Genomic DNA, 72089 nt, shown 5'->3' with positions numbered 1-72089 from the left:
TGAGGCAAAAAACATGTTGGATGATATGCCCAGTGAAGGTATAATTGAACCGGTGAAGGCTACTAGTTGGGTGTCTCTGGTTGTTGTGACGGAAAAAATGGATGGCCAATGGCGCTTCTGTGTGGATTTGAGGAGTGTGAACCATGAGATAGTTGCTGACAGCTTTCCATTGGCGAACATAACTGAAATGATTTTGCTGCTGAAGGGAAGAAAACTTTTCTATAAATTAGATCTCAGGAGTGCATACCATTCGATTCATTTACATGAAATATAAAAAAATCTTACAGCATTTATAACAATGGAGGGAACTTTTCAATTCACCAGAATGCCGATTGGTCTTTCCTCTGCAGCCAATGTTTTTGCAGCATATGATGTCGGAGGTTTTAAAAGATGTAAAGAATTTCCAAGTGGAAATTCTGGTATTTGAAAGGACAGAGGAAGAACATCATTTTGGGCCCGATGTAGGTAAATCTAATTTACAGACTCTAGAATACCGAATTTTACAGATTCGGTAAATGAGATGTAGGAAATAATTCGGTCATTTTTCCCGAATCAGTATGATTCGGTAATTACCGAATCGGTATTTACCGAATCCGTAAAATTGATGTGCATGTACACTGGAATTCGTTATTTACCACGAAATATTATTTTGTGGTTAATAACGAATTCTTAAGGGCCTGGGCACTGTTTTCAGTGCCACCTACATCTAGATTTACCGATTCAGTATATTTACCGATTCTGTATCGGTAAATTTTAGGCCCCCTACATATCAAACACCAAATACCGGTTGGTAACGGCCGAAATCGGCCGTTACCGACCGGTATTTGGTGTCCTACATCTGGCCCTATATTCCTTCATGGGTCTTGTGAAATACTTTTCTAAATTTGTCATCAAATTTGCAGAGAAGACTGAATGTTTGCAAGGCCTTTTGAGGAAAGAATGTCATTTTGAGTGAGGAAAAGAACAACAGGACACTTTTGATGGTATCAGGAAAGAAACTGGTGATGCTGGTATTTAGGTGCCTTTCAACACTACATTGAAGACAATATTCACTGTGGATGCAAGTGCCATTGGGATTGTAGCTAATATGTCTCAAGTGCACAATGAGGTAGAAAAAACTGTGGCTTTTGCTTCCCGTTCCTTAACAGAAACAGAACAACATTATCTCGTGATAGAATGGGAGACATTAGCAGCAGCTGGGACCATGGAATACTTCTGTACCTATGTGTGATGGTTGGGGTTTGTACTTCACACTGATCACAAGCCTATGGTCAAGGTATTGATGCTAGGAGGGGCAGGAAAAGGTTCAGCTAGTCCAGCAAGATTGTCTGCAAGACTACAAGAATACAGGTATAAGGAGTATAGTCCTGGATGGAAGAATACTCAAGTGAACTATTTGTTGCGTCTTTCATTGGACTGGAGAGACATTGACAAGAAAGCAGTAACAGCTAAGGAACTTGAAGGAGCGGTCGTGTGGTTGACTGGTTTTGAGAACTTTAGCAATGGAGTGTTTACCAAGCAGGAGTAGAGGAGAGAAATGGAAGTTAATGAAGTGTTGGACAAGGTTAAAAACTTGATTGTCAAAGGGAGTAGGACAGAAAGTACAGTTGCTTTTAGTGTAAGGCCCTATTTGAAGATCTTAGAAGAGTTCACTTTAAGTGGTCAAGAGGTTTTCGTGATGAGTGACAAGTTTGCACCGCCGCAAGCGTTGAGGAAACAAGTAATGGGGTTTATTCATAAGCCCCTTGCACCACTTTTGAGTCATTTTTAACATGGGAAAGGTGACGTACGGGTGGCGCAAGGGGTTTGTAAATAAGCCCCAGTATATTTAGCTCATCAGGGGCATCTGGGTTAAACTCTCACAAAAAAAGGTTATGAGAAACATTTTGGTGAAAAGGTATAGATGAAGATGTCATTCCATGCTGCTGCACTGCCTGCTTCCTCCCCATTTTCCTGGGTACTTTTTCCTACTTTTGTCTCACTTTTACTGTTTTCTACTTCCTTTGCCTCTGTTTTTCTGAGTGCCTTCTTCTTCTTTTCCCTTGTTTTTTACCGCTGTCTCCTTCCTTCCCCATTTTTTCTGATTCCTTCTCCTGCTATTGCCTAGTTTTTATTGCTTTCTCCTTCCTCTCCCCCATTTTTCTGAGTGCTTTCTCCTGCGCTTCCCTAGTTTTTCACCGCTTCTCCATGTTTCTCTTTCCTTTTGCCACTCCCACCAGCTACTTGTTTTCCCACCTAGCTCCATCCACTGCCTCCCAGCATCCCATCCTCCTCCCAGGACCTACTTAACGGAGGGCGCAGCGCCATCCCATTGAGCAGGCCCCATTGACAGCTCTCCCTTGCTGCTGCGCCGCTCTGCTTCCTTCCTGTTTTTCTGAGTGCTTGCTCCTGCTTTTCCCTAATTTTGACGGCTTTCTCCTTCCATTTCCCCATTTTTTCTGAGAACCTTCTCCTGCTTTTGCCTCAATTTTTTACTGGTGTCTCCTTCCTTTCCCCCTGTTTTTCTGAGTGCTTTCCCCTGCGTTTGCCTAATTCTTTTGACTGTTTTCTCCTTCCTCTCCCCCATTTTTCTGAGGGCTTTATCATGCTTCTGCCTCGTTTTCGAGCTTTCTCCTTCCTTTCCCTCTGGTTTTCTTAGTGCTTTCTCTTTCTTTTGCCTCATATTTTTCGCTGCTTTCTCCACAAAGCAGCTTGCAACTCCAGTGCCTTAAGACCCTCATTGGTGATTTTCTGCACTTTATAAACCAGGGCCTTATTTATGAAGGACTTGCGCCGCCGGTGCGTCACTTTTAACATGGGAAAAAGTGACGCACCGGTGGCGCAAGTCCTTCATAAATAAGGCCCCAGGATTGATTAATGAGCAGGGTGTTGAGATGTCAAGTTTGTAAAGAGAGTAAACAAGGCTCAAAACACAAGTACAGTCCGAAGGAGGGCACATTGAGAAACCAGGAAAACCACGGTGCAGTGTTTGCATGGATCTTATTGGGCCCCTGAATGAGCTGAGGTCTGATTTGAGATATGCCCTGGTCATGATTGACAGTCATTGGAAGTGGCTAGTGGTGAATGCATGAGGGAGGTGATCATGAGGCAGGGAAAAAGTTAGCCCCTTTAAAAAGGGTTCACCACCATAGAACACGTCCATCTGCTCCCTGGTACTCACGGGAGCTCAAAGAACAGAAACTTATATGTAAACAGCTGAAAAGAATCTGGAGGCATGGATACAACGACAAAGATAAAAAAGAATACAAAATAAGTCAAGCACAATACAAACACCTCTTACAAAACACTAAACAAAAGTATAATACGGACAAGATTCACGAGGCAAAAAATTCTTCTAAAATACTTTCAAAACAGTGACTGATCTGGCCCATCCCAAAGCCCCTGCGATTCCGGCAAGCCAAGATCCATGCAACAAAATAGCTAATTATTTATTTGACAAGGTCAACATTATTTTTTCTACTTTCTCTGACCTACCCAAGGAAACCTCACTTAAGCCAGCGACCAGTTCCAGCTTAATTCCAAACACAAATGCCAAACCAGAACTCACCTTTTTTAGTCCTCTCTCCAATGGGGACACGTACAAACTGTTGGCTAAAACCAAATCAGGCTCCCTTAATGACCCCTGTCCGATAGAAGTGTTAAAACTAGCTGGTTCCACTGTGGCGCATAAACTCACTTCCATCTTTAACTTGTACAAAGAAGGATATTTCCCTAGAGAGTGGAACCGCGGGCCTCCATATTACCACTGTTGAAAAAACCTAATCTAAACCCTGAGGACCCAAATAACTTTAGGCCTATATCCAGACTCCGCCTTCCGACTAAGTTAGTGGAAAAAAACATGAATTACCAAATTAACCAGTTTCTTAACATGACGCAAGCACTCGACCCCACTCAACACGGATTTAGAGAGGGCCACAGCACCGAGACGGCCCTCATCAAGTTCACAGAGGAAATTAGAGCTACCCTGGATCAGGGAGGAAAGGCAGCCCTCATTATGTTGGATTTATCGGCCTCATTTGATACGGTACACCATGCACTAATGATTGACCATTTGGAAGAAATAGGAATAAAAGACACTGCCTTAAAACTCTTAAAATGATTTCTCACAGATAGAATTCAACCGGTCAAATTAGACAAATATGAGGCAGAGGCCTTTTCATTACCATGTGGAGTTCCGCAGGGATCTTCACTGAGCCCGACCTTATTTAATGTATATGTTTCTTCCCTTGCGCCACTTATAGAATCATATGGCTTTAATTTAACATCTTACGCCGATGACACCCAAATCGTTGTTGCTATTCAACCGGAAGGATGGCAAGATACAGCTGCCAAATTGTATGACTGCATGAATGCAACAGGGAATTGGATGGCAAAAAATTGTTTAAAGCTGAATTCCAGCAAGACTGAGGTTGTGCTATTTGGGAACAACCCAGTTTTCTGGACACCAAACTGCTGGCCGAATGCACTAGGGCAACTGCCAGTTCCAACCAGGAAAGTGAAGAACCTGGGCATTTGGCTAGATGACACACTCAGTTTTAAGGATCAAGTAAACGCAGTAGCATCCTCGACTGCGTTTACCCTCAGAGCCTGCAAAAAGATGATGTCCCTGATTCCCAAAGAGGCTCAACACACAATAGTCACAGCAGTAGTGATGGCCAAGCTGGACTACTGTAACAGCCTTTACCTTAAGATACAAGAAGGCCTAATGAATAAACTGCAGATCTTGCAGAATTCAGCCGCGAGACTCCTTTCAGGAACTCCTAAATATGCATCAATTACGGGTGCAATTAAAAGCCTACATTGACTCCCCATGAGAAAGCGGACCAGATTCAAGGCCTTATGCTTAGTATTTAAGGCACTACACGGAATAGGACTAATATTCCTGAAACAACATTTTAAATGGTATACACCTAAATGAACGCTCCGCTCATCCAAGGCCAAACTGGTCTCCACCCATCGGATAAAGAAGGCCAATTGGGGCGGTAGAAGCTTTATCACCAATGCAGCTACCGCCTGGAACTCCCTTCCGTCGCACTTAAGACACCAGACCAATCTGATGGCCTTTAGAAAGGCCTTGAAAACCTGGCTCTTTACAGATTAGGCCCTATCCAAAGTCCAAAGTTTTTCTCTCCCAGCACCCATCAGTAGATACTTTATCTTAGTGCCAGGACAACACTTTTGGTAACAGCAGCGCTCTACAAATGCATAAAATAAATAAAATAAAATAAATAAATAATGAGAAATGCCATTCACATGTTGGAAAGAGTGTTCCACGAGGAATGATATTCCATGATACTCATTACAGATAATGGCAACACAGCTTTTATCACTTGAAATAAAGGAATTTTTAGCAAAATGAGGCATCAAGCACAAACGCACTGCTCTTTACAACCCACAAGTCAATGCTCAGTGGATTTATGATAATTGAAGATAATGACATGATGGGAAACAGGAAGAAAGGGAGAGGGAATGGTGTTGGTAATGGTCAAAGAGAGGGAGGTGAGGGTTTGGTGATTAGGAGTCAGAGATGTCGCAGGCCTCCCATGTTTTTAAACGATTATGTTGAGAAATAGATTTTCCATATGTATCTGTTGCAGAACTTGATATGAGTGTAGTAAAAATGTTTCTCCTCGTTGCACCTCAACTGGGAAGGCTTCACAGTTTGTCATATTCCCAAATTTACCAGGTTTGACAAATCCGGGAATGCATCACAAGCCAAGGATTTGCATGGGAACGCCCACCACAACTCCCAAGGAACACCTTCCGCGCGCAGAGTAAGGCAACACCCCGATTTGCGCTGCGTTGCATCGCTCCATATTTATGAACCCATTCAAAGCCACACGGAATGGCTTTGTGTGGTTTCATAGATATGATTTGGAGCTCTGAGTCGGCCATGTACCACGTAGAGTGGTGCAAGCATGACGCGAGGCCCTTGTAAATATGCCCCTCTGGGAAGAAGTATAATGCTCCTGTGTGACTGAGACTCGAAGGTCCTTCTCTCTACACTTAAATACCTTTGATTCTAAGTTATAAACTTCTGTAATGTTCAGAACTGTTTGATCTGCACTACAGAACACTTCTTATCAATAAACCTGGAACATTTCTTAGTAATACAGGTGTTCACACATATTTCTTCCATTAAGTTAGTTGAATATTTTTTCCCTTTCTACCCCAACAAAGACACCCATGTTTCTTTTCATTTTAACTCGCTCTTCATAGGCCTTCCAGCAACGGACCCATGGAATTTAAAGATTTTTGGTACGTTTTGATTACTATTTAATTTCCAACTATTAGTATTGACGCAAATTGAATGGAGTCGGCCTGCTCATGCCAGACGGGCAGATCTTCCATGTGGAGGGGCATTCCATATGCACATAAGGGTATGTCCACTTCCTTGTTCCAACTGCGATTCCTGGTCAGGTAAGGAGAGGTGTGTAGGCAGAACTTCTACGCACCTGCATCGATCTTCCTGCTCCCAACGGGAAGCATTAGACACAGCACCATCATGCATCCTGGAGAGGACAGATGCCCCATGTAGATGGGTACCTGGAGCTTGCCAGGGCACACAATAACAGCACACAAACTTTGTGCACGTCCTGCAGCTGTTCTTCAGAGTGCAGACCTGCTCCTGATCCAAGGGCTCCTATGGTGCTGCTTCTGTAGAAGTCATTGTGCACAACAGTTCCACTAGATAATGGACAACATTCTCCAGAGCACTTTAGACAAAACACTCAGCACACGCACAACACAGACTATGGGGCAGATTTACAAGAAAGTGGCACATCTGTAGAAATGCATCACTTCCCCTGCGCCACCCTGAGAAACACTTATGCCACCATGAATTGGCTGTATTTACAATACGGCGCACCATGGTGCAAGGATAGACAGATGCATCACAAATTATGACGCACCTTTTGGCGCAAAAGTCACACGTTGCTGGAGTCGTGTCGCAAGGCCTATCCTCATTGTGCTGCATCACTCCTTATGCCTACTCCAAGCAGGCATAAGGGTTTGACGCAGTGGCATCCTAGAAGTGGCACTGTGAAATCTTGTTGATTTCACTTCGTCACTTCTACAAGGCTTTTTTGAGTGGGAACGCCCACTCTGTATACATTATACCTGACGCAGGTATAATGTGACCCAGGGCTTTACAACATGATGCAGGTCCCTAGATGCGTTACGTTGTAAATGGGCCACATTTTTATGCCTCCGCTGCATCACAAAAAGTGACACAACGGCGGTGCAAAAATGACGCAAGGGGCTTGTAAATCTGCACCTAGATATTTAGTTGGTTATCACTGATCTTACAACAGTGCCAACCAGAATAGTAAACAGTCAAAATATCCACTAAACACATTAGCCATAACAACATGAATACATCAAACAATGCTCAAAGACACCATACAGTTGGATCTCTTGGAGTTCACAACAGCACTCCACTCTATAAAAACAAAAGCCACACATAAGGCACTACATCAAACCTTTTGATTTCCTTCTGCATTTTTGTTGATCATTTCTTTCTTTGGCCTTAGGACTCTGCACACTTTACGACTGCCAGCCCGTGCTAAAGTACTTGTGCTCTCTCTTTTTAATATGGTGACATTTGCTTACACCTCATAAGCTCTTTTAATTTACTTATGAGTGAAGCTGCATGTGCACAGGACCTGTAAATTGTAGATTGTTCCAATCACTTAAGTAGCCCTTTTAAATATGTCGTAAGCCTGCCACTGCAGCCTGCTTGTGTAGTTTTACATTTTTATTTCGACCTAGCAAAATACATCTTTTGCCCAGCCTAACTGGTAGCCATAGACTGCCCATAGGGCAGGGTGCAGTGTATTTAAAAAGTTGGACATGTGTTTTTGACTTTTAAGTTGTCCTGGTAGTGAAAAACTCTTAAATTAGCTTTTCACTACTGCAAGGCCTAGCGCTATCATAGCATAACATTGGGCAACCTTATTACATTCAATAAGTCTTATTTAATGGTAACATCGGATTTAAAGTCACAAAACCGAAAATGCCACTTTTAGAAAGTTTCAGAAAAGGGGGTGGTGATGAACAGAGTGTCTGAATTAAGCAGACCACTTTTACCCAGTCCAAAGATCAGGGCTTGATCCATCACTGTTATTTATCTCACTGCACCATCCCAGCTCAGAACCTGGCTATATGCAAATAAGTCTGTCCCTGGCCCAGTGCATCATGGGAACAGGGCAGACTAAACTACCAAGCCAATTCTTCACCAGAAAGGAGACAAGCTACCGGGGACCGGTTTCTGGCATTTCAGCCGTCTTCGGCCCGGCTTGCTTGAATCCTGATGGTGCAGTGAGAAAGGGACTCATGTCTGAGTATACCCTGCCACACCTATAGTGGCCAAAAACGATTCAGAAAAGGGGGTGGTGATGAACAGAGTGTCTGAATTAAGCAGACCACTCTTACCCAGTCCAAAGATCAGGACTTGATCCATCACCGTTATATATCTCAATGCACCATACCAGCTCAGAACCTAGCTATATGCAAATCAGTCTGTCCCTGGCCCAGTGCATCATGGGAACAGGGCAGACTAAACTACCAAGCCAATTCTTCACCAGAAAGGAGACAAGCTACCGGGGACCGGTTTCTGGCATTTCAGCCGTCTTCGGCCCGGCTTGCTTGAATCCTGATGGTGCAGTGAGAAAGGGACTCATGTCTGAGTATACCCTGCCACACCTATAGTGGCCAAAAACGATTCAGAAAAGGGGGGAAGGGTATACTCAGATGTGAGTCCCTTGCTCATTGCACCATCAAGATTTAAGCAAGCCGGGCCGAAGACGGCTGTAATGCCAGAAACCGGTCCCCGGAAGCTTGTTTCCTTCCCAGTGAAAGAATTGGCTTTGTAGTTTGGTTTGCCCTGTTCCCATCATGCACTGGGACAGGAACAGACTAATTTGCATACAGCCAGGTTCTAAGCTGGGATGGTGCAGTGAGCTAAAAAACGGTGTTGGATCTAGCCCTGATCTCCTGACTGGGTGAGAGTATTCTGCTTAATTCAGAAACTCTGTCCATCACCACCCCTTGTTGTTTAATTACTTTTAGAAAGTTGGCATTTTCTTGTGCTAACCATTTGGTGCCTGCAGCCTGTATTCTGGGCCACATAACTAGGTGTAGCTGGTAGTTGGTTTTTGCGTATTGTTCCCAGACAGTGAGACAAAGGGGGAATACGTGTTAGCGTGAAGAGCCATCTCTGACTTGATAGAGGGGAGGAGTTGTCACCTACCACACTTACACACCACAAGGCCCCAGCCTGAGCAGAGTCTCAAAGGGTTTGACACTAGTCTTTTGTGGCCCCAGACAATCTAGGGACACGCCAGAGATTCAGGAAATTCCAAACACCTCTGGGTGTAGAAACCTCCAGAACCTTCACCTACTTCAAAGCTGGCACCAAGTAAATATACTGGACTCTCAGACCCAACTCTTCAGTACACATCTAGACCTTTGGAATACTCATAAGGACTTCTGTGATGCTCTGCAAGAAGGACTGCTAGTGTTGCCCTGCTTCCCTGCTGTCTGAGTGAGGACTGGACCTGTATCTTGAACCCAGGACCAACAGAGTGAGTCCAAGGGCTAGTGGTCTGGCCTCCTTATCAGAGCCTCTGGGACAGAAAAGGTCCCAACCATCTTGAACACTACACCTGGATTCTATCTGCTGTGAGGCTTGCCCTCCAAGTGGTGCCAACCCAGTCACGGACCCTTGGAAGTGGCCTTGCAGATGCTCTGCCAGCACAGCTGTGCTCCTGTGGGTTAAGCACTTGTTCATTTGGGGTTGCTTGTAAGTTCACCCTGACAGGAATTGTAGTTTGTGCTTGAGTAGGGTTTCACCCCCGCAGTGACCCAATTCCCTACACATTGCTAATGGTAACTCAGTGTACACACATCTCTGCAAGCATAATAGAATGTAACAAACATAGCATAACATAAATTAACAAAACACAAGCTAACATGCCTTGTTTGTGTGTGAAGAAGCCCCTCATCTCTCTGCCTGTTTCTCGTATCCTCTCTTCTTTTATGTACTGTTCTACCTCTACACCGACTACACTGTAGTTCCTCTATCCACACCTATAGTCTAGTACATATACCCCTACATTACCCTAGTAGATGTACCCCTTACTGTAACCTACTACTTCTGCCACTCCCTACCTACAGCCATGTACCTCTGCGGCAACATGTACAAAGTACTCCTGCCTCTAAGGCTATATACACCCCGGTACACCTACCCCAACTGTACTCTTGTACCTCTTCTCCTCCCCTCTCGTACTACTTCCTCTTTTTTCCTTATCTAATATGACGTTTTCCTGCTCTTTGTTTCTGGTGTTATTTTTGAAGAAGTTCATGAAATTGTTTGAGGAAATTTTGCAACACTTGCTTTTTTCACTTCAAAATTCTCCAGAATAGAGTTTCATCAGTTTAAGGTGGTGAGTAATTGTTCTCTGTGGTGGTTTTCTCTGAAGTTATGTATAACTGCGACTCCACGTGATGAGTGCATTCCTAATTGTACCAACTTATATAGTTTTCTTCGTTATTTCGACCCTGCTGTGTTTAATGGTCCAGCAGCCGGTAGGCTAGCTCACTAGCTAGACCCAGAGACCCTTGTTGTCCGTTGTGCGCCATCAGTGCTTTTGGGCTTGCTTTGTCCATCTCAAGACCCATCGGTAGCATCAGATGTATGTGCACACACTATGAGGCGCAGTCCAGCTCGTCTGTAGGTGCCAGGTATACTGTGCATCGTATTGCTGTATATTCCTGATTTATGACACTATATCAGGATTGGTGATATTGAATCACAATAACATCACTTGATTTTATTAGATCTCTCTGCCACCTTCAGCACTCTCACATGATCTCCTGATCCTGAGGTTAAGCGATGCAGGCATCAGGGGCCAGGCAGTGCCCTGGCCTGGATAATACCTGCAAGACAGAAGTCAAACGGTTAGAAAAGCTCCCTTCCAATCTGCATTGAGGCCTTGAAGCAGGATGTACCACAGTGGGCATCATTAAGGCGGACATTCGTCAACATTTACGTCGCCCCGTGCAGACCTGAATAGATCATGTGGCCTCACTCTTGGGATACTCACAGGTCCCTCAGGGGTTCTACTGAAGGGGACTTTAAATCCTACCTGGCATCAGTGGATGGGTAGATGTCTGACAACATTCGGAAACTAAACTCAGACTAAACTAACATCTGAATCCTGGGCTCCCCCAGAGGTGTGGGCCGGTGTTTGGTGGATCACGCAGCTGGGAATCTCACCTACTGCGGTCACTGTGGAGGAAAACCTTAGGGTTAATATTGATGAGGTTCTTTCTTTCCCATCTCATATCAACAGGATCACTTTCTTTTGGTTTTAAACCTCGAGGGTGTCTTGCTAAAAACTGTCCTGTTCCACCAGTCCTAAGCCTAAAAATCGTGGTGGAAGCCATTGTTCTTCTGAGGCTGGGCTGCCGCAAAGCTTTATCCATGGGACCTTCAAGTACATTCTGACCTGATCTGATGCAGAACTCTGTCACAGAGACTATGCTATACCTCCCTAGACAAACCCATTTATCCTGGGTCTTAAGGCTCCCATTGGTTCTCCATTACCAAAATGCTTCTATTCAAAAGTCTATGCATCACTCACCGTGCAATTGTGGGGACCGACAGCTGACAACCAGACCATTTTTCAGCGGAACGCCAGATTGTTGTCCCTGTTTCAAAAGGGTAGGGCTTGAGACCTCTCTGTCGGCGTCCTTGCCGCCACTCATGGCTCATATGAGTAAGAGCTTGAGGTGGCCCATCTCACTTTTAGATGGAACTCAAGACCTGGGTGTTTCCAAAATGTGAAATATCCCTGTTCTGCCAGGTCCACACTTCAGCATTGGACTGTAACCCCAGGACACCTGATGGTAACAGTGAACTTTACAGATGTTCTGACCTAGTGTATCACATCAACATATCTCCACCCATATGTACTGTGAGATGTAGCGGTGAGGTTCATGCAGTGGGGGGATACTGTCATGCAGTATAACACATGATATAGAGGGAGTGGGACATTCTACTTTTGCTATTTTGATACTCACAATCCTCTTGAGTGGAAACCTTCCTGTTACCGCCGTGCTACATAGTATTTTGTCTGGAGGTTGCGATCTGGCTGTGTTACAGCATCCTGTTTGTTATCGATCATGCTTCACAAACAGTAGATGTTTGGGAGCCCTATGTAAAGGCTTCATCAGGTGTGTTGACTCCAGCCAGTAGCCCTGGTTTCACTCTAGTCAAGGGCCCTGAGTTCACTTTAGTCAGGGCGCCTGGTCAGGGGCTCTGGTTTCACTCTTACCAGAGGCCTTGGTTTGACTCTAGCTGGGGCCCTGGTTTGACTCTAGTCTGGATTCCTGCTTTCTCTCTTGCCAGAGGGCCTGCTTTCACTCTCACCGGGGGCCTTGGTTTTACTCTAACCTGGGGTCCTGGTTTGACTTTAGCCTGGGGCCCCGGAATCACTCTAGCCACAGCCCTACTTTCACTGTAGTCTGGGATCCTGGTTTCACTCAAGCTAGGGGGTCCTGGTTTCACTCTAGCCAGGGGTCCTGGTTTCACTCTAGCCGGGGGCCCTGGTTTCCCTCTAGCCAGGGGTCCTGGTTTCACTCTACCCCGGGGTTCGGGGTTCACTCCAGCCCGGGTCCTGGTTTCACTCTAGCCCGGGTTCCTGGTTTCTCTCTATCCCAGGTTCCTGGTTTCACTCCAGCCCGGGGTCCTGGTTACACTCCAGTCCGGGTCCGGGTTTCACTCCAGCCCGGGTTCCTGGTTTCTCTCTATCCCAGGTTTTTGGTATCACTCCAGCCCGGGATCCTGGTTTCTCTCTATCCCAGGTTCCTGGCTTCACTGCAGCCCAGGGTCCTGGTTTCAGTCTAGCCAGAGGGCCTGATTCAACTCTCAGCAGGGGCCTTGATTTCACTCTAGCCATTGGCCCTGTTTTTACTCTAGCCTGAGGCCCTAGCTTCTCTCTAGTCAGGGGGCTTGATTTCACTCCAGCCAGGGGGCCTGGTTTGACTTTAGCCCTGGGGTCCTGGTTCCATTGGTCTACCATGTTGTTACCACCTGATGTATCTGAATACTACTGAGATCACTGCTCTCACTGTGAAATTACTGCTTTCATTGTCTGAATACTGTGCTGTGTACTGATTACTGGTTATATTGTAAATGTGATGTATGTGGAAAATGATTAAAAGTGTTGTGAAACACACACCATCTTTGCTATGCATGTGGGTCTTATTGCAGCTGCACCGCACCTCACCTCCCCCACACCACCTCCCCGGAGTGAAGCCTTGGCTGCTTTCCATGCTCCAAAAATACAGTAATCCCTCATCATCTCCTCCATGAAGTGAAGCCTCACCTGCATTCCATGTTTGCCCCTAGACTGTGTTCCCACATCACATCCATGGAGTGAAGATGTATGTCCTGTGTATGTAATTATCCTGTTACTTTCTCCCCAGCTGCTCAGCCGGTGTGAATGTGCTGCGTGGAATGTTGGTGTGATGGAAATGAATGGAATGCTCGGGTGCCTGTGCGGTGAGGTGGACAGATGGAGTCTGGGCTGAGCAGCGGCAGGCTGCTCCTGGTGGGGCTGTTCTACATGAACTTACCAGCTTGTAACCAAGACTTAATAATTCAGCAGAAAGTACATCTTGGCTACTGGAATTCATAATTACAGAAGAGTTGGCTGCTTTTCATGTCCCCCCAGACATTAACCCCACACCAACTCCATGGAGTGAAGCATTGGCTCCTTGCCGTGTTTACCCAGAGGGTAATCTCACACATCCTCCATAAAGTGAAGTAATGAAGGTGTAGGCCAGGCCTACATGCTCTTATAGGGCCAACTACTACAGAGGTTCATACATCACCATTTTTAAGGGTGCAGTGACCATGGTGTTAGTCTTCCTGATGCACATTTATTAAAATAGGTTGACACTTTATGCAGGGAATTCCTGGTGCTGGTGACGCGACTGGACCCATCCTCTGAAGCCAGCCTCCCTGGACCCTCTGCCCTCTCTGAACCCAGCATCCATGGATCCTCTGCCCTCTCTGGAGCCAGCCTCCTGGATCCTCTGCCCTCTCTGGAGCCAGCCTCCCTGGTCCCTCTGCCATCTCTGGAGCGAGCCTCGTGGATCCTCTGCCCTCTCTGGAGCCCGCCTCACTCTACCCTGTGCCATCTCTGGAGCCGCCCTCTGGAGCCAGCTTCCCTGGCACCTCTACCCTCTCTGGATCCAGCCTCCTTGACACCTCTTCCCTCTCTGGAGCCAACCTCCCTGGATCCTCAGCCCTCTCTACAGCCAACCTCCCTGACACCTCTGCCATCCTCTGGGTCCAGCCACCCTGGCACCTCTGCACTCTCTGGACCCATCCTCCTTAGCCTGCCTCCCTGGCACCTCTGCCCTCTCTGGAGCCAGCCTCCCTGGCACCTCTGACCTCTCTGGTCACAGCCTCCCTGGATCCTCTGCTCTCTCTGGACCAATCCTCTGGAGCCAACCTACCTGGTACCTCTTCTCTCTCTGGATTCAGCCTCCCTGACACCTCTGTCCTCTATGGAGCCATCCTCCCTGACACCTCTGCCCTCTCTGGAGCCAGCCTCCGTGGCACTTCTGCCCTCTCTGAACATATCCTCAGGAGCCAGTCTCCGTGGATCCTGTGCCCTCTGTGGATCCATCCTCTGGAGCCAGCCTCCCTGGACCCATCCTCTGGAGCAAGCCTCCCTGGCACCCCTGCCCTCTCTGGACCCATCCTCCAGAGCCAGTCTCCCTGGATCCTCTGTCCCCTCTTTGTAACCAGCCTCCCTGGCACCTCTGCCTTCTCTGGACCCATCCTCTGGAGGCAGCCTCCCTGGCACCTCTTCCCTCTCTGGACCCATCCTCTGGAGTCAGCCTTCCTGGATCCTCTGCCCTCTCTGGACCCATCCTCTGGAGCCAGCCTCCCTGGACCCATCCACTAGAGCCAGCCTCCCTGGCACCTCTGCCTTCTCTGGACCCATCCTCTGGAGTCAGCCGCCATGGATCCTCTGCCCTTTCTGGACCCATCCTCTGAAGCCAGCCTCCCTGGATCTTCTGCCCCCTCTGGACCAATCCTCTGGAGCCAGCCTCCCTGGACCCATCCACTAGAGCTAGCCTCCCTGGCACCTTTGCCCTCTCTGCAACCATCCACTAGAGCCAGCCTCCCTGGCACCTCTGCCCTCTCTGGACCCACCCTCTGGAGTCAGCCGCCATGAAACCTCTGCCCTCTCTGGAACCATCCTCTGGAGCCAGCATCCCTGGATCCTATGCCCTCCCTGGAGCCAACCTCCCTGGCACCTCGGCCATCTCTGGAGCCAGCCTCCCTGGCACCTCTGCCATCTCTGGAGCCAGCCTCTGGAGCCAGCCTCCGTGCACCCAGCATCCCTGGATCCTCTGCCCTCTCTGGAGCCATCCTCCCTGGCTCCCCTGCCATCTCTACAGCCAGAGTCTGGAGCCAGTATCCCTGGATCCTCTGCCCTCTCTGAAGCCAGCCTCCCTGGCACCTCTGCCCTCTTGGGAGCCAGCCTCCTCTGAAGGTAGCCTCCCTGGACCCTCTGCTCTCTCTGGACCCATCGTCTGGAGCCAGCCTTCCTTCCACCTCTGCTCTCTCGGGAGCCAGCCTACCTGGATCCTCGGCCCTCTCTGGACCCATCCTCTTGAGCCAGCCTCCCTGGCACCTCTGCCCTCTCTAGAGCCAACCTCAAATGGCACCACTGCCCTCTCTGCACCGAGACTCTGGAGCCAGCCTCCCTGGCACCTCTGCCATCTCTGGAGCCAGCCTCTGGAGCCAGCCTCCGTGCACCCAGCATCCCTGGATCCTCTGCCCTCTCTGGAGCCATCCTCCCTGGCTCCCCTGCCATCTCTACAGCCAGAGTCTGGAGCCAGTATCCCTGGATCCTCTGCCCTCTCTGAAGCCAGCCTCCCTGGCACCTCTGCCCTCTTGGGAGCCAGCCTCCTCTGAAGGTAGCCTCCCTGGACCCTCTGCTCTCTCTGGACCCATCGTCTGGAGCCAGCCTTCCTTCCACCTCTGCTCTCTCGGGAGCCAGCCTACCTGGATCCTCGGCCCTCTCTGGACCCATCCTCTTGAGCCAGCCTCCCTGGCACCTCTGCCCTCTCTAGAGCCAACCTCAAATGGCACCACTGCCCTCTCTGCACCGAGACTCTGGAGCCAGCCTCCCTGGATCCTCCGCCATCTCTGGGACCAGCCTCTGGAGTCGGCCTCCTTGGATCCTCTGCCCTCTATTGAGCCAGCCTTTGGAGCCAGCCTCCCTGGCTCCTCTGTCATCTCTGGAGCCAGCCTCCCTGGATCCTCTGCCATCTCTGGAGCCAGCCTCCATGGCACCTCTGCCCTGTCTGGACCCATTCTCTGGAGCCAGCCTCCCTGGCACCTCTGCCCTGTCTGGACCCATTCTCTGGAGCCAGCCTCCCTGGCACCTATGCCCTCTCTGGACCCATTCTCTGGAGCCAGCCTCCCTGGCACCTATGCCCTCTCTGGACCCATTCTCTGGAGCCAGCCTCCCTGGATCCTCTGCCATCTCTGGAGCCAGCCTCCATGGCACCTCTGCCCTGTCTGGACCCATTCTCTGGAGCCAGCCTCCCTGGCACCTATGCCCTCTCTGGACCCATTCTCTGGAGCTAGCCTTACAAGGCACCTCTGCCCTCTCTGGAGCCAGCCTCCCTGGATCCTCTGCCCTGCCCTCTCTGGAGCCAGCCTCCATGGAACCTCTGCCCTCTCTGGACCAATTCTCTGGGGCCAGCCTCCATGGCACCTATGCCCTCTCTGGACCCATTCTCTGGAGCTAGCCTCACAAGGCACCTCTGCCCTCTCTAGAGCCAGCCTCCCTCGCACATCTGCCCTCTCTGGACCCATTCTCTGGAGCCAGCCTCCGTGGCACTTCTGCCCTCTCTGGACCAATCCTCTGGTGCCAGCCTCCCTGGACCCTCTGCCATCTCTGGAGCCAGCCTCCCTTGCACCTCTGCCCTCTCTGGAGCCAGCCTCCCTTGCACCTCTGCCCTCTCTGAAGCCAGCCTCCCTTGCACCTCTGACCTCTCTGAAGCCAGCCTCCCTGGATCATCTGCTCTCTCTGGGCCCATCCTCTGGGGCCAGCCAACCTGAATCCTCAGTCCTTTCTGGAGTCATCCTCCCTGGAACCTCTGCCCTCTCTGGAGCCAGCCTCCCTGACACATCTGCCCTCTCTGGAGCCAGCCTCCCTGGCACCTCTGCCCTCTCTGGAGCCAGCCTCACTGGCACCTCTACCCTCTCTGGACTGAGCCTCCCTGGTACCTCTGTCCTCTCTGGAGCCCGCCTCCCTGGCACTCATCCTCTGGAACAGCCTCCCTGGAGCCTCTTTTTTCTCTGGACCCATCCACTGGGGCCAGCCTCCCTGGATCGTAGACCCATCCTCTGGAGCCAGCCTCCCTGGCACCTCTGCCCTCTCTGGAGCCAGCCTCCCTGGATCCTCTGCCCTCTCTGGAGCCAGCCTCCCTGGCACCTCTGCCCTCTCTGAGGCAGCCTCCCTGGCACCTCTGCCCTCTCTGGAGCCATCCTCTGGAGGCAGCCTCCCTGGCACCTCTGCCCTCTCCGGACCCATCCTCTGGAGCCAGCCTCCCTGGACCTTCTGCCTTCTCTGGACCCATCCTCTGGAGCCAGCTTCCCTGAACCCATCCTCTGGATCCAGCCACCCTGGCACCTCTGCCCTCTCTGGACCCATCCTCTGGAGCCAGCCTCTATGCCCTCCCTGGAGCCAGCCTCCCTGGCACCTCAGCCCTCTCTGGTCCTAGCCTCCCTGGATCCTCTGCTCTCTCCGGACCAATCCTCTGGAGCCAACCTACCTGGTACCTCTGCCCTCTCTGGAGCCAACCTCCCTGACACCCCTGTCCTCTCTGGAGCCATCCGCCCTGGCACCTCTGCCCTCTCTGGAGCCAGCCTCCCTGTCACCTCTGCCCTCTCTGGACATATCCTCAGGAGCCAGTCTCTGTGGATCCTGTGCCCTCTGTGGACCCATCCTCTGGAGCCAGCCTCCCTGGACCCATCCTATGGAGCCAGCCTCCCTGGCACCTCTGCCCTCTCTGGACCCATCCTCCAGAGCCAGCCTCCATGGATGCTCTGCACCACTTTCTAACCAGCTTCCCTGGCACCTCTGCCTTCTCTGGAGCCATCTCTAGAGGCAGCCTCCCTGGATCCTCTGCCCTCTATGGACCCATCCTCTGGAGCCAGCCTCCCTGCACCCAGCATCCTTGGATCCTCTGCCCTCTCTGGAGCCAGCCTCCCTAACACCCCTGCCATCTCTACAGCCTGAGTCTGGAGCCAACATCCCTGGATCCTCTGCTCTCTCTGAAGCCAGCCTCCCTGGCACCTCTGCCCTCTTGGGAGCCAGCCTCCCTGGTACCTCTGGCCTTTCTGGAGTCAGCCTCCCTGGACCCTCTGCTCTCTCTGGACCCATCCTCTGGGGCCATCCTCCTGGATCCTCTGCCCTCTATGGAGCCAGCCTCTGTGGCACCTCTGCCCTCTCGGGAGCCAGCCCCCCTGGCACCTCTGTCCTCTCTGAAGCCATCCTCCCTGCCACACATCCTCTGGAGGCAGTCTCCCTGGATCCTCTGCTCGCTCTGGACCCATAGTCTGGAGCCAGCCTCCGTGGCACCTCTGCCCTCTCTGGAGCCAGCCTCCGTGGCACCTCTGCCCTCTCTGGAGCCAGCCTCCCTGGATCCTCGGCCCTCTCTGGACCCATCCTCTGGAGCCAGCCTCCCTGGCACCTCTGCCCTCTCTAGAGCCAACCTCAAATGGCACTTCTGCCCTCTCTGCACCGAGCCTCTGGAGCCAGCCTCCCTGGATCCTCCGCCATCTCTGGGACCAGCCTCTGGAGTCGGCCTCCTTGGATCCTCTGCCCTCTATGGAGCCAGCCTCTGGAGCCAGCCTCCCTGGCTCCTCTTGCACCTCCCTTGCCCCTCTGCCCTCTCTGGAGCCAGCCTCTCTGGCACCTCTGTCCTCTCTGGAGCCATCCTCCCTGGCACACATCCTCTGGAGGCAGCCTCCCTGGAGCCTCTGCTCTCTCTGGACCCATCGTCTGGAGCCAGCCTCCCTGGCACCTCTGTCCTCTCTGGAGTTAGCCTCCGTGGCACCTCTGCCCTCTCTGGAGCCAGCCTCCCTGGCACCTCTGCCCTCTCTGGAGCCAGCCTCCCTGGATCCTCTTCCCACTCTGTACCCATCCTCTGGAGCCAGCCCCCCTGGCACCACTGCCCTCTCTGGAGCCAGCCTCCCTGGCACCTCTGCCCTCTCAGCATCCATCCTCTGGAGCCAGCCTCCCTGGATCCTCTGCCATCTCTGGACCCATACCCTGGAGCCAGCCTCCCTCTTACCTCTGCCCTCTCTGGAGCCAGCCTCCCTGGCACCTTTGCCCTCTCTGGAGCCAGCCTCCCTCGATACTGTGCCCTCTCTGGACTCATCCTCTGTAGCCAGCCTCCCTGGAACCTCTGCCCTCACTGGAGCGAGCCTCTGGAGCCAGTCTCCGTGGCACCTCTGCCCTCTCTGTAGCCAGCCTCACTGGAACCTCTGCCCTCACTGGAGCCAGCCTCTGGAGCCAGCCTAAGTGGCACCTCTGCCCTCTCTGCAGCCATCCTCCCTGGCACCTCTGCCCTCTCTGCAGCCAGCCTCCCTGGCACCTCTGCCCTCTCTGGAGCCATTCTCTGGAGCCAGCCTCCCTGGCACCTCTGCCCTCTCTGGAGCCAGCCTCCCTGGCACTTCTACCCTCTCTTGAGCCAGCTTCCCTGGATCCTCTGCCTTTTCTGAAGACAGCCTCCCTGGATACTCTGCCCTCGGTGGACTTTGGTCCTGCACCTCACCACTTCCCTCTTTTACAACAAACTGCAGTGTATCTATCTAGTGAGGAAGGAAGTGCAATGAGAAGAGCCAGGCTGGGAGCTTGCCTCACACACTGACGGTTCCTGGCAGGGACAGGGTGGAGAGCAAACATGATGGGCCGGCTCCTGAGAAGGATGGAGGTTCTGGCTGCGAGGATAGGACCTGGGGCTCGAGCAAGCATCATAGCGAGCCAAGCACTGGTGTACCTAGTGCTGGTAAGCATTGCAAAAAGTGAGTACTGCTGCAGAGGACAGGGCAGAGCAGCGAGCTCCTGCCCCTGTCTAGCTCCCTCTTGCGAGCTCCTGGTCCTGTCTGCCTCCCTCTTGCGAGCTCCTGCCCTATCTGCCTCCCTCTTGCGAGCTCCTGCCTTATCTGCCTACCTCTTGCGAGCTCCTGCGCCTGTCTGCCGACCTCTTGCGAGCTCCTGGTCTGCCATCCTCTTGCGTGCTCCTGCCCCTGTCTGCCATCCTCTTGCGAGCTCCTGACCCTGTCTGCCTCCCTCTTGCGAGCTCCTGCCCTATCTGCCTCCCTCTTGCGAGCTCCTGCCTTATCTGCCTACCTCTTGCGAGCTCCTGCGCCTGTCTGCCGACCTCTTGCGAGCTCCTGGTCTGCCATCCTCTTGCGTGCTCCTGCCCCTGTCTGCCTACCTCTTGCGAGCTCCTGCCCCTGTCTGTCGACCTCTTGCGAGCTCCTGGTCCTGTCTGCCATCCTCTTGCGAGCTCCTGCCAATGTCTGCCTCCCTCTTGCAAGCTTCTGGTCCTGTCTGCCTTCCTCTTGCGACCTCCTGGTCCTGTCTGCCTCCCTCTTGCGACCTCCTGGCCCTGTCTGCCTCCCTCTTGCGACCTCCTGGTTCTGTCTGCCTCCCTCTTGCGAGCTCCTGGTCCTGTCTGCCTCCCTCTTGAGAGCTCCTGGTCCTGTCTGCCTCCCTCTTGAGAGCTCCTGGTCCTGTCTGCCTCCCTCTTGCGACCTCCTGGCCCTGTCTGCCTCCCTCTTGCGACCTCCTGGCCCTGTCTGGCTCCATCTGGCGAGCTCCTGGTCCTGTCTGCCTCCCTCTTGCGAGCTCCTGCCCCTGTCTGCCATCCTCTTGAGAGCTTCTGCCCCTGTCTGCCTCCGTCTTGTGAGCTCCTAGTTCTGTCTGCCTCCCTCTTGCAAGCTCCTGCCTCTGCCTGCCTCCCTCTTGCGAGCTCCTGCCCCTGTCTGCCTCCCTCTTGTGAGATCCTGCCTCTGCCTAACTCCCTCTTCCGAGCTCCTGCCCCTAACTGCCATCCACTTGCGAGCTCCTGCCCCTGTCTGCCTCCCTCTTGTGAGCTCCTTCCCCTGTCTGTCATCCTCTTGCGGGCTCCTGCCCCTGTCTGCCTCCGTCTTGCGAGCTCCTGGTCCTGTCTGACTCCCACTTGCGAGCTCGTGGTCCTGTCCGTCTCACTCTTGCGAGCTCCTGCGCCTGTCTGTCTCCCTCTTGCGAGCTCCTGCCCCCTGTCTGCCTCCCTCTTGCAAGCTCCTGCCCCTGTCTGCCTCCCTCTTGCGAGCTCCTGGCCCTGTCTGCCTCCCTCTTGCGGTCCTGGTCCTGACTGCCTCCCTCTTGCGAGCTCCTGCCTCTGCCTGCCTCCCTCTTGCGAGGTCCTGGTCCTGTCTGTCTCCCTCTTGCGAGCTCCTGCCCCTGTCTGCCTTCCTCTTGCAAGCTGCTGGCCCTGTCTGCCTCACACTTGTGAGCTCCTGCCTCTGCCTGCCTCCCTCTTGTGAGCTCCTGCCCCTGTCTGCCTTCCTCTTGCAAGCTGCTGGCCCTGTCCGCCTCACACTTGTGAGCTCCTGCCTCTGCCTGCCTCCCTCTTGTGAGCTCCTGCCCCTGCCTGCCTCCCTCTTGCGAGCTCCTGCCTCTGCCTGCCTCCCTCGTGCGAGCTCCTGCCCTGCCTGCCTCCCTCTTGCAAGCTCCTTGTCCTGTCAGCCTCCCTCTTGAGAGCTCCTGCCCCTGTCTGCCTCCCTCTTGCGAGCTCCTGCCCTGTCTGCCTCCCTCTTGAGAGCTCCTGCCTCTGTCTGCCTCCTTCTTGAGAGCTCCTGGTCCTGTATGTATCCTTCTTGCGAGCTGCTGCCCCCTGTCTGCCTCCCTCTTGAGAGCTCCTGCCCCTGTCTGCCTCCCTCTTGGGAGCTCCTAGTCCTGTCTGCCTCCCTCTTGAGAGCTCCTGCCTCTGTCTGCCTCCCTCTTGCGAGCTCCTGCCCTCTCTTGAGAGCTCCTCCCCTGTCTGCCTCCTTCTTGCGAGTTCCTGCCCCTGTCTGCCTCCCTCTTGTGAGCTCCTGCCCCAGTCTGCCTTCCTCGTGCAAGCTCCTGCCCCTGTCTGCCTCCCTCTTGCGAGCTCCTGTCCCTGTTTGCCTCCCACTTGCGAGCTCCTGCCACTGTCTGCCTCCCTCTTGCGAGCTCCTGGTCCAGTCTGCTTCCCTCTTGGGAGCTCCTGGCCCTGTCTGCCTCCCTCTTGCTAGCTCCTGTCCTCCTTGGCTCCCTCTTGCGAGCTCCTGGTCCTGTCTGCCTCCCTCTTGCGAGCTCCTGGTCCTGCCTGCCTCCCCCTTGCGAGCTCCTGCCCCTGTCTGCCTCTCTCTTGTGAGCTCCTGCCCCTGTCTGTCTCCCTCTTGCGAGCTCCAGGCCCCTGTCTGCCTCCCTCTTGCGAGCTCCAGGCCCCTGTCTGCCTCCCTCTTGCGAGCTCCTGTCCCTGTCCCTGTCTGCCTCCCTCTTGCGAGCCCCTAGTCCTGTCTGCCTCCCTCTTGTGAGCTCCTGCCCCTATCTGTATCCCTCTTGCGAGCTCCTGCCCCTGTCTGGCTCCCTCTTGTGAGCTCCTGGTCCTGTCTGCCTCCCTCTTGCGAGCTCCAGCCGCTGTCTGCCTCCCTCTTGCGAGCTCCTGGCCCTGTCTGCATCTCTCTTGCGAGCTCCTGCCCCTGTCTGCCTCCCTCTTGCGAGCTCCTGGTCCTGTCTATCTCCCTCTTGGGAGCTCCTGGTCTTGTCTGTCTCCCTCTTGCAAGTTCCTGGTCCTGTCTGTATCCTTCTTGCGAGCTCCGGCCCCTGTCTGCCTCCCTCTTGTGAGCTCCTGCCCTGTCTGCCTCCCTCTTGAGAGCTCCTGCCTCTGTCTGCCTCCTTCTTGAGAGCTCCTGGTCCTGTATGTCTCCTTCTTGCGAACTGCTGCCCCTGTCTGCCTCCCTCTTGAGAGCTCCTGCCCCTGTCTGCCTCCCTCTTGGGAGCTCCTAGTCCTGTCTGCCTCCCTCTTGAGAGCTCCTGCCCCTGTCTGCCTCCCTCTTGCAAGCTGCTGGCCCTGTCTGCCTCACACTTGTGAGCTCCTGCCTCTGCCTGCCTCCCTCTTGTGAGCTCCTGCCCCTGTCTGCCTCCCTCTTGCGAGCTCCTGCCCCTGTCTGCCTCCCTCTTGCGAGCTCCTGCCTCTGCCTGCCTCCCTCGTGCGAGCTCCTGCCCTGCCTGCCTCCATCTTGCAAGCTCCTTGTCCTGTCAGCCTCCCTCTTGAGAGCTCCTGGTCCTGTCTGACTCCCCCTTGCGAGCTCCTGGTCCTGTCTGCCTCACTCTTGCACGCTCCTGCCCCTGTCTGCCTCCCTCTTGCGAGCTCCTGGTCCTGTCTGTATCCCTCTTGCGAGCTCCTGGTTCTGTCTGCCTCCCTCTTACGAGGTCCTGATCCTGTCTGCCCCCCTCTTGCGAGCTCCTGCTCCTGTCTGCCTCCCTCTTGCGAGCTCCTAATCCTGTCTGCCTCCCTCTTTGCGAACTTCTGCCCCTGTCTGCCTCCCTCTTACGAGGTCCTGATCCTGTCTGCCTCCCTCTTGCGAGCTCCTGTCCCTGTCTGACTCCCTTTTGCGAGCTCCTGCCCCTGTCTGACTCCCTTTTGCGAGCTCCTGCCCCTGTCTGCCTCTCTCTTACGAGGTCCTGATCCTGTCTGCCTCCCTCTTGCGAGCTCCTGCCCCTGTCTGACTCCCTCTTACGAGGTCCTGATCCTGTCTGCCTCCCTCTTGCGAGCTCCTGTCCCTGTCTGCCTCCCTCTTACGAGGTCCTGATCCTGTCTGCCTCCCTCTTGCGAGCTCCTGTCCCTGTCTGACTCCCTTTTGCGAGCTCCTGCCCCTGTCTGACTCCCTTTTGCGAGCTCCTGACCCTGTCTGCCTCTCTCTTACGAGGTCCTGATCCTGTCTGCCTCCCTCTTGAGAGCTCCTACCTCTGTCTGCCTCCCTCTTGCGAGCTCCTGCCCTCTCTTGAGAGCTCCTCCCCTGTCTGCCTCCTTCTTGCGAGTTCCTGCCCCTGTCTGCCTCCCTCTTGTGAGCTCCTGCCCCAGTCTGCCTTCCTCGTGCAAGCTCCTGCCCCTGTCTGCCTCCCTCTTGCGAGCTCCTGTCCCTGTTTGCCTCCCACTTGCGAGCTCCTGCCACTGTCTGCCTCCCTCTTGCGAGCTCCTGGTCCAGTCTGCTTCCCTCTTGGGAGCTCCTGGCCCTGTCTGCCTCCCTCTTGCTAGCTCCTGTCCTCCTTGGCTCCCTCTTGCGAGCTCCTGGTCCTGTCTGCCTCCCTCTTGCGAGCTCCTGGTCCTGTCTGCCTCCCCCTTGCGAGCTCCTGCCCCTGTCTGCCTCTCTCTTGTGAGCTCCTGCCCCTGTCTGTCTCCCTCTTGTGAGCTCCAGGCCCCTGTCTGCCTCCCTCTTGCGAGCTCCAGGCCCCTGTCTGCCTCCCTCTTGCGAGCTCCTGTCCCTGTCCCTGTCTGCCTCCCTCTCGCGAGCCCCTAGTCCTGTCTGCCTCCCTCTTGCGAGCTCCTGCCCCTATCTGTATCCCTCTTGCGAGCTCCTGCCCCTGTCTGGCTCCCTCTTGTGAGCTCCTGGTCCTGTCTGCCTCCCTCTTGCGAGCTCCAGCCCCTGTCTGCCTCCCTCTTGCGAGCTCCTGGCCCTGTCTGCATCTCTCTTGCGAGCTCCTGCCCCTGTCTGCCTCCCTCTTGCGAGCTCCTGGTCCTGTCTATCTCCCTCTTGGGAGCTCCTGGTCTTGTCTGTCTCCCTCTTGCAAGTTCCTGGTCCTGTCTGTATCCTTCTTGCGAGCTCCGGCCCCTGTCTGCCTCCCTCTTGTGAGCTCCTGCCCTGTCTGCCTCCCTCTTGAGAGCTCCTGCCTCTGTCTGCCTCCTTCTTGAGAGCTCCTGGTCCTGTATGTCTCCTTCTTGCGAGCTGCTGCCCCTGTCTGCCTCCCTCTTGAGAGCTCCTGCCCCTGTATGCCTCCCTCTTGGGAGCTCCTAGTCCTGTCTGCCTCCCTCTTGAGAGCTCCTGCCCCTGTCTGCCTCCCTCTTGCAAGCTGCTGGCCCTGTCTGCCTCACACTTGTGAGCTCCTGCCTCTGCCTGCCTCCCTCTTGTGAGCTCCTGCCCCTGTCTGCCTCCCTCTTGCGAGCTCCTGCCCCTGTCTGCCTCCCTCTTGCGAGCTCCTGCCTCTGCCTGCCTCCCTCGTGCGAGCTCCTGCCCTGCCTGCCTCCATCTTGCAAGCTCCTTGTCCTGTCAGCCTCCCTCTTGAGAGCTCCTGGTCCTGTCTGACTCCCACTTGCGAGCTCCTGGTCCTGTCTGCCTCACTCTTGCACGCTCCTGCCCCTGTCTGCCTCCCTCTTGCGAGCTCCTGGTCCTGTCTGTATCCCTCTTGCGAGCTCCTGGTTCTGTCTGCCTCCCTCTTACGAGGTCCTGATCCTGTCTGCCCCCCTCTTGCGAGCTCCTGCTCCTGTCTGCCTCCCTCTTGCGAGCTCCTAATCCTGTCTGCCTCCCTCTTTGCGAACTTCTGCCCCTGTCTGCCTCCCTCTTACGAGGTCCTGATCCTGTCTGCCTCCCTCTTGCGAGCTCCTGTCCCTGTCTGACTCCCTTTTGCGAGCTCCTGCCCCTGTCTGACTCCCTTTTGCGAGCTCCTGCCCCTGTCTGCCTCTCTCTTACGAGGCCCTGATCCTGTCTGCCTCCCTCTTGCGAGCTCCTGCCCCTGTCTGACTCCCTCTTACAAGGTCCTGATCCTGTCTGCCTCCCTCTTGCGAGCTCCTGTCCCTGTCTGCCTCCCTCTTACGAGGTCCTGATCCTGTCTGCCTCCCTCTTGCGAGCTCCTGTCCCTGTCTGACTCCCTTTTGCGAGCTCCTGCCCCTGTCTGACTCCCTTTTGCGAGCTCCTGCCCCTGTCTGCCTCTCTCTTACGAGGTCCTGATCCTGTCTGCCTCCCTCTTGCGAGCTCCTGCCCCTGTCTGCCTCTCTCTTGCGAGCTCCTGGTCCTGTCTGTATCCCTCTTGCGAGCTCCTGTCCCTGTCTGCCTCCCTCTTGCGAGCTCCTGTCCCTGTCTGACTCCCTCTTGTGAACTTCTGCCCCTGTCTGCCTCCCTCTTGCGAGCTCCTGGTCCTGTCTGCCTCCCTCTTGCGAGCTCCTGTCCCTGTCTGACTCCCTCTTGCGAACTTCTGCCCCTGTCTGTATCCCTCTTGCGAGCTCCTGTCCCTGTCTGCCTCCCTCTTGCGAGCTCCTGTCCCTGTCTGACTCCCTCTTGTGAACTTCTGCCCCTGTCTGCCTCCCTCTTGCGAGCTCCTGGTCCTGTCTGCCTCCCTCTTGCGAGGTCCTGTCCCTGTCTGACTCCCTCTTGCGAACTTCTGCCCCTGTCTGCCTCCCTCTTTCTTCCCTCTGCAGGACCAGATCACTCCGCTTTCAGAAGCGTGGCCATGGGTCTCTTTGCAAGAGAAGTGTATTTGTCAACACTTCCATGGGGGATCACTGAAATAATATCGACTGACAAAATATCGACTTGCCAAAATATCGTGGACAAAATATCGACAGTCAAAATATCGAGTTTGTATCTACAAACAGGTAAGTACAAAAATATCGAGTACAAAATATCGTTAACAAAAATATAGATGTAAAAAATATCGACTTTATTAAAAACAGTGTTAAATTAAATTAATATTAAATTTTAATTACTAAAATATACTTAAAACGACTTAAATTAAATTATAATAATAAAATAATAAATGAAAATAATAAAAATAATTTTTTAAAATCTTATTTGTTGACCCTGAATCCTAAAAATACCCCTTTACCCAAAAACCCCAAACTGACCCTGAACCCTAAAAATACCCCTTTACCCAAAAACCCAAAACTGACCCTGAACCCTAAAAATACCCCTTTACCCATGACCTGAAAACTGACCCTGAACCCTAAAAATACCCGTTTACCCATGACCTGAAAACTGACCCTGAACCCTAAAAATACCCCTTTACCCATGAACTGAAAACTGACCCTGAACCCTAAAAATACCCCTTTACCCATGACCTGAAAACTGACCCTGAACCCTAAAAATACCCCTTTACCCATGACCTGAAAACTGACCCTGAACCCTAAAAATACCCCTTTACCCATGACCTGAAAACTGACCCTGAACCCTAAAAATACCCCTTTACCCATGACCTGAAAACTGACCCTGAACCCTAAAAATACCCCTTTACCCATGAACTGAAAACTGACCCTGAACCCTAAAAATACCCCTTTACCCATGACCTGAAAACTGACCCTGAACCCTAAAAATACCCCTTTACCCATGAACTGAAAACTGACCCTGAACCCTAAAAATGCTCCTTTACCCAAAATTTATCAATATTATTTAATTACCAATTAATTATTAATTAACAATAACAATAAAGTAAATATATTAGAACATTAGGTGTAATTATTTTAATAATTAATATTATTTTATCAAAATTAATTACTTAAAAATAACACAAAATTATATATATAAAAAATGTACTCTAATTAATGTAATTAACTAATTACAATTAATTAATTAACAATTATTTACTAATACAAAATATATTCAAAATTATACTAATGAATTAACTAATTAATAATAATTAATTATCAATTAATTATTAATTAAAAATATTAACAAACATATATTAATTAATTAATTATTATTAAATTACTTCCCACCCTATTCCCCTATAAACCCACAACCCGCTACAGAATTACATTACGCAATTATTATCAAAACAAAATTCATGTAATAAAATATTTAATAACATTAATACACACTATTCACACATATTATTACATAAAAATACACTATAAAATATTATATATTATTAAAAAATCGATATTTTTGCTATCTATATTTTATACAGTCGATATTACTTCACTTACCTGAAAAACGATATTTTTGTAGTCGATATTATGTCCAGTCGATATTTTGGAGTCGATATTTTGTCTCTATACCTTCCATGGGCTCTGCATGGCCGCCCTTCACCAGACGCTGATTTAATTTTATTTTAAGGGATATTACTTCCCTAGGGCTTCTCCCTTCCGGCCTATAAACGCCCCTTTCACGCTCTCCTTACCTTGAAGGGGGCCTGTCTGTCTCTCACATGACAACTGCACTCCAGTCCTGCTCTGTCCCATTCTCTCCTTTCAGTTTCTTGAGTTTACACTGTCTTTATAAGTCTCTCCTTTATTTCTCACACCCCTTCTCATTTCAGCGATGCTCTTCACTCTCACTCTAACGCTGCTCCTTCACCCCTCTCACGCGCCATCTCTTAGTCACTCTGCTACTTATGCTCTCGCTGTCACTCTTATTGTAACTCGCCTCCTTTATCAATTTCACTGTCTCACTCTTTCTATCACAGCCCCTTTATCTCTCTCGCGCTCTCATTGTAACTCTCCTCATTTCTCTCTCACACCCTCACTGTAACATCTCCTTTTCCTCTAAATGTCTCTCATTGCAACTCTGCTCCTTTATCTCCCTCACTCTCTCATTGTAACTTTCCTCCTTTATCCCTCTCACTCCCTCTTTGTAACTCTCATCCTTTCCCTCTCACACTCTCATTGTAACACTGAACCTTTCTCTATCAGGCCCTCATTGTAACTCTGCCCCTTTATCCCTCTCATACTCTCATTGTAACTCTGCCCCTTTATCTCGCTCTCTCATTGTAACTCTGCCCCTTTATCTCGCTCTCTCATTGTAACTCTGCCCCTTTATCTCGCTCTCTCATTGTAACTCTGCCCCTTTATCTCTCTCTCTCATTGTAACTCTGCCCCTTTATCTCACTCTCTCATTGTAACTCTGCCCCTTTATCTCTCTCACACTCTCATTGTAACTCTGCCCCTTTATCTCTCTCACACTCTCTCATTGTAACTCTGCCCCTTTATCCCTCTCACACTCTCATTGTAACTCTGCCCCTTTATCTCTCTCACACTCTCTCATCGTAACTTTGCCCCTTTATCTCTCTCACACTCTCTCATTGTAACTCTGCCCCTTTATCTCTCTCTCTCATTGTAACTCTGCCCCTTTATCTCTCACTCTCATTGTAACTCTGCCCCTTTATCTCTCACACTCTCATTGTAACTCTGCACCTTTATCTCAGACTCTCTCGTTGTAACTCTGCCCCTTTATCTCAGACTCTCTCATTGTAACTCTGCTCCTTTCTCTCTCACATTCTCTCATTGTAACTCTGCCCCTTTATCTCTCACTCTCATTGTAACTCTGCCCCTTTATCTCTCACACTCTCATTGTAACTCTGCACCTTTATCTCAGACTCTCTCATTGTAACTCTGCCCCTTTATCTCAGACTCTCTCATTGTAACTCTGCCCCTTTATCTCAGACTCTCTCATTGTAACTCTGCCCCTTTATCTCAGACTCTCTCATTGTAACTCTGCCCCTTTATCTCTCACACTCTCATTGTAACTCTGCCCCTTCATCCCTCTCACGCGCCATCTCTGAGTCACTCTGCTACTTATGCTCTCGCTGTCACTCCTATTGTAACTCGCCTCCTTTATCAATTTCACTGTCTCACTCTTTCTATCACTGCCCCTTTATCCCTCTCACTCTCATTGTAACTCAGCTCCTTTCTCTCTCACACTCTCATTGTAACACTCTCCTTTATCTCTCGCTCACCCACTCATTGCAACTCTCCTCCTTTGTCCCTCTCACACTCTCTTGGTAATTCTGCTCCTTTGTCTCTCAGGCCCTTATTGTACCTCTATTCCTTTACCTCTCACACTCTCTCATTTCAACTCTCCTCCTTTCTCTCTCATGCACTCTCCATTTGTAACTCTCCTCCTTTATCTCTCCCACACTCTCATTGTAACTCTCCTCTTGTATCTTTCTCCCACACTCTCTCATTGTAACTCTGCCCCTTTCTCTCTCACTCTCTCATTGTAACTCTGCCCCTTTCTCTCTCACTCTCTCATTGCAACTCTGCTCAATTCTCTCTCACACCCTCATTGTAACTTCTCCTTTTCCTCTCACATCTCTCTCACACTCCCTCATTGCAACTCTCCTCCTTTATCCCTCTCACACTCTCGCATTGTAGCTCTGCTCATTTCTCTCTCACATTCCCTTATTGTAACTCTCCTCCTTTCTCTCTCGCTCACATTCTCTCATTGTAACTCTTCTCCCTTATCTCTCTCTCACTCTCTCATTGTAACTCTTCTCCCTTATCTCTCTCTCACTCTCTCATTGTAACTCTTCTCCCTTATCTCTCTCTCACTCTCTCATTGTAACTCTTCTCCCTTATCTCTCTCTCACTCTCTCATTGTAACTCTTCTCCCTTATCTCTCTCTCACTCTCTCATTGTAACTCTTCTCCCTTATCTCTCTCTCACTCTCTCATTGTAACTTTGTTCCTTTCTCTCTCACACTCTCTCTTTGTAACTCTGCTCCTTTCTCTCTAACATTCTCAATGTTACTGTGATTCTTTATCTCTATCACACTCTCATAGGCTAACTCTCTTCTTCTCCCTCTCACTCTCTCATTGTAACTCTCTTCCTTTCTCTCTCACGCACTCTCTCTCATTGTAACTTTGTTCCTTTATCTCCTTCACTCTCTCATTGCTTTTCTGCTACTTTCTATCTCACACCCTCACTGTAACTTCTCCTTTTCCTCTCACACTCGCTCACTGTAGCGCTGCTTCTCTATCTCTCTCACACTCTCATTGTAACTCTCTTCCTTTATATCTCACACTCTCTCATTGAAACGCTGCTCCTTTATCTCTCTCACTCTCTCATTGTAACTCTGCTCCTTTATCTCTCGCTCACATTCTCTCATTGTATCCTCCTCCCTTATCTTTCTCTCACTCTCTCATTGTAACTATGCCCCTTTATCTCTCTCTCAATCTCATTGTAACTCTGCCCCTTTATCTCTCTCTCAATCTCATTGTAACTCTGCCCCTTTATCTCTCTCTCAATCTCATTGTAACTATGCCCCTTTATCCCTCTCACATTCTCTCATTGTATCCTCCTCCCTTATCTTTCTCTCACTCTCTCATTGTAACTATGCCCCTTTATCTCTCTCTCAATCTCATTGTAACTCTGCCCCTTTATCTCTCTCTCAATCTCATTGTAACTCTGCCCCTTTATCCCTCTCACATTCTCTCATTGTATCCTCCTCCCTTATCTTTCTCTCACTCTCTCATTGTAACTCTCTTCCTTTCTCTCTCTCACTCTCTCATTGTAACTATGCCCCTTTATCTCTCTCTCAATCTCATTGTAACTCTGCCCCTTTATCTCTCTCTCAATCTCATTGTAACTCTGCCCCTTTATCTCTCTCTCAATCTCATTGTAACTCTGCCCCTTTATCTCTCTCTCAATCTCATTGTAACTCTGCCCCTTTATCTCTCTCTCAATCTCATTGTAACTCTGCCCCTTTATCCCTCTCACACTCTCTCATTGTAACGCTGCTCCTTTCTCTCTCGCTCACATTCTCTCATTGTATCCTTCTCCCTTATCTTTCTCTCACTCTCTCATTGCAACTCTGCTCATTTCTCTCTCACACCCTCATTATAACTTCTCCTTTTCCTTTCACACTCTCTCATTGCAACTCTCCTCCTATATCTCTCTCATTCTAACTCTGATCCTTTATCTCTACCATTCTCAATGGTATTGTGCCCCTTTATCTCTGATCCTCTGAACCTTTATCTCTCTCACAATCTCATTGCAACGCTCCTCCTTTCCCTCTCACAGTCTCTCATTGTAACTCTGTTCCTTCATCTCTCTCCCACTCTCATTCGAACTCTGCTCCTCTCTCTCTCACTCTCTCAGTCTAACTCTGAATGAACTGAAGAAGAGAAAAAATGTATGATAGCTTGGAAACATAATGCATGCTAATTATACAAGGGTTTTTAAATGAAAATGCACCTATTTTTGAATCACGTTGGGTATAAGAAATGTTTGAGGCGTGTTAGAATTTGCCTATTCATGATAACTTCTCTGAGATTTTTTTGCGGCCATTTTGGCTGCAATTGCTGATACACGGCAAGATTCAACATAAATTGTTAATTCAATTTACGATATATGTACATCGATGGAGACGCTACAGCCTCGTAGCGTCTATTCCTCAGAAAAGTGATGTCTAGGCAAATAATACCTATAAGTCCTCACTATTGTTGTAACACGAGTCATTGTGTTAGCCGATACACGGCGTGATTTGCTGGAACAATTTTTCTAAAACAACCATTGTAAAAGCAAAATAAAATGCACATTCAAAGATGGCGCGCAAACGCAACGTTTCCGGTCCAGGTAAGACATGGCTTGGCAGTTCGGGCTGCACTGTTCCCATGAGGCACAGGGTCAGACTGATTTGCATATAGCCATGTCTGAACTGGGATGGCTGAGTGAACTAAAGAATGGTGATGGATTAAACCCAGATCAGTTGACTGGGGATGGTGTTTGATTTGCTCAAACGCTCCGTCCATCATCCCCTTTTGTATCAACCGATATGTGGAGCAGGAGGCAGAGCAGAAGGCAGTGCAAGCCGCTTTGACCAGGACAACAGAGGTAACCACTTTCAAGGTCCCTGGCGGGTGTGTCAGTCAGCTGCCGGGAATCATGTCAGGACATACAGGGCATATGTTTGTAGCTTTCATACAGTGCAGCAAGCCACCTTTCCCTGCTGCATTAAGGGCTGGAATGTGCAGTATTTGATATAATACAACACATTCCTGTACTTTCCTAGCACCAACACAGGCACCCTAGTGCTGCGGTGCAAAAGTGCCTGCTTTGTAGGCAGGATTGTTTTGTGCAGAAAAGGACACCTTGCTCCACAAAACAATCCTCTGCAGCTTTTTCCTCTTTCTTGGTCTGCTGCGAAATGTATCACATATATAAAGAAGGAAAACAAGGAGAAATAAACATATTACTCCTCGTTTCGTCTGCCTTGGGGAGGTGCAACATTGGGACACATTATCAGGTATACCAGTGTTGGTAAATCTGGTAATGCACCAAAATCCACGGGTGGACGCGTGGGAACACCCATTAACCACACATGGAACGCCTCCCTGGGGCAGAGGAATGCAATGTAGGGATGTGCGCTGTGTTGCGCTGCTCCGGATTTATCAAGTTATGCAGGGTCAGGCAAGGTGACCTTGAGTGGCTAGGTAAAACTGACTTAGGTTTTGCGTCACCCTTGCGCCCCTTGCGTGGTGCAAGGGCGACAAATACCCTTCATAAGTATGCCCCATAGGACCTTGAAAGGAGATGTGTTGCTTCCAGGTCTAATAGGTCAAGCTGTGCATTGTGGGGCAGCCGACTGCTGTTAGACACACAGAAGTTGAAAAACAGCAACCCTTCCTGAACAAAAACAATCTCCCCATGACCATGGTGCAAGGGTGCCTGCACCGGCACATGGCAGCAGTTTGTGCACCAGCGCAGAGGGAAGCACAGAGATGCAACATATGCAGGGCTCAGATGATTCAGGGCAGAAGTCCGTCTCTGCCAGGTGGAGCTGCGACGATGTCTGCAGGGCTCACCAAGGTTTCAAGGTTCCAGTCGTTTCTTCGATGATGTTCGTTCAGCCGCGACCAAGTCATCAGGGATCTCTTTGTTCCAGTATTCAATCTGCCTGATAGTCCCAGAGCACCCCTTGTTATAGGTCGACTCCTCTTTGATGTCCGGAGTCCTTGCAGGCAGGGGTCTTAGCACCTGGGGGTCGCCTGTTTGGGTTTCCTGCCACGTGGTCCTTTGATCCTGTCAAGTCGCGGTCTGGAGAGATCCCAGACACACAGCAGGCATGGAGCCAGCCCTCAGGGAGGCCGGAGGGGCGATAGAAACTGCTCCTCCCTCTCTCGCTTCCTGGGAGCTCTCTACCCCCCAGCCGGGCATGGCGCGACTAGGCCTGGGTCGCGCTGGGCCGAGGGCAGCCATCTTAGGTGCAGGGCATGGTCACCGATGGCCGGTTGACCGATGGAGTTTGGAAGGGCGTCCGGTGTCGGGAAGATGGAGGGAAGGACGGGGGCAACTCAGTGCTCTGTGTGGGATCATGCATGGAGGGGGTCGGGTAGACAGCACTAATCAGGGGCCTGGTGTGGGGCACGGGTCAGGGTTGGGTCGCTACGGGTGAGGGAGGAACACGCCACGAGGCTGGGTCTAACACAAGTCCCCCCCAGCTGAAGGCCGGAGAGAACTACCCATCCTCTTGGGGGTTCTCTTTGCTGAGGCGGAAGAATCTGGAGAGGCCGTCAGCGTTGGCGTGGTAAGTACCAGGGCGATGCCCTACTGTGAAGTCTATCCCCTGGAGGGAGATTGACCATCGCAGCAGTTTGGGGTTCTCTCCTCTCATCTGCATGAGCAAACGTAAGGGTCGGTGATCTGTTTGGACTCTGAAGTGAGTTCCGAAGAGGTAGGGCCGCAGTTTCTTTAGAGCCCAGACTACGGTGAGCGCCTCACGTTCGATGGTGCTCCATCTTTGCTCTCGGGGCAGTAACCTTCGGCTGATGAAGGCTATGGCTGATCCAGGCCTTTCTCATTGAGCTGGGATAGGACTGCTCCAATGCCATGCTCGGAAGCATCGGTTTGCACCACAAACTCTTTGGAGTAGTCGGGGGCTTGGAGCACGGGGGCAGTACACGTGGCTGTTTTCAGGGCGTTGAACGCCTCCTAGCAGGCGGAGGTCAATTGAGCCTTCTTGGGCTGATTTTTGGACGTTAGTTCTGTGAGGGGACCTACAAGGCTGCCGTAACTTCTGATGAACGTCCGGTAGTAACCGGTGAGGCCCAGAAAGGCTCGGACCTCGGTCTGGGTGGTGGGTGGTTCCCAGGCCAAGATGGCGTCGATCTTAGGCTGGAGAGGGGCATCCTGCCCGCTTCCGACCTCGTGCCCCAGGTAGACCACTGATTCTTGCCCAATCTGGCATATGCTGGCTTTCACTGTGAGGCCTGCCTGGCGCAGGGCCATCAACACCCTCCGGAGGTGCAGGAGGTGCTCACTCCATTCGGAACTGAATACCGCGATATCGTCCAGATATGCGGCGCTGAACTCTTCCAGCCCGGCCAGGACTCTATTTACCAGTCTCTGAAAGGTGGCCGGGGCATTTTTCATTCCGAAGGGCATCACTCGGAAGTGATAGTGCCCATCCGGGGTGGAGAAGGCGGACCGCTCTTTGGCTCCTTCTGTGAGCGCAATTTGCCAGTATCCGCAGGTCAAATTGAAGGTGCTGAGGAAATAAGCAGACCCGAGACGGTCAATGAGCTCATCTGCGCGGGGAATAGGGTGAGCGGCGTGACTGCATTGAGCCCCCGGTAGTCCACACAGAACCTTAGTTCAGGGGCGACACCAGGGGCAGCTGCTTTCGGGACCAGTACCACCGGGCTGGCCCAGGGACTGTCGGAGGGTTCGATCACCCCCTGAGCTAACATCTTCGAGACCTCGATCTGGATGCAGGTCCAGACTCGGTCAGGGACCCGGTAGGTTCAGTGTCGCACCGGCAGGCTGTCTCCGGTGTCCACGTCGTGGACACACCAGTCGGTGACTTTGGGGACAAGAGAGAACAGGTCTGAGAACTGCCCCAAGAGCTGGCGACAGTCCTCGCGTTGCTGGGGCGTGAGGGAGGATGAGAGGTTCACTCCCTCCACGGAGCCATCCTTCTCTTTGGCGCACAGGAGGTCAGGGAGAGGCTCCGTTTCCTCTTCCACCCTGTCGCCTGTGGCCAGGGGTAAACTCAACTCCGTCCGCACGAAGTGAGGCTTGAGGCGGTTCACGTGAATGACCCGGAGGGGGTTCCGAGGGGACTGGACGTCCACCAAGTACGTAACATGACTCTTTCGCTCTACTACTTTGAAGGGCCCTGTCCATTTGTCTTGGAGGGTGCAAGGTTTCACTGGGGCCATCACCCAGACCTGCTGGCCTGGCTGCAACTCGACCAGAGTGGCACTTTGGTCGTACCAGCGCTTCATTTCTTCTTGGCTCGCCTCGAGGGTGGCCTCGGCCAGCTCTCGGAACTTCCGAGTCTGGTTTCGGAGAGTCAAAATGTACCGGAACACATCCTGGGGTGGGTCTCGGTGTGCCGTCTCCCATCCTTCTTTGACCAAGCTAAGGGGACCTCTGACGGGGGGCCCGTACAGTAATTCAAACGGGCTGAACCCCAAGGACTTCTGGGGGACTTCCCGGTAGGCGAACAGGAGGCAGGGGAGAAGGACGTCCCACTTGCGCCAAAGGGGCTCTTCTAGACCCATGATCCTCCCCTTCAGAGTCCGGTTGAACCGCTCTACTAGGCCATTGCCTTGGGGATGGTAAGGAGTAGTGAATGTGTATGACACGCCACATTGTTGCCACAGGGACATCATGTATTTCGAGATAAAGTTTGTGCCTCGGTCGATCACGACCTCTCGGGGGAATCATACCCGGGAGAAGATCCCCATTAACGCCCGGCCCACCACGGGGGCCGTGGCGGTGCGGAGGGGTATGGCCTCAGGGTACCGTGTGGCATGGTCCACTAGGATGAGGATAAAGCGGTGACCTTGGGCGGTATTGGAGTCCAGGGGCCCCACAATGTCGATTACAACACGTTCAAAGGGGGTACTGACGACGGGGAAGGGTTGGAGGGGAGCCTTGCGCTTTCCTCCACTTTTACCACTGGCCTGGCACGTGGGGCAGGACTTGCAGTGGGCCTCTACGTGGGCTTGCATCTTCGGCCAATAAAAGTCGGTTACTAAGTGTTGGTAGGTTTTGTCCTGGCCCAAGTGGCCTGCCAGGGGTACATCATGGGCCAAGCCCAGGAGGAAGTCGCGAAAGCGTAGGGGTACCACCAGCACCCGGGCTGACCCTAGCTCTGCAGACTTCTGTTCGCTGTACAGGAGGTCATTCTCCCAATACAGTAAGTGGGTTCCAGATTGGTTGCCCGCAGCTTGGGCTTTGGCATGCTGCCGGGGCCCGACCAGAGAAGGACAGGTCGCTTGTTCTTGGCAGAACTCCTCACGGGAGGGGCCCTCTTCATGGTGCCAATGGGCCAACTCGAGCAGATCACCTAACTCCCTGATCTGTGCGGGGTCGGGATGGACGGGTCCGTCGTCTGTGACGAGCTTTCCTCCTGGGGAGAGATCGTTGGGTTCAGCTTGGTCGTCTCTGTCTTCGTTACCGGGGGTTCGGGTGGGGGGTTCGTGCTCAACTCTTCTTGGGTAGTCTGGCCGCCATGGATCGGGTGGTGGCGCACACCCACTCGGGTAGACCCATCATTCTGAGTTGGGTCTTGCGGTCGACCTGTCTCCAGGGGGAACTTTCCAGGTCGTTCCCCAGGAGACAGTCCACAGGTTGTGCGGTTCGGACAACCACCCGCAATCTGCCGGTCACTCCTCCCCATTCGAACGGTACCAAGGCCACCTTACACAAGCTCTCGGTGTTGTCAGAAGCTATTACAGGGCAAAAGGCATTGGGGATGATTTGGTCCTCATTGACTAAGTGACTGAGGACACCAGTGATGCTCGCCCCGGTGTCACGAAGGGCCTCCACTCAGTGGCCATTAACTGTTATGAGCTGGCGGTACTTCTAGGTGTTTGCGGGTAAGGGGGCTCCGGAAATCATGTCTCGATCTCCTAGAGAGACTAGGGCCATGGCCGCAGGTTCCCACTCCTCGGTATCCTCAACCTCCTCCCCTAGGGCTACGTTGGCCATCTGTCGGGCTGGGGGAGCTGTCGTGGTGGATCTCTGGGCCATGGGGTATTGGGGGTCACTGGCGTAATGCCCGAGCTGCTGACAGCGGAAACAGGTGATATTCACTCGGGGCTCTTGTCTACCCAGGGGACCTGTACTGACTGGTGGAGGGGCTGGGAAGCCCAGGGGTTGGTTTCTCGGGGGACTACGCTGGGGACCTGATGGGAACTCCCTCTGTCTCCCTTGGTCCCCCCCCCTTTCTGACGGGGAGGTCCTTGACTGTATATGTGGTAGTCTCCTAAGGGGCCCCGGGGGACCCGGTGTTTACCCAGTGATCTGCTTTGACGGCCAGCTTCCTCGGATCTGCGAGCTTGCTGTCGAGCAGATGCTGGTGAAGTTCCACAATGCAGTTTGTGGACAAGTGTTCCCATGCAATAAGGTTGGTTAGTTCTTCGAAGGTGGTTACTTTGCTGCCCTTGATCCACCCTTCCAACGCTCAGCTGTAAAAGTTTACATATTCCACCCAGGTGGTGCCAGGGATCTTCTTGCAGTCTCGGAACCGCTGGCGATACATCTCGGGAGTGAGGCCGTATCTCGTGAGGAGGGCCTCCTTCATGTGGCTGTAGGTGGTTTGCATGGAGGCCGGTAGGTCGAGGAGGGTGTCTCGCCCCTCGCTCAGGAATCGACCCCACAACCCGGACCCCCAATCCTTCTGTGGGACTCAGTGGGAGGTCATGGCTACCTCGTAGGCTTCGAACCATTGCTGGATGTCATCAGTCTTGTAGTATTCTTTGACCACATCTTTGGGGATGTGGACTTTCTGCTCTATTGGGGGAGCGGCCTCTCTGTTCCCCGGGTGTCGAGCTTCTTCGCTTCTTGCTTTGAGTTCTATCTCCTTTAAGCTGCGCTCATGCTCCAGCAGAAGTCTTTTTCCCTCATGCTCTCGTTGCAGCTTCTTCTCTTCTAATTCTCCTTGTACTCGTAGTTGTTCTACCACTAGCTTCTTCTCTGCTAGCCTTATCTCGCCTTCTATTTTGAGATTGGCCATTTCAAGTTTGTGATTTCGGTTTCTTTCTCTGTCTGCTATTTCCTCCGGGGATAGGCCCCCATCCGCTGCGTTGCTTTGTACCTGGGCGTTGTGGCTTCTTCCCTGGATGTTCCCGGGATCGTCCGGCTGCTCTGTCTCTCCGCTGTCTCTTTCGGGTGGGGGAAGAGAGGCTCTGGTCTCCACCCAGGCTTCCAGGGCTTTTTGCATGTCCTCTTTGGTATTTAGACCAGTGGTAGCGATCTTCCGTTGTTTGCAAAATTGTTTCAACTCCTTGTGCGTGTACTCTTCCAACTGCTCTGCACAGAACGTAGTACCCGCATCGTTTTCCATGGGGCTCATGGTGGTTTCTTCTGCCATCTTTGATTGGTAGTGCGTCAGCCGTTTACTTTATGATCTCTAGATTGTGGACTCGGATCCCGTCGCATGCCACCAATGTTAGAAGGGGCGGTCTCTGGGAAGGACAGAATTTGTACCTAACCACCCTGCGACCCACCTCTCCTAGGAAATGCAGCCAAGCGCTGGCGAGAGACCCTTCTGGGCAGTGTCTCGTATCTAGGATCGTCCGCGCTGAACTAGCACCATTCAACAAAGAGACACAACACCGTAGATTCGGAAGACGTATTCTTTATCTAGCGATATCAGGACCTTTATGATCCGCACGATTCGTATGTACAAGTAGAGCAAGGGATCAAAGAGTCTCGGTCGGGGTAGGGGTAGCGGGACAGTCTTAAGGATCAGGGTCAATGGAGGTGCGTATCTGTTGCACAGCTCTCAATCCTCAAGCTGGGGGATACAATATGATCTTTGGGGTCCAGCCGGACCAGAATAGTCTCTGAGCCGCGACCAAGTCTGCAGGGCTCGGGCAAGGATGTCAGAGGTCTTACGATCATCAAGGAGCCGCGATTCGATCAGCAGGGCTCGGAATTCTCAAGGTTGCAAGGGGAGCCGCGACCACGTCAGCAGGGCTCAGATGATTCAGGGCAGAAGTCCGTCACTCTGCAAGGTGGAGCCACGACGATGTCTGCAGGGCTCACCAAGGTTCCAAGGTTCCAGTCTTTTCTTCGATGATGTTCATTCAGCCGCGACCACGTCAACAGGGCTCTCTTAGTTCCAGGATTCAATCTGCCTGATAGTCCCAGAGCACCCCTTGTTTTAGGTTGACTCCTCTTTGATGTCCGGAGTCCTCGCAGGCAGGGGTCTTAGCACCTGGGGGTCGCTTGTTGTGGTTTCCTGCCACGCGGCCCTTTGATCCTGTCAAGTTGGGGTCTGGAGGGATCCAAGACACACAGCAGGCGTGGAGCCAGCCCTCAGGGAGGCCGGAGGGGTGATAGAAACTGCTCCTCCCTCTCTCGCTTCCTCGGAGCTTTCTACCCCTCAGCGGGGCATGGCGCGACTAGTCCTGGGTCGCGCTGGGCCGAGGGCGGCCATCTTAGGTGCAGGGCATGGTCACCGATGGCCGCGTAGCCGATGGAGTTTGGAAGGGCGTCCAGTGTCGGGAAGATGGAGGGAAGGACAGGGGCAACTCAGTGGTCTGTGTGGGATCATGTGTGGAGGGGGTCGGGTAGACCGCGCTAATCAGGGGCCTGGTGTGGGGCACGGGTCAGGGTTGGGTCGCTAGGGGTCAGGGAGGACCACGCCACGAGGCCGGGTCTAACACGGTGGTACATATGTCACATCCTTGTGCTTTGAAAGTGACTCAGTGCTGCGCAGCCAAATGGCTTGCAGCACGCACTGAGACACAGGATGCATGCCGGTTCTTTTTTCGGGCAGCTTGATTTGCTGCCTCATTCTCGTTATTACAGACATTTTGTAAGGATGGCAGATGCATGCCCATAGGTACTGCTAGATAGGAGCTCTTGTCTCCCCCTCTCTACTCCTTTTCTGTACACCTCAGAAACGAATGGAGACCACCCTGTAGCCCTTTTATGTTTGTCCAGGTGGACCATGATAATGTCAAGCACTAGCTTAATTTGTCTGTTTTTTAAAATCTGAAGTAATGGTTCCTGGTGGCCATGGCTCCTTGGTAGCACAGATGGAATTTTAACTAAGAAGGTGCCTCAACCAAATTTAAAATTAGGCCTGTAGATCCAGAGCGGCTTTAGAATTCACCAAAGTCTGAGGAGTGTCAGGAGTCTTCTGTAGTTGGGGGGTTTTCTGGTGGTGACCTCTTCCGATGTGTCTGGGACCCTTTGTGGTTCATTTGTCAAAGGCTAGGTTAGTAGCCACGCCTTTGTCTAAGCCTCCCCAAGCTGAATGATTGAGCTGGATGAGTGAGAACTTCTTCAGCCTGGACTACTGGAACAGATCCTGCAAGAAGGCGCTCTAACCCAGCATCCATGAGGTAGAGGTGAGTGGCATGCCTAGGTGATGACTGCCTGTCTCTGCTCATTTGAGAAATGTCAACAGTATCTAAGCACCACCACTCTTGATTGACACCAGAAATCATGGAGTACATTTGTTCTCCATCACCACAGACCTTGTAGATGAGAGCACTTCAGCACACAAAACCAGAGTGCACCCTTCAGGTGAACTTTCATTAGTTGTCCCAGATCTACTGGTCACTGAGCTCTCCCCAGACTACCTAACTGGCACACCGAAGCTCTCTGATCACAGGGTGACCGGTCCACTCCTCTTCCCCCATTGGCTCTCTGTAACAAGGTCCGGACCGGCAAATAGGAAAGAATCACTTTGGTCTTTAAGAAGATTTAATCCTCAGAGAGGAAGGTCCAACCCAACTCCTCCAACTGTTCCCGCTTGCTGCCTTTTTCAGCTTAAACATTCTCTTGTTGACCTCAGAACCTTCCATAACTCCAAGGCAACTATTACCAAGACAACTGCTACTTAACACATACAAGCACCTATTACGCATCTCCCTTTCTACATTAAACACAAGGCTTGCATGACTCTTGCACCAACATAAAACATTCATTTCATAAAACAATATCAAATATGAAAACAATGGACAAATGAAGAAATGCCTCAAAACAAATTTATCATTTTGTTAAATATTATACAAATAAAGTAAAGTCTTACAAGGTTTAGTTTGGTTTAATGTGTAACTCTCAGGAAAGAACAAATAAAACAACTTTTCAACACAGCAATACAAAAAACAAGCAGGTGTTCACGTCTTATACTGAGGTCATATCTTCCTGCCAGACCTTCTCAGGTCAACACTTCTTTTGTTAGCCTCCTCCATCATAAGCCAGTTATCACCTACAACCTTGTTAGGTTTCGCCATTTCATCCCATTGCCCCTTGAGAACAACAACCCTGGCAAGATTCCATATACGGGAAGCCTCTGTTTATACTACATTTGTGAATAGTTTCATAAGCTTCATGGGTTTAGAGAATTTTCTTCCTCTTTCCCCATTTACCGACCTTTTTATTAACACCCAGTCACCCACTTTCACAACTTTATTTTTACAGACTTTGTCTTGTCTAAATTCACCTTGTTTTTTATCACGTTTTCAGCTTATTTTACCTTCCAACTGACATAATTCGTGTCCCTGCCTATTTTATCTTTGACACAAGTTGGCGTCACCAGGATGTCGGGATGCTTTCCGCTGAATAACTCAAATGGGGTCTTCCCTGTGGTAGAGTACAGTGTACACCTGTATGCCTCAACTTTCTCACAGACTTCTTCCTTCCAATCCAAAGTCTTATCCTTTGCCATATATATGGTTTCTTTCAACACTCGATTGACGCTTTCAACCATACCATTTGTCTTATGGTGATACAGTGCACACCTTTTGTGTCTTATTCAGTTTTCCATAAAAAATGACTCAATTTCTTTGGAAACCAGTTGTACATCATTATCAGTGAGCAGACCCCTGGTATGCCCTCACTTCCAATTATCTCTTTTAGAAATTTCACAACATTCCTGGTCTCACTCTCAATACCCTCTGTAAAGAAAATCTCTAGCAATCTTGAGTACATGTCCATTAAGACCACTAAAGAACTCTCACACCCTTCTCCCACCACAGGCCCCAAAATTTCTAAAGCAACTTCGTCCCATTGACTCATGGGACATTTCCTTATCACTACGGGTTGAACCTTGGGTTTCATTGCTTTCTCTCCCACGGCACATAGCATATAGTCCTCTATCATCTTCTCAACCTGCAGGTCTATTCCTGGCCACCAATAGGACAACCAAAGTCTTTCTTTAGTCTTAGACATTCCTTGATGGCCACCATGAACCACAGTTATCAGTTCTTCCTGAAGTCCAATTGGGGAGGATCAATCTTGTTTTTCTTTACAACAATCCAATGTTCTCAGACAATTCATTTTTGACACCTGAAAACATTTTGCTCTGTTCATTCCCTACATTTTTAAGCACCATCCAACACTGAACAATTACATCACCTCCAGTATTACTTTGTCTGATTCCAAAACTGAACACCGTCTTTCCTCAGAAATTATGCCACAACCAGTCTGACAGACAAATTAAATGTTAAACTCCACTACACTGTCTTTATCTTCAAATAGCTCTCCTGACTCATTTGACACTGTCCTGGATAATGCATCAGCGACACTGTTCTCAATACCTGGAATATATTTTACTTCAAAATTGTATTATTGAAGGGCAACAACCCACTTGGTAATTCTGCTCAACACAACATCCATACCTTTCTTCTTATATATTTTTCACAGTTCACCTTGTTGTTAAACAGCTACTAAGCTTTTTAGACTACCATCCATAGTCAAAACGAATTTACACATAGGATCAATGGGGCATATTACCAAGCAATAGCGATCATTATCGCTATTGCTTGGTTAGAGACAAAAATTTACCGCTGTGCTGCGGCGATTTTTACCGCAAATAAACCTTGGTATTACCAAGGTTTATCGCCAATGCGATAAAAATCGCCGCAATGCATGAATATCGCTGAAAAGTCAGCGATATTCATGCATTACCGAGCTAATGCTCTTAGCCATGTTATCCACCTCCCATTGGATAACATGGCTAAGAACTGCTCAGGGCAGGTGTTAGCTTTTGGAGATATTCGCGCTTAGCGCAAATATCTCCAAAAGTTGGTAATAGGAGATAGCGATGTTAGCGACTGTTATCAGCCGCTAACATCTTGGCACGCCCACTTTGCATGTCATTAGTGATAAATATCACTGACATGCAAAGTGGGCCCAAGATGGTCGCTATCTCCTACTAGCTGTCGCTAACTGGTGTTAGCGACAGCTAGGTAATCGGGAGATAATTTTATCTCCGCTTCCTTGGCTTTTAAAGCCAAATAAGTGGAGATAAACCCCCTTGATAATATGCCCCAATAACCAGCCTTCCTGAGCAGACTCCCCATCTTCACACTCAATTCTGAAAATCCTTGCACACATTTTTTATAGTACTGTGTCATTCCTAAAAACAGCATTACTTCTTCCTTCTTAGAAGGAGACTTCAGTTTGCTTAAAGGGTCAACCAATTCTGCCTTAGGAACAATCCCATCACCTGTAATAATATGACTTCTTAACGCATGTCTTACTCTAAAATCATGCTCATCCACATCCTAATTAACACCAAAATGTTGTATCAATGAATTCTTATACCTTTTAAGACTTTTCCCAGGCTCTATAGAACATAGATGCTGCTGAGACTAACCAAAAAGGCACTCTTGCATCCCCCAAAATGCCATAAGGGACGCTAAATGCTGTCTAATGTTCGATGCCAAAAAGCAAATGTAGTAGTACCCCCTGGAGGCACCTCAATGGCTCCACCAAAGAGATAGAGGTGCAGAAAAGAATGAAAAGGACAGATTCATCCTTTGTTAAGGTGGAGAAATTGAGGTGTCTCCAGGGGGTACTCCTCCATTTGGTTTTTTATACTTATTAAGGGGACAAGGAGTATTCCCTTTAGTAAAATACTGTTTCTTAGATTGTTTTTCCCTAATGTTTAGATGCTTCATAAAAGACTGATTTGGCGATAGGTCGAAGTGTGAACTAGTGTAGATAAAACCTTTGCCTTACCTAAAAGCTCAAGCTTATCTGAAATGTTGGGCAGAGGATATCTATCAAAAATTACATACTTGTTAAGTTCTCAGAGCTCAACACACAGCCTTAAACAACTATTGGATTTCCTGGCTTCAACGACTGTTATCAACCATTCCATCTCCTTTACCTTCTCAATAATTTGGTCATTGTTCAGTCTACCTAATTCAGAGCACATTTCTTCTCTCACTGCCGCTGGCACACTATGAACGTTACCAGACGTAGGTTTGGCTGCTACCACCAAACATATTCTGTGAATGTATCCTTTCAGGCAACCCAACTTTTCAAAAAATGCCTTTGGAAATACCTACTTAATTTCTTGTAGGAAAGCGTGATTGGCAGTTTCATCCACACACACACTAGTCACCTTAAAGTCGTCTTTTAAAAGAATAGAAAGAATAGGAAGAATGTCTTTTAGACCTAATATTAATCCTAACTATCTCTGGTAACACCAGATTATTACACTGTCTCCTTTTTGAGAGACATAAAGTATTCATATCTTTGACTGTACTTAATCAAGCCTATAAAATATTTAATGGGTTCACCTCCATAGGCACAAGTATTGATATCAGGTTTGATCAGTTGACTTTGAGTTGGAGTTTCTAATTGTAAAATGTATTATATCATTTTAGCTCCAAACAGCACCTTAATTTTCTCACCATCAACCCAAATGTCTAAACTAGATTGTTCTTTGCACTACATTCAATCTGCAAAAAACAATCGGTCAAATTCAAAATCTATGTCAACATCTTTATCACTAAGATCAACTTCATAAACTTTTTCTGTCGATTTATTAGCTTGCATAGAGTCACAAAATGTCCTTTTTTATACAGGAATTGCTTACAGCTTTGAGAGCAGGACACACTTTATCATTCGGCATATGTCCTGTCCTGCCACATCTGTAACAGTTCCTAAGAAATCCACTCCTCTTGTCAGATCTAAGCTAATTTCTCTTATCCAGTTTTTTGGAGTTGCTTTTAATCACATGAATACTTTCATTTTCGAAAAAGCAACAATTGATGGACAGAATGCTGGATAATGCAAAGATTCACCCCCAGTCACAAGGATCTGGGTTAAATTCATCATTCTTTTGCTCACCACAGCACCCCAGTTTGGACCCAGACATATGCAAATCAGTTTTGACCCTGTTCCTTGTGGGAACAGTCCAGCCCGAACTGCCAAGCCAGGTCCTCCCTGAACCAGAAACAAGCATCCCAGGACCAGTTTCAAGGGATCACCCTTCATCAGCCAGGTAGCTTGAATCCAGTGGCGTAGTAAGCATGGGACCCAGGTCTGGGCGTACCGTTCCCACTTAGGGCGACATATGCAAAAGAAACAATTGAATGACGGAATGCTGGACAATGCAAACATTCACCCCCAGTCACAAGGATTCTTTTGCTCACCAAACCACCCCAGTTTGGACCCAGCCATATGAAAATCAGTCTTCTCCCTGTTCCTTGTGAGAACAGTCCAGCCCGAACTGCCAAGCCAGGTCCTTCTTGGACTGGAAACAAGCATCCTGGGACCAGTTTCAGGGCATCACCCTTCATCAGCCAGGCTAGCTTGAATCCAGTGGTGTAGTGAGCATGGGACCCATATCTTGGCATACTCTTCTCAATTAGGGTGACATATGCAAAAGAAAGAATTGATAGACGGATGCAGTACAATGCAAACATTCACCTCCAGTCACAAGGATCTGGGTTAAATCCATCATTCATTGTGCTCCCACCCGTGGCGGCGTGCCAAGGGAGTGCTGTGGGGCGGTGAAGCAGGGGAGGGGCAGGGTGGGGGGTTATTGAAGTCCGACATACCACGGTAAATAATTAAATAAATAAAACAATCCCTTGCGCATACTCCATCGCCTTTGGCATGCCTTCAGCGCACCAGCAGCATGCCCGCTGCAAGCCTCTGCTGCTCGTCCGCCATTAAGTAGGGGTAGGAGGAGGGTGAGAACAAATCATGGGGCATGAACATCATAGCACTTCCTAGTATAGCATGTTATGCAAAACATATTCAGCATTAGGGCAGTACATTATCACAAAACATCATGGCCACCATCATCAGTGCCCCCCAGTAAACACTCGTAAGGGGTGCACATATCCAGGCCCCTCTTAGGCACAAACTGCACCATAGGTGACCCCTACACCACATCACCTAATCACATTAGGCCCCACCTAAACATAGGGGAGACCATCAAGCAGTCTAGCTGTGTCCACAGGGACCTCTGTCCAGAGCCTTTCTCACAATGCCCTATTTTAAAGGCAGGGGGCAGGCCAATACTTGCATCCCTCGAGTAGCTGCCCGTGATCTGGCGGTGCAGCTGCAAACACTGTCCCCAGGCTCACCAAGTTTGGAGTAACCCAAAATAACTCCGGGGGAGGGTGGGACAGCAAAGGTCCCGGGCAGGCAGACAACGGCCCTAGACCCACCGGCACTGGCTCCTTCACTCGTGCCGACACAGGGGACTGGGAGGAGCAACCGTGGCCTCCACGGAGGCCCTACTTACCTGGACCTCTTGCTGGGTCTCTGGTTTCCTCGCCTCATCTGGCGATCACTTGTGAGCCGCCTTTCTCTCTACCAGGTAGGGGGAGGTGGGAAGCAGTGGAACGCAGCCTGCAATGCTTTGGTCCTTCTCCTCTTAGTGATCTCGGGACTTGGAGCCCGCGAGGAGCAGGCTCCACCTTCTGCCTGGCCCCACCCACAACCAGGAACAGACTGTCTACTGGTTTCACGGAGCGAAGTTTCAGTCTGCTTGGGTTTTCAGCCACAGGCACCTCAGATCAAAGAATGCCCACTTCACTTGGGGGAAGGTGCACCGCCAAACGCTTCCTCAGGCACCGCAGGGCAGGAAGAATACAAATTTAGGCTACCCTCCACTCCCGTCCTCTCCGCCTGCAGGGGGAAAAAGGCTGCACTTCACCAGTGCTTCTGTCACACGATCCCACGCCAGGGGCTCACGCACACTGAGGCAGAAATCCTGCAGGGTTCCACGCCTCGGTCCAGGGCATAAGTAGAAAATGAAGCACTCCACCTGCCTCCCTCTTCAAGGTACAGCGAGGAAGCATGAATCACTTTTCTCCAGGAACCTGCCAAGGGTAGAGCTCGCACAGGCAGGCCAGCACACTGGGTCTCCTCAGCAGAACAGCAGTCCCTTCAGCCGCAAAACAGGGCAGCAGGCCAGTCCCCCAGCGGCGGTTCCTCCCAGCCATCCAGCAGCCGGCCGGCTGCAAGTTCCCAGTAAGCACAACAGCACACCTTCATGGGGTCACAGCCCCAATATTTACACTACCTGTGTCTTTGTTCTACCCTGGCTTAGGGCCCTGGACCTAGTCCGAAACAGTTCTGGGGGGCACTTAAGAAGTGCACTAGAGTCTCCATTGTCAGTGTAGGCTCTGGCCCCAGATACACCACAGGGGGTGGAGCCAGCATTGTGGAAGGCAGGGACCGTCCTGTTCAGGGTCAGGTGCTACTCCTCCCACTACTCTAAATTCTCAATTCAGCATAGCGCTTACTCACCCAGCCCCTCTGTAGCCACTGCAACTCCCCTGCCCCTGTCATCCAGAGCCAGACATGAAACACACAACAGGTAGGCACAAAGACACATAGCACACAGAAATGCCCACTTCTAAAAGTGTAATTTCTAAAATAGTGATTATAATTCTGCGAACACCATTATGCAGCATTTATTACCACTATACCAAACATACCAAACTTGATCACGCCACTCCTCTCATGTCAGGAATTCCCACTGAAACACAAATCAAGGAATTCCTAATGCATTTCTATGAGAGGGAAGTCTCAGAGTAGTGAGAAAACAAATAGGCTGTTTGTCACTATCAGGACATGTCACACAGTTAAGTACACATGTCTTACCTTTTACCTGCAGCGCACACTGCTCAAAGGGATAGCTAGGGCCTACCTTAGGGCTGACTGATAAGTAGAAAAAGAGGAGTCAAAGACGTGGCACCCACTTTATGTGCTACGTCACAGTAGCAGTAAACTCTGCGCGCAGGTCCTGCAATAGCCGAGGCCCGAGACAGGTTTGAAAGGCCACTTTGGTGGATGGCGCAGGCAGCGCTTCAAGCCGACCAGTAGCATTTAATTTACTGGGTCCTGGGTATATAAGATACCACTTTACAAGTGACTGACAAGTAAATTAAATACCCCAAACAGGTATAGACCAATCTTACCACGTTTACCTTAGAGAGCACATGCAATTTACCATTGGACAGCCGTGATAGAGTGATAGAGTGCCCAGAGTACTAAAACAACCAACATCAGGTCGGAAAAAATACTAGGAGGAAGTCAAAAAGTTCAGGGATGATCCTGTAAAAAGGGCCAAGTCTAACACCCCCGCTCCGCCCTAGTTTGGACATTTTGCTGCCAAATGTACCAAGAGTACAGAGCATATCTCACTGTCATGTTCAGGGTTCACCATTTTCTTGTAGAGGCCCTGGATATGTTATGGCCTTTTGCTGTCCATTTGTGAGAAACAATTCTTCTCTGTTGGCTTCGCTGCATGTTAGGAGTAAGTAATGTTATGCTTGGCCAAAAGTTGACCTTAGATCTTACTTGCTTTTGTGGTGCTCAGAATACTGGTTCATGCACTGAGTTTTTGTATTCTAAATTCAAGGACTGTGATCTGTGTCCACAGCTTCTACAGAGACATCGAAGGCTGGGTGGGCCATGAACGTGAGTCGATTTGTGCACGCGACACCAGGAAGCAATGTGACTTTACCGTGCACCATTACCCATCCGCTGAAAGACTACACTGGAAATATCACCACCATGTGGAAGAGGGATGGTGCTAGCTTTTATACCTGCTTCTTTTCAGAAAGTAAACCGACCTGCCAGCCGGCAGGAGGCCGTCGCTACCAGCTCGTCGGAAACCCGCGAGAAGGTGACCTCACCCTGCAGATAACAAATGTGTCTCTTGAAGACTCCTGGGCTTACCAGTGCCGCATTGAGCTTGAAAAGAAGGAGGACGCCTATGTGAACAGAATCAGGACACTCCTCCTCGTCTCAGGTAGGTGTCATACGTCTCCGTAGATTGTTGTCTCACTTCATTCTTCCCGGTTTCCTTCTCTTACATCCCTTCTATGTACGATAGTCTTGCATCTCTCTCAGTCTATCCAATAATCAATCCATGATCCTGATCACTCCAGCCACGCAGTTTCCCAAATTCCCGCCTTTACACGTTTCTTAATCCATCTGAGTCTGTAGAACGGTGGAGCTTCTCGAAGCTCAACTCTGAGGGCTTCACTCCATATCTCTCCTTCATTTACTGCTTTAACATGGACCCTCTCTCCCCAAATGGAGCACCTCTCCTCCACTCCTAATCATGTTCTCCTCACTCTGCCCATATCTCTTCTACTCATTCACTATCCAGCATATGCTCTCTCACCCACTCATTCCATCTTCCTCCACCTTCTCACTCTGCATACATCTCATGCTCTTATTTATTCTTTCAGTATACTCTATGTCCAAACTTACCTGACATTCAGTCTTCTTCCATGTTCTCACTCTACCCATATCTAGCACTTTCATTCCTTCCCTTACCATATTTAATGGCTTTACCTACCTACTCATTCCATCTTCTCCCACCTTCTCACTATGCATGTATCTCATGCTCTTATTCCATCTTTCAGTATACTCTACGTCCATACTTACCCAACATTCAATCTTCTTCCATGTCCTCACTCTACCCATACCTAGCACTCTCATTCCTTCCCTACCCACCGCACTGTCACCCATTCCTCTCATTGGCATGCTCTCACTTCACCTTTAGCTCATACCCTCGCTGTATTCCTTATCAAGCCCTTACTCTGCCCATTCGTCACACTCTGATCCTACTTCTCAGACAGCACCAGTGGTACCTTGAGGCAGGACTAGGCTGCCACCGAAGGTGCAAACAGATGTGCAATGCCAATGTGATCCAAGAAGCATCAGAGATAGGGAAGGGTATGAGGTAGCAAGCATTTCCTCAGCTTGGCCTCCAAACATCCTTGTAGCAGCCCTACACATAGCATAAGATGAAACATGTCCTGCATTCTCATTACATCACTTTGTTGAGTACACATCCACACCACAAGCTGCAAGTTTGACAGCAACATTGAGGATCTATAATTGCGTTCGATGGGATGGTAAGAGTGCCAAGTGTTTGTGTTTTTGGTGGAGAATTGTCCTCCAATGAGGGTCAGACCTGCCCTTGTGTATCATGGAAGGTATCTTGTCAATAAAGTAGTGGAGGAATCACTCGCCTTCAGTGAGTCAGAGGAGGGATTTCGGGTGTGGGACGAATGTGTCAGAGGAAAGACTGAGTATGGTTAAATGCAGTGTGGATTTAATTTTGTTGGCTAAAGTCTGATTTAGCAGATACAATGGCAGATTTGTGAAATACAGGAGATATGCTGTTCACCCTTGAGTTTCCACACTTCTGATCAGTAATATTTTATTGCACATGGAGTTTGAAAACCACGGTTGGCTTAGGTTTTTTAGAGATGTTTTTAATTTGAGTTGACTTCCTCATCAATGACATTCCCACAGTTCTTGGCAGTGCCACTCAGGACAGCTCATTGTGTCATTGTTTTAATCTAGGAGTGATGATACCTTGGAGTTGGTAGGTGCACATTTTATCACTGCAATGCAACATTTCCAGACAGGGGGATTGGTGGCCATGGCTGACGTGGAGACGAGGATGTGGAACAAAATGTAACAGTGCTCCGCAAAGTTACATGCATGGGGAGAACCCTCTGTCAATGTGTGGAACACCATTGACAGTTTGGAGTTTTGGAACATATCTGCAAGCCCCTTGTGCCACCAGAGCAATTTTTTGTGAAGTTCCCGCGACGCAATTCCCAATATTGTACCTATGAGGCCACGCAAAGCCACCCTGCGTGACTTTGGATAGCCACATAGATACGGAGTAAGGCAAAGCAACGCAAATCGATGCCTTTCCTTACTTTGGCTTTGTATCTGTTCCAGTGGGGGTTCCCACGCAACATCCATGCAATGTAATGCTGCTCCAGATTTACGGGAGATTGTAAACTTAGGGAAGCGCCAAATCCTTACGCACCCCAAGGTGAGGTGTAACAATGAGAAATAACTTTATTTCTCCTCGTCTTTTCCTCTTTCCATGTGTACTGCATTCTACAGCACACATGGAAATATGAAAACGCCTCCTAGGATTATTTCTGTGCAGGAAGGTGCCTCTCCTGGCACGAAAACCAATCCTGCCGACAACACATGCACCTTTGCACCATGGTGCAAAAGTCACTGTGTTGGTGCTAGGCTTCTGAAATGGCACCAGCTCAGAGAGAAAGGACAGGAATGCACCGTATTGCATATGGTGCATTCCTGCCCTTTCACTTTGGCATAAGGCAGCGCAACAAGCTGACTTGCTGTGCTGTCCTATGCCAAATCCCAATAAATGAGGGCTTTTGTCTTTAAAGATTAGGCTGGGAGAATTTCTGATAAAGGTTGTGAAGCAACAATACATTGTCTAGGATTGCATATGATTTGCTCTTGGCATTGCATTTGTTACAATTAAAGTACCCTAGAAAGGTATTTTGTCAGAAGTCATTTGGGTGGTAGACACATATCCTGATAATTGGTGGATTAAATTATTTCTCAGTTTAGGGGTGATAGACGAAGTGCGGGTACCCAGTGCTGGATTGGGACAGCAAATTTGAGACATTTCAATGAGTTGCAGATTGTGTTGGTTCTTGATCCATCTCTGAGGGTGTTCTTGGTGATGACACCTATGCTCCCTCCAATTTAGGTTGCCTAAGAGCATAGATGTTTTACTGCCCTTGAGGAAGTGTGAGTCAAAGACAAACTGGACATGTGTGCTAAGCCTTGACACTCTGATGCATATCAAGTTGAAATCATATTTAGTACAAATGATGAGTATATTTTAATTCATGTCTTCGGATCGTGGACTTCGGGTAGGAAGGCAGGAATGCGGGGGCTGTGGTGTTTGGACTAGATGTAGCAAATGTTAAGTTGAACAGCTGACTCACCTTGTGTGGTGTGGATTAGAGAGGAGGTGCAGAGAGTTGAATGACTCACATAAGAGCTTAAAACTTCTGGGTATCTATGGGGTCTAGTAAGGTAGGTGGTGGCAAATTCCCAGAAATAATTTTGCTTCGAGTTCCATAGCCTGATGCCAAAGTCAGTGTTTGGACAAAATATCGGAATAAAAAATATTGTGGGGCAGAATATTGTGACGGTCATTTTCTACGGGTAAGTAAAGTGTTACTCTATATAACTCCACATATATGTACCTTGACAATATATATATATATCTTCAAGGTAAGTAAATATGGAGTTAAGAAAAATTAATTTATACTTACCTATTTGCACTTACCTTCTTGATATTCTTGATCTCAATACAGTCACTGGACCGTAGTGAGAAAGAGATGAGTCGACCTACTGCAATGGGAAGTACAGGTGAGAAGAATTGCATATGTGATCTATAGCGCCTGGATACTATCACCAGTGATTAGCTGTGCTATACAAATCCAAATTGATTGATTGATTGATATACAGACACAAACACTTGAGTTTGTTGGTGAGTTCAGCAATGGTTTAACTTAAGAGTTTTCCGGGCATGTTTTGGGAGAAAGGGATTCCCAGAGAGTTGCATAACTCACTTAGCCAGGTTTTAAAAACAAGATCCTCATATAAAAATAGGTCCTCCACATCGGTGGAGGGAAGTCACCGGTGTAAGTCACCAGAGATAATTTTACTGCCAGATTGCTAGGTTGACTTCAGATGAATATGAAGAAGCTGTCTGTAGATATGCCAAGGAAGAGAATTTGGTTATGAATTGATAAAAAATGTTATGCTTAGCATCAAAAGAATTATACATCCATAGAGGAGTTCGTAGCTAGATTTAAGGAATTGTCTATCAAATGCAATTTTGGTACCTTGACGGATGAACTGATCAGAGATCAGTTAATTGTCCAATACAATAATAAGAAAATTCAAGACAGACGTTGGGCAGCCAAGAACCTCACTTTGAAGGCGGCCATTGATTTAGCCAAAGTTGTGGAGCAATCTGAAATATGCATGCAAGAGTTGGAAAAGAAAAACTAAGAGTAGGAAGTGGCTGAGATATCTGAGAGTGGCGATAATAGTGAAATTTAAGCAGTGTTAAGCCTGCAGTAAAGAATAAGAATAGAGTGGTATAGAAATTGATGCAGGCCAGATCGAGTCCAAGAACCTGCAACAGGTGTGGGGGTACTAATCACATAGTTGACTCAAAATATTGTTATGCTACCAACAAGAAATGCATGAAATGTGATTGAACAGGACATTATGCCAGGATGTGTAGGGCAAAGGGACGGGGTAAAGTGGCATTGGTACATGATTGTGTGATTGTTGATGGCGCCCACCTAGATAGGATGCTTAGTGTGGGAGAAGATGTTAAGACATTGGAGGAAGGAAGACAGGAAGAAGAAACGACCTTAAGCGATTTTTGAGACTGATGGGCGTTTCATCCTACTTATAGTGGATACGGGTTCCAGGTATACAATCATTTTGAAGTGTGTATTTGAGCAAGAGTGGAAGGTAAAGGCTTGAAACCAAAGGATATTTCCCCAGGTGGGTTTCAAGGTAAGCCTATTGACATTGTAGGGTACTAAGGGTACTATGATGCTCATATTGAATATTGCAACAGATCCATACAAGGAAAAGTGTATGTGGCAGAGCAGGGACCCCCTGATTTTAGGTTGAGTACACCAATATGACCTCTATGTCATAGTAAATCCTAGGGCTCCCACACAGGCCATGGAGGATGTGCATAAACGTCTTGTGGATAGATTTTGGGGTGCAGATCCAGTGTTTTGATATACATTAGGCCCACTAAAATGGTATGTCCACAAGATCGTTTTGAGGAAGGATGCAGTGCCAGTACAATTGAGAAGGGTGGCAATTGTTGTTCGAGTTGAAGTCGAAAGTTTGATAAAGGAAATGTTAGATGGAGGCATCATAAAAATCGTTGAGGCCTCAAGGTGGGTGTTTCCTGTCATGATTACCACGAAACCTGTCGGCAAGATCAGGTTTTGTGTTGACTTGAGATCACTCAACTGATGTGTGTTAGCAGATACGTTCCCTTTACCTCATATAGGCGACTAGATCTCCACATTGAAGGATGGTACGTACTTTTCAAAATTGGACCTGAAGACTGCCTACCATCAAATATAGCTTCACGAGGAGTATAAAATGTTGCCACATTTAACTTTCCAATTCACAACATACCTTTTGCATTATCTGTGGCTGCAAGTGTTTTCCAGCGTTTGGTTACTGAGATATTAAAAGGTATAGACCATGCAGTGTAATTTCAAGATGACATCTTGATCTTCATAAAGTCTGTAGAGGAACTTAATATTGTGTTAAAACAAGTGTTGCACAGAATTGCTGACGTGGGTTTGGCACAACTGAAGGACAAATGCTTGTTTTTGGTTAAACAAATAGAATATTTAGGTTACCCCATCTCTGCATTGGGCATTAAGCCAAAGAGGAATCTACTCCCCTATGAAAAAAGAACAACTGAAATCCTTTAATGAGTTAATTTAGCATTATTCCAAGTTTGTTGAACAATTTTCCGACAAAACGGTACCTTTGAAGTTGTTACTTAAGAAGGGCACTAATTGTGTATGGGATGAACAATAAAAGGAATGTTTTGTAAACAGAAAAAAAAGAAATTGGTGAGGAAAATGTGTTAGCACCTTTCGACATCTAACTTAGATCTATAACTACTGGTGACGCCTGTGCTACTGGTTTAGGTGCTATTCTCTCTCAAATACACAGATTGCGTGAGAAGACAGTGGCCTTCGTATCTGACAGCAGCACGTGGAGTGGAGTACTTTTGTATGTATGTGTGGGGTACCCAATTTAGGTTCAGAACCGATCATAAGCCCTTTGTTAAAGTTTTAATACCGGGCGGGCTAGTAAGAGTTCAACAAGGTTGTCGAGATTGGCAGCAAAACTCCAGGAGTATCAATGTGTGATTGAAGATGTCCAGGGTTGGAAAAACTTACAAGTTGACAGTTTGTCCAGGTTGTCTGTTGTTTGGAAACTAGTTGATGGACCATCGGTCTCAAATTCTAATTGTGATGGGCTGTTGCTTCCATGGAAGATGTTGTCATGGTAGGTGAAGGAGAGTTTAAAGCTTAAGAGTGGCATCAAGTGATGGAAGCTGATGACGACCTCAAGGAGGTGGTGCCTACGGTAAATCAAGAAGGTAGACAAGCAATGAGAAGACGTGTTGGCTGAGATTGGTGGATCTACAAAAAGAATAACAATAAAGAAGCAGACACACCTGTCGACATTGACTGATAATTTATATTCTAAGAAATATTGAGCGTTTTGTTGGGAATTTAGTGTTTTGATTGGGTGGCCCAGGCCACATTATAGGGAGAGGGCTGGTTCTCTCTACCTTACGAGACCACGCCACAGATACGGAGTACTAAGATAAGACGTATTTCCCCTAGGAGTGCCACCACCCTGGCAAAAAAAACACCCTCCAATTAGAAATTGAAAAGAACATAAACCGTATAGACAACAACCCTGATATAGGTCAGGAAGTGTATTTGAGACAAAAATCATTGACCTAGTAGACAGGAGTCAACAAAATAATGTCCAATTTTTCAGGTATCCCAGAGGCCTAGAATCAAATGACATGCATACCTTTCTTACCTTATTCATATCAAATATGATCAAGCAGCCATTTGACCCACCACTACCATTTCAAAGGGCACACAGGATCAGTCAGAGGAGATAGCATGACAAAAACACTCACCAAAGGCCAATAATATTGTACTTCTTAGGTAGGGGCTGCCAGGAAACCGAATGACCCTTTGATGGAGAGCGAACACTGGATCTTTGTGGCAGCAGACTTTTCACATGAAACAACAATAAATATAAATAGGAAGACATTTCTCCACAAATGGGACATCTTGTATGGACTTTTGGAACCTGCAAGGATGCTAATGACTATAATGCAAGCACAAGGAATTGGAACCCTGGATCATGGAAGTTAATCCCCACAAACCCACTCAATATGTGAATACAGACAAACATTAATCCAGACACTAATGAGAACTACGCACAACATTCTGTAGAATCAGAGAGACATCGCATAGCAGACGTCGCAAACCAAAGGGTGTCCACAGACACAATAAGAGCTGATTCAAGGGAAAGTGACAAGTGAAGATCACCTAAAGATTTCACAAAGACTGAGAAAAGGTCATGGAATATGGACACGACTGAGTGCAATTGCCTGCAGTTCTGTCTGAAGACATATCATCATCTTCCCTTAAGCAGACAGACCATCCATTCCTCTATCCGGGAATGCTGATTCAGAAGATGCTGGTAATCTGGATCACAAGGAGGGGTCTCTCCTCTATCTCCCTAAGGCTTTGAACCAATATTTAGGAAGACCACGCGGACAGGAGAGGCTTGTTGTGCTTGACTTATCTGTCTGAAGTTTTTTTGCTAGTCTTCAGAGTTTGAAACAGTCACTAGAATTCATATTATTCTGTACATATGACCAGTAGGCACTAGTGCCTTTATTCACTTTCTGTTACTATTTTCATAATACTCCTTTGACACCTCTCTCATTATTATTTCCCCTTCTCTTCCATTCCACCACCACAAACACCATTTATCTGCCATATTTGTTTGATCCCATTCGAAGCCCAAGAAGTTATAACTTTTAACATAAATTAATAACAGCACACATCATTTTTGCACTGAAAAGCTTCTAAAAATCATATCCTAAAGTAAAAGGGATGACAAATTACATCAGACAAAATAAAAAGGCTTTTGACACTTGGGGACCAGAAAATCTAACACTGCACTTATACAAGGAACGCATATCTATCCCCCGAGGATTAAGGAACCTTAAAAAGGGAATGGGTAAGACGAGCGATGAGCTGCAATAGAATGAAACTTCATAATGTGCCCCTAGGTGACACATCTCAGAAGAAGTCCTTCTAACAATGCAGGGTGGAAATTCATACAAACAAATGTTGTGTATGTGGTATTTATATAGTGCAAATCTAGACAAAAGGCAGCAAAGCGCTGGACTGGGTAAAGGCAAGCAGAAAGTCAATGAGTGATGAGAGAGAGAGATAGATTGTGGACTGTTAATCCATAATGATGTTGTGTTCTTTAAAGAGGTGAGCCTTCAACTAAATTGGAACAGGGATGCGGTGGTCCAGGTGGATACGAAGATGGGGTGGACTTCTTAATCTGCAGTCTGGGTGTTGTCTTGGCTACGGGTGTGTCACAAACCACCAGAAATGCAGAGCTTTTGAGCAACATCAACTACGAAACACCATTTTGTAAACATGGGTGGGCCCACAAGGGAAGTATTTCTTTGCTAAGATTTGCTTCTTAAACACGTAGTTCCCAAACATTGACAAAACAATTTTCCTATCCAAGATTTCCTGTATCCTCACTGAGGTTGGATGCACAGAAGTGATCATGGGGGGGACGGAATTTAGTGCAAGACCCTATCATTGACAGTTCTGGCCCCCCAAAATAGGCACAATGGCAAAGTAAGGACAGCTCTGAATGACAATGATAGATGATCATGGCCTAGTAGACCCATGGTGACCAACGCATCCTGAGGGTAAGCAATACATATCTTTGTCATGTGCAGGACATGCTTCAGAATAGAGTTTTTCCTTATATCCCTTGGCTTGATATCAAACTTCTCAATACCCCAATTGGGAATTTCTGATTGTTCCACGGTACAAATCTATATGAAGATAGGACACACCGCACCAAACTTCAAACATCTGGAAGAGGAAGGTATCCCGGCACAAATTTCCCACTAAAAAATCATGCCTATGGGACCACTTACAACATATTTAGCTACCAAGAGGCATTTTCTACCATCTAGACAGATATAATGGGCAGATGGGAAACAGGTCTACAAGACTGTATGATGAGTACTCGGCCACACATAAACACAAGCATTTTCATGTGCAATGGGTCTCGCATTTGCAAGAGTGTGAGCTATTGGCAGTGTCAATGACAGTGCCTGGTATTTATTTATTTATTTATATATTATGTTATGTTGTTATGTTATGTTATAAAATTTATAGAGCGCTCAGCTGCCGCAGCAAAGTGGCGTCCCCGGGCTATAATGGACAAAATAACACAACCAGAAGAGGGAATTAGACGGAATCAAGATTAGGGTAATGGAAACAGAAAAGTTTTGATAGCTCTTCGGAAAGACAGTATGTCAGATATGGCACGGATGTCAACAGGTAGTGTGTTCCAGAGAATCGCTGCCAGAACACCGAAGGAGCGACCGCCCACTCTGGCCATCCTGAAGCGAGGAACACAGGCCAGAAATTGACCCGCTGAATGTAGTACTCTATCCGGGGTGTAGTAGGTAATTGCCTGTGCAAGAATAGGAGGTGAAGAGACCTTTAGGATCTTAAAGGTCAGGCACAGAGCTTTGAACTTGATCCTCTGTCCGACAGGCAACCAATGAAGGTCGTGGATGGTGCAGCTGACGGAACAGAATTTGGGCAGGCCTACTAACATTCTGGCGGCTGCATTTTGCACACGCTGAAGGCGTGTTAGTTCAGCTTGATTAACGCCCAAAAGAAGCAAACTGGCGTAATCCAACCTAGAGAGTACTGTAGCTTGGACAATGAGTTGTCTAGTTGGGGCATCGAAAAATTTAAAAATAGGTCTGGGGTTCTGCAAAACCCCGAAACAGGTGCCAGCAACTCTTTTGGTATGGGGGATGAAAGTAAGGTTGGAATCAATCCACACCCGAGGTTCTTAGCCTCTGTCACAGGAGTGGGGGCTTGGCCTAGCTCCGGTGGCCACCAGTGGTCTCCCCAGAGATGAGCCTGTTTACCCAGAACTAGGACCTCTGTTTTTGATGCATTAAGTTGGAGACAGTTCTTCGTCATCCAACTGGCCACCTCCTTTAGGGCCTTCTGGAATTTCGGGGCTTCAGCCGCAGGGTCCCCATTTAGTGCAACCGCTAGCTGGGTGTCGTCGGCGTACGACACCATGGTTAAACCACAGTTTTTTGCAATAGTGGCTAGCGGCTGCACGTATAAATTAAAAAGAGTCGGGCTGAGTGCCGATCCCTGCGGGACCCCTTGGGAGATATTGCGTGAGGCAGATTCAAATGGGGGGGTGGAGACTTTAAAGGTGCGTCCAGATAAAAAGGAACGAAACCATTCTAGTGCGGTATTCTCCACACCGGCCTCTTGTAGTCGTTGAAGAAGGATGGGATGGGAGACAGTTTCGAAAGCGGCACTGAGATCCAACAGGATCAGTGCCGCCGTCTGTCCTGCGTCTATCAACTTCCGCAAGTGCTCCACCATGGCCAACAAAGCAGTTTCCGTGCTATGGCCTGCAGGGAAACCATTCTGGGAAGGATCTAGAATGCCTGAGTTTTGAAGATGGTTAGATGGAGGAATAGAGAAGTGAATAGAAAGATGGACAGAAGAGTGAAAATATGAATGGCTGGAAGAGTAAAAGGATGATAGATCTACATGTGAAGTGAATGGGCGATGGACGGACGGAAAGGTGGGAAGGTGAATGGATGGGTGACATGATTGATCGATATGTGAACAGATGGATGGATCTAATTTCAGTAGATGGTTAAAATAATGGAACTATGGATGGGGAGGTGAGAGGATGGTGGATGGTGAATGGGTAGACAGGTGGCAGGGTGGATGGACAAATGAGTGGACGCAAGGCTGAAGGATACTAGCATAGGAAGGCTCATCCTTTGCTCACTCATTGTCAGAGGTTTGTTTCAAAGTCGGGGGTATTTACATTTTCTGGCTACTCTCTTGCTCACCACTAACACTGAAAATAACTGTGTGACCCAAGGGGCCAGTGACGTGTTTCCTTAGCCTATTTGTGAATTCCCGTGGATGAATTCATTGCCCAAGTGCCTGTGTATTTAATGCCTCGGTGCTGGTGAGGACCTTTCCCTGCACGCCTTCTCTCACTGTCTGTGTGTTTATTTCTGCAGCATCCCCTATTGCGGGTTTGCAGTGCCTGCGTCAGATGTCTCTCTCCAAGAGAGCCCGAGGCAGCAGGTTGCAGTGCACGGTGTGTATGGGGCAATGATCACTAAGCTGATCCGGGACCTAGACCCCCTGATGCAGCACCCAACAAAGAGGACCAATGTCGTGCCCACCCATGTACATGTCTTGTGCAGCCTGCTCCTCCTGACCTCCAGAAAGACCCAGCACACGCACAGTCACCCCCCTCATGCCGGCGCGTGGGGGTAGTTTGGCGCCGCTCCCTGACCTGTCCGCTGTACTGGGTGGGCACAATAGGTGTGCGTTGTGTTGGTGGCTGCTGGTGTTGCCGATGCCACTGGCATGGGTCTCACAGTTGGCGGTTGTGGTACGCCTGTTGTCGCTGGCGTTGCAGGGGGTGGTAAGGCTGCTGGGGCTGGTGCTCGCTCTGATGGACCTGGTTGTGTGGATGGATGTGCGTCACCCTCAGAATCCTCATGAGTATCATCAATTTGCAACCCCTCACTGTCGCTGCTGGTGTTTTCAGCGCCACCTGTGATGTAAAGTGGACGTTGAATTACATGTATCTTTCACATGGAAGGTTGCTACATGCATGCAGGCTAGCATTCCCTGACTGGATGTTGGATTGACTCTATTAGGACATATCTGGCTGTATAGGGCTGAATGTAAATTGTGGTCAGACTACATGTCCCACAATGCAATAGGGATATTCTGGTGTGCATGGGCTGCATGACTGGGGTTTCTTATGGGTAGCTCAAGGGTCATGGCCATTGTTAGGGGACAGGGTCGCAGTCGCATGGCACTTACCTTGGCTTTCTTGGGTGGGTCGGGAGGAGTCAAGTCAGTTTACCCCCACGCATGCCTCAGGTTGCAATGTGTCCTCAACGAGGTCCTCCAATGGGTTGTTGGGAGGGACTGTTGGCTCTCCCCCTCCTGTTGCAAGGCGCTCACCCAGCCTCTCGGCGATCCTCTCCTTAGCACGACCTCGGAGGTCGTAGCAATTCTTCTTGAGATCGTCGATTGATCACTGGGTGACTCCAACTGAATATACTTTTGCGCGGATAATGGGCAAGCCACATGTGAAAGGGCATGCGTCAGTCTTACGCCTGCAGTGAGGCAGGCGCAAGATTTTGACGCAACGGCGTCCTAAAAGTGACGCAGTGAATTCTCATAGATTTCACTGCGTCAGTTCTATGACCCTTCCTTGCATCAATACGCCCCCTTGCATACATTTTACCTGGGGCAGGTATAATGTCGAGCAGGGGTTTACAAAGTGACGCATCTACTTAGATGCGTCACATTGTAAATATGGCGCAACAAGGCGCATTTTTTACCCCACTGGTGCGTAACAAAAAGTGACGCACCGGCGGCGTAAAAGTGACGCACCGCCTCAGAAATGAGGCCCATGTGTTCCTGGAATTGTTAGCGCAGCATGTCCAATATCACAGCGCTCGAACTGCCACAGCTGAATAAATAAGCATTTGCGATGCAATAGGTCTTGCATTTTCTGGAGTTGTGACATGCGCTGCAGAGTCATCTACGGGGACACAGGTTTCACCACATGTTGAGGATGCAGTCGGCATGCACACAGGAGTCGAGGCAGGAAACAATCAAAGTGGGCGTTGTGCTAAATTTAATACGCGTCTCCTGTGCCATGCTGATATAAAAAAAAGAACACCAAGAGGGTGGAAAATTTTCAATTAAAATAAGGGGGTACCACGCGCCCGTTCATATTTAACCTATGTGATGGTGATGCACCGACATGGTGAAACTGGGCGAAACTGGGCACCATGCTGGGCACCGTTCTAGGCGCCATTGTGGCACAGTACAAAAGAAAAGTAGTCCCTAAACAGAACAAATAAAAGCCAACAGTGTAACAAAACTGTAGTTGGCCGGTGCTCCCTGCATACAATGGAAGTGATGTATGGGGGGGCACTGACCAATAAGAGACCAGCAAAGAAGGCTGAAGCAGGCAGTGCTTAAATTGAGCAGGTGCTTTCAGGTGCTCAGCACCGGCACTTTTTTCACAGGGCCGGGGCTACAATTTATGGCCCTGCAGGTGGTGGTCTCAATATTAATTGCCCAATTTAAAATAAAAAGAACCACATACCTTGCATGGTGACAGGCTGGTATGTTTTCATAGGCAGGCCTACATCTGTTCAGGCAGGCACGATTGTGTATCATCACTTTAGTGATGACATCGTCATGCCTGTCATGAATCCAAGAAGTCATCATTAACAAATGGCTTGCATTCTATTCCCGGAGTCTGCTGCACCCTGCCACTGCCTGAGCCTAAGCCTCCCATTGGATAATTGTAGTGGCGGCCTGCAGCTCTGCATTGCTACTATCCTCAACGTGCTGGATGTGGAGGTGGCCCTCCACAACTTTTGTGCGCTATGAGTCACCTGTAGTTTCCGTGCACTGCCTCCAAGCATTCTAATTGCTGAGTGTGCTTGAGCCCAGTAGGTACAACAGCCATATTCACATCTCACAGGCATTGCAGCATTGCGCTGAGGACAGTGCTTGTGCTGTGGCAGGCAGGGTCACAGCAAGCTGAGCAGTGGATGCCTATGCCGTCGTCATAACTGGACCAAACTAATTACAGGCAGCGCTAGTAGTGACATGACCTGCTGTGCTCAAGCAGCCGCCTGACCTGCAACAAACCCAGTCAGACCGCACTGATTAATATGTTCAAAAAAAGCATTTTCATTTGGTGTACATTTTGTTTCGCACTCATCTGTCATTGTAGGTAAAGAAGTAAAACGCATGTCTTACGTGACAGACAGCAGAGCATGGTTACAGGATAGAGACTGAGGCAGTGCAGGTATAGAAAGTTGGGCACATGGAGTTAGAAGTGAGCTGCAGCCTCCTTGACAGTATTTTCAGCCCCGGCACTTCATTTTTTACAAACTAAGCACTGGAAGCAGGAGTTAGCCTGTGGTAAGCAGCAGGCGAGATTTCACTCAGTATACTGACTACTACAGGTCTTGCAGACAGCGCATGTGCGCTGATGCTCGACCTTAAAAAACAAGGCACTATAAATTCAATTAGAGAGAGAAATTATGGGCCTTACTGTGGAATACAACATACAACCAGAGCTAGAGACAGGAGGTGGAATAGAGCATAAAAAAGTCAGATGACAACATACTTCTTACAACCAAAGCAGAGCATGAGGTAGCCACATTAAAATGGTGTCATTAGTAATGGGGAGAAAGAGGCACCTCCTCGCAGCACAGCATAAGCAAAGGGAAGTCTGTTTGGCAACACCGGCAATACTACATGACTCACATACACTGGAAACACACAGAAGATACAACATGACTCACATACACTGACCACACACCCAGAAGATACGGCATGACTCGCATACACTGGCCACACACCATGAAGATACTACATGGCTCGCACACACTGATCACACATCCAGAAGATACAACATGACTCACATACACTGGAAACACACAGAAGATACAACATGACTCACATACACTGAGCACACACCCAGAAGATACAACATGACTCACATACACTGGCCACACACCCAGAAGATACAAAATGACTTACATGTAGGGATAACAAACCAAGAATATACCACATGACTCACATACACTGGCCACACACCCAGAAGATACAACATGACTTACATACACTGATCACATACCAAGAAGATACTACATGACTCACATACACTGGCAACACACCCAGAAGATACAACATGACTCACATACACTGGCCACACACCCAGAAGATACAACATGACTCACATACACTGGCCACACACCCAGAAGATACAACATGACTTACATGTAGGGATAACAAACCAAGAATATACCACATGACTCACATACACTGGCCACACACCCAGAAGATACAACATGACTTACATGCAGGGATAACAAACCAAGAATATACCACATGACTCACATACACTGATCACACACCCAGAAGATACAACATGACTTACATGTCGGGATAACAAACCAAGAATATACCACATGACTCACATACACTGATCATACACCCAGAAGATACAACATGACTCCATTACACTGGCCACACACCAAGAAGATACTACATGACTTGCACACCCTGATTACACACCCAGAAGATACTACATGGCTCACACACACTGATCACACATCCAGAAGATACTACATGACTTACATGCAGGGATAACTAACCAAGAATACACCACATGACTCACATACACTGATCATACACCCAGAAGATACAACATGACTCACATACACTGATCATACACCCAGAAGATACAACATGACTCACATACACTGGCCACACACCCAGAATATACAACATGACTTACATGCAGGGATAACAAACCAAGAATATACCACATGACTCATATACACTTATCACACACCCAGAAGATACAACATGACTCACATACACTGGCCACACACCCAGAAGATACAACATGACTTACATGCAGGGATAACAAACCAAGAATATACCACATGACTCATATACACTTATCACACACCCAGAAGATACTACATGACTCACACGCACTAGTCATACACCCGGAAGATACTAAATGACTCAGATGCAGTGATAAAAAAACAAGAATATACCACATGACTCACATACACTGATCACACACCCAGAAGATACAACATGACTCGCATACAATGCCCACACACCAAGAAGATACTACATGACTCGCACACCCTGATTACACACCCAGAAGATACAACATGACTCACATACACGGATCACACATCCTGAAGATACTACATGACTCACATACACTGATCACACAGCCAGAATATTCTACGTGAATCACATACATTGGTAACACACCTAGAAGATACTACATGACTCACATGCACTAGTCATACACCCGGAAGATACTAAATGACTCAGATGCAGTGATAAAAAAACAAGAATATACCACATGACTCACATACAATGGCCACACACCAAGAAGATACTACATGACTCGCACACCCTAATTACACACCCAGAAGATACAACATGACTCACATACACGGATCACACATCCTGAAGATAGTACATGACTCACATACACTGATCACACAGCCAGAAGATAGTGCATGACTCACATACACGGATCACACAGCCAGAAGATAGTACAGGACTCACATACACTGATCACACAGCCAGAAGATAGTACATGACTCACATACACTGATCACACAGCCAGAATATTCCACGTGAATCACATACATTGGTAACACACCTAGAAGATACTACATGACTCACACGCACTAGTCATACACCCGGAAGATACTACATGACTCAGATGCAGTGATAAAAAAACAAGAATATACCACATGACTCACATACACTGATCACACACCCAGAAGATAGTACATGACATATTGGCAGATGCATCAACGTAGCCTTTTGTTATTCCTAAATAACGATTTTTAAGGAATCGCTATTTAGGAATAGCAAAAGTCTATGCATTCCTTAATTGCTACTCGCAAATTGCTAGTCGCAATTAAGGAATGCTGTCCCATTCATTCCTATGGGCCTAGAGGCCCATAGGAATGTATTGGAGATTGCATGAGCAATTAGCGAGTACCAGTAGGTACTCGCAAATTGCTCATGCAATTTCAAGGGTGCAAGGGTGTCAAAATGACACCCTGTTGCACCCCTGAAATTGATCTATGCATATATGTTGCACACACACATGCCCTAAGGGCATGTGTGTGCGCAACATGAAGCTTTGAAAAATGCACAAAAGTGCTTTTTTCAAAGTTTTAGCAAATTACCATGAAGTCCAACTTCATGGTAATTTGCTCCCCCTATTAGCGAATTCACTATTATTTTTACTTTAATGCATTTCATTTAAGGAATCTCAATTTGGGATTCCTTAAATGCAATCGCAATTTAAGGAATCTCAATTTATAAATTCCTTAAATTGCGATTTTTGCATTTGGGATGATGCATCCCAAATGCAAAAATACCTGAGGCAAAGGTGCAGATTCTGAGAATCTGCCCATTTGCTCCCGGTATTTACTTTGATGCATCTGCCAGTTAGTCTTGCGTTCTCTAAGAGTGTTGGCTATTTCCAGGATGCTGCTCAGGCCACGATGGAGAGCTCTGGAGCGGAGACTGAAGGAAGTGCCAGGTTCTCTCAGCACATGTCAGTGGATCAAAAAGGTGTTCAGTCCTGGCCTCACTGCAGAGGGAACAGAGTAAAGGTCAAATATTTCAGGTGCGACTGTGTATCTGTGCAAATGTATGTGAAGGGAGCTCACAGTTTTCAAAATATTAGTAAAGCCTAAGTAAAAGAAAAGGCAGTCCATTTAAAGAGAAATATCCAAATTATAGGTTTGAACTTTAGACATGTCAGGCACTCGGCCTATCATGATGGGGCTCCAGGTGAGGGGCCACCTATCCGCATTCACCTGCTCTGACCTATCTCTGTCCATCTCATCTCCACAGAAGAGGACCCATTCCAGTGCCACTGCCCGACAAACATCCCACCCCTGAACCTCCACATCGCCTTTGGCGTGCTGAGTGCTGTCCTGCTGGTCGCCTTACTCGGGGTGGTGGGCTTCGTGGTTTGCAGTCGCAGAGGTAGGTGACCACTGTTGCTTGAACATTAAATACCTTGAAAAAACAAGAGACGTATTGCAGAACAGGAACATTTTGTTTAGTCAAACAGTGCAGCCGGAAGAACAGACTGTCTCAATTTACAGTCGGTCTAACAAAGACTTTTATCCAGGTCATTGCGTGTTATAAAATTGTTCTGCCTGCCCTTTTTTGAAAAGGAATGCGGACCGCTGTCCTTGGGGCACTAAATTAATGTTTGAATGAAGAATCTAGGTAGGCCTCAACCATGCATGGACACAATGCGGCCAGTATGGACTGTGCCCAGATATCCAGCATGGGGAGTGCGTGATCACTGCATGTACTGTGTGTCCTGATTGGCTTAATGTTCCTTGTGTGGCATCTGACTTTATGGTGTTCAGGGAAAGTGCGCACCTCTCCGGCCATGTGTACTGTATAGAGGCCAATCTCCCTGAACCATTATGATGTCGCTGTGCCTATTTGTGGATTTGTTCTGGGATTTCCTGTTCGCGGGTTTGTGTAACGGCTACGTGCTACCCCACCTGTGATCTGTCAATCAGTGACCGACAACCTGGGTTTCAGGGGCTGCCTAACTATGTATTTCTGAGACAGGGTTGACATGGAATTCACAACGGGCAACTTCGTCAATAAAGAGGAAATGTACTTAAAGTAGGTATTACATTTCGAGTGTTTAACGGCCGCGAATGCGGTAGCAAAACAATGGTACATACTATTTTGACTCCTTTTAGGAAAGGACGCCCTTGGCAAGCCCCTTCCTAATAGTGAGTCTCAAATGCTATTTGCGGGTCTATGACTCGCAAAATAGCATTGGTACATACCACCATGGTTTTTTTTGATCGCAGATGGCTTGAATAACATTTTGCGACAGCAAACATGGGTTGTACATCTGTCCCTAAAACCTTTACAAATAAAGCACTGTGGAGCTCTCCTCCTCAGAAATACTCTGAGGTTACATTTGCTCCTCGACGGAGAGACACAGACTACTAAATTGATGCATAATATTAGACACACAATTTATTTTATTTTTGGCCTCCAACTCCAACTATGGTTTATTTCCTTTTTTTATCAATTTTGCTTGCTACACTGGATGGCCTTGGTTATGTTCTGTGTGTTTCATGAAGGAACTGAGGTCCAGATTTACTAACATTTTCCACTAGCTTTGAATTATAAACATGACACAAATCTGCACAGTTGCAAAGTCATCCCGTGTCCTGGGCATCCCCAACTTTTTGCTGACTGGTACTGGTGGTAATAGACTCTGAATGACCCTGGGCTCTGCCTAACCAGGCCCACGGCCAGTGCTATTCCGAAAGATACTTAGAATACAGTGAAAACACATACATACACTATGGGTTGGGGTAACCTTGTGATTGGCATGACCTACCTATAAGGCCCAAGTACATAATGGGGCTTGGGGATTAAAACTAACTCCAAGTCCCGAGCATATAATAGGGCATGACAGTGTAGAGGTCAGCAGCCCTTTCTGCACTTGCATGTGTGCACTGCTGAGCCTAAGGTCAGTTTAAAAGTAGCCCTGGGTTGCAGGACTGCTTTTTAAAAGTAAATTGAGCCAGTGGCGGCTCGCAGAGGAAGTGCTGCGGGTTGATGGGGTGCAGCGGGCAGCCCTCCCTCGGCGAGCCGCCAGTGAATTGAGAGCTTACTCGACTTTGTTGTTTGGGGCACTTAAAAATGGATAACCAACAATGTTTAGGCATATTTTGGACCCCCAGGGTCTCCCCTAGGTGTCCCAGGGGTGGGGGTGGGGGGGGTCAGTTATTTATAAGGCGCACCCCTATAAAATGAGTTTTATAAGCCTTGGGTTAAGTGAAATTGCACATTTCACTCCCCACATTGTGCTAAAGTGCTGCACAAATCGACGTTGGTGCTAGGAGCACTGTGGAGGGAGGATCTGCAATATTTATATATCTTCAGAACCCCTAAAGCCTCCTCTAGGTGTTCCAGGGGTCGGGGGTCCACTAGATGTATTCAGAGTACTTATAAAATATGTTTTTATAAGCCCTGGTGCTGGAAAAAAAGTTTAACTAATTTTTCCAATTGCAAACCCCCTCTCACATAGGTTATCATGGCAAGAAGTTATTAACTACTAACTCTTGATAGGAGACAGCTAATAAAATACCATTCAAAGACTTCCCAGAATGGTATTAATAAACTCAACAATTTGATATTGTTGAATTTCTCCTAAAATGTTCATACAAGAAATTATAAGACTTTCTTGCCTGTAAGCTCAGATTCGGCCTTATAGTGGTCTGTCCTGATTGGTCAGAGTTAAAGGATAAGCCAGGCTTCTTTTTAATAAGTAAAAGCCATACTGACTGTCTTTTGTAATTGCAGAGAAATAAACGAACATATCTTCTTTAAGATCCTTCACCGTGAAAAACAAGAGGAGGTGGTTTGGTTTATTCGACCTGAAAAGCACATTTTGGTGTCAAATATTACTCCAAGATTTCTAGCTTTTTAAACAGTGGAAGGAAGAGAACCAAGAGTAGATGGCAAACTTGGGGAACTCCAGAAGAGGGCGATGTTACCAAAGAGCAAAACCCCAGTTTTATCTGAGTTCAGCTTCAAACAGTTTCTTTGCATCCAGTTCACAATATGAGTCATACAACTAAAGAAATGTTTAACCACCTCTTCCACTTCAGATGATTTTAACACCACAATTTGTGTGTTGTCGTCCTAGGAAAATACCGCAAACCTGTAGCTGCGGATGAGATTGGCCAGGAGGGTGACATAGATAGTAAAACGCTTGGGGCTAAGAGAGGACCCCCTCAGGCATCCCACAGGGGAGGGAAAAGTGGTCCGAGATGAAATCTCCCAATGCCACCACCTGCCCCTTATCACGCAAGAACGAGCTAAGCAAGGCCAATGCTGGATTCCTAAAGCCTAACATATCGAGCCAGTTAATAAGAAGTGAATGGTTGACTATGTCGAAGGCAGCGGATAGATATATTATCAACGCCACCTTCCCACCCATGTCAACCACCAATCTTGTTACCTCAGTGGCAGCAACTAATGCCGACCCCGTACAAAGGTTTGCTCTAAAACCATACTGTGGGGGCGTGGCCAAGATGGTGGCGTGAGCGGACGTGTCCTCCCGAGCTCCCGCCGCTGGTCTTTTTTAGCACATGCTTTCGGTATCCAGGAACCCTTTATTAGCCACCTCAACAGATCGTCTGACACCCCCAGTGGCCCCTGGTGTGGGTGGGGGTGGGCAGCGAGCAGCTGGGGCCTTTCTGCGGCGACGGCCACGCGACTTACTGTGCGGCCTACAATTGCGGAACAGCGAGGGGGCGGAGCCGGAGTTAAGCCCGGGAACAGCCGGGTCTGGAGGCGGCAGCCTGGGGAAGCTCTACGCAAGGCCCAGTGAGGCTACGGTGGATCAGGCCCGCACGTGCATGTAGTGCGAGGCGCTGGGTGTTGCACTACCCGGTAGCTACTGCGGACCCACCACCCTCTGGGAGGCCTGATCGGTGTGAGCCCCCGCCGACGGCCACGGAGTGGAGGGGGCAAGTGCGGCAGGGGGCTGGGCGCGGCCCTTCCCCGGCCCCCACGGGGGTCAGCGTGGAGAGTGGAGTGAGGGCCGGCCGGCACCCATATCGCGGCAGAGAGTGGAGGAAGGCTCCTTGGACGCCAAACAACAGACCGGAGGTGAGGGGCGGCGTGTCAGCCTAAGTGGGCGGACATTGGCGGCGCAGCCCACAGTGCGGGAGGCGTATGATGGCCACAGCTGTTTGGGGGAGAAAACACTGCGAGCCCCCTGACACTGTAAGCGGTGAACTTGTGTATGGCTGGTGACCATTGGGGGTGGAGACTAACTGCAACCCTATGTCCCCGACGCTTGGGGCTCGAGGGTTCCTTATGGTGAGCGGCCGCAGCCTGGGACAGAGTTGAGCAGGCAGCGGGCGACAGGGACAACTTACAGAAGCCTACTACCAGGGGGCCGGACATACACTTCTAGGCTCAGTGGCAGAGGGGCACAGCAGCCGGGCTGTAGGCCCCAATAGCGTGGAGCCAGTTTCGGTGGCCTGAAAGCACACAGGGGAACAGTTACGGAGGAGGCCTGGGCGTACAGTCGGCGGGCATTTGTCCGCAGCGGGGAGCAACTAGGGGACCCGGCCTGGTGAGGGCAACACACGGAGGAGCGGCGGAGATTTTGAAACGCCCAGTAATGCAGGGAGGTTCCATACATCCGGTACTTGCGGGACAGGCCGGACACCGAGGTTGCCAGCCCAGCACGGAGCGCGACCGGCAGAGACGCGCCGCCCACCTTAGCACACTAAGGCCTAACTAACCGCAGAGCTCCCCACGTGGCCAGGATTGCACTCTCAAAGTAGGCACGCCGGGAAACCACGGGCCCAGGGGCGCCCCAGAGCTAAGAGGATTTCTCCAGGACGGTGCTCGCAGATCTGCGACGCGAGCGTCATGTCAGGGGCGAGGGTCCGCAAAGATAAAACTGTGAAAGAGATGTTTGCTAAAACCCAACTCGCCATCTAAAGACAAGTCAACGGCTGAGACTCGCCAAGCTGAGAACACAACAGTTGGTACAGAACCCATCACGAAAGCCTTCTTGGAATCTCTTTTTACAGCCCAGAGGGATGACATCCACACTCTCAAGAAGGAATTCTCTGAAGAGATCCGGGAAGTGTGTAGAGACATGGA

At 49.2% G+C, this 72089-nt stretch overlaps 1 protein-coding gene across 1 annotated transcript; it reads left to right on the top strand.

Annotated features, from left to right (window-relative positions):
- Nucleotides 1-19985: 19985 nt before the first annotated feature.
- Nucleotides 19986-70238, top strand: LOC147725899 (uncharacterized). The gene is made up of 4 exons (XM_086963384.1): nt 19986-20131; nt 49442-49813; nt 67263-67397; nt 70111-70238. The coding sequence occupies exons 1-4, from the start codon at nt 20011-20013 to the stop codon at nt 70236-70238; spliced, it is 756 nt and encodes a 251-aa protein (XP_086819510.1). The 5' UTR covers nt 19986-20010.
- Nucleotides 70239-72089: the final 1851 nt, after the last annotated feature.

This window comes from Lissotriton vulgaris, chromosome 3_1 (genome assembly GCF_964263255.1).
Source record: "Lissotriton vulgaris chromosome 3_1, aLisVul1.2, whole genome shotgun sequence".
Lineage (NCBI taxonomy): Eukaryota > Metazoa > Chordata > Amphibia > Caudata > Salamandridae > Lissotriton > Lissotriton vulgaris.
Note: the sequence above shows the minus strand (reverse complement) of the source record. Positions and strands in the feature narration are given on the sequence as shown.

What these genes read in the sequence shown, in the direction of transcription:
- LOC147725899 (XM_086963384.1), top strand. Translation starts at nt 20,011, where the DNA reads ATGATGGGCCGGCTCCTGAGAAGGATGGAGGTTCTGGCTGCGAGGATA. An exon ending in GCTGGTAAGCATTGCAAAAA is followed by an intron (nt 20,132 to 49,441) that starts GTGAGTACTGCT and finishes CTGTGTCCACAG; the next exon opens with CTTCTACAGAGACATCGAAG. An exon ending in GACACTCCTCCTCGTCTCAG is followed by an intron (nt 49,814 to 67,262) that starts GTAGGTGTCATA and finishes TCATCTCCACAG; the next exon opens with AAGAGGACCCATTCCAGTGC.